The sequence below is a fragment of the Brassica oleracea genome, chromosome C1 (assembly GCF_000695525.1).
Source record: "Brassica oleracea var. oleracea cultivar TO1000 chromosome C1, BOL, whole genome shotgun sequence".
Classification (NCBI taxonomy): domain Eukaryota; kingdom Viridiplantae; phylum Streptophyta; class Magnoliopsida; order Brassicales; family Brassicaceae; genus Brassica; species Brassica oleracea.
The window spans coordinates 23,571,237-23,627,527 of NC_027748.1; the positions used below are offsets into that span (position 1 = coordinate 23,571,237).

The 56,291-nt window shown below is 32.4% G+C and overlaps 4 protein-coding genes and 1 long non-coding RNA gene across 6 annotated transcripts in view; 3 read left to right on the forward strand and 2 right to left on the reverse strand.

The window, feature by feature from the left end:
• The window catches only part of LOC106323083 (serine/arginine-rich splicing factor SR34A-like), a 3,367-nt gene extending 497 nt beyond the window's left edge, over positions 1–2,870 (forward strand). Inside the window, exons 2-13 of one of the 2 annotated variants that reach the window (XM_013761263.1) lie at positions 452–702; positions 789–912; positions 1,000–1,065; positions 1,155–1,229; positions 1,332–1,473; positions 1,567–1,613; positions 1,687–1,744; positions 1,860–1,909; positions 2,007–2,063; positions 2,144–2,271; positions 2,358–2,472; positions 2,590–2,870. In XM_013761263.1, the coding sequence (XP_013616717.1) occupies positions 826–912; positions 1,000–1,065; positions 1,155–1,229; positions 1,332–1,473; positions 1,567–1,613; positions 1,687–1,744; positions 1,860–1,909; positions 2,007–2,063; positions 2,144–2,271; positions 2,358–2,472; positions 2,590–2,610 (846 nt within the window). In that variant the 5' untranslated portion in view covers positions 452–702; positions 789–825 and the 3' untranslated portion in view covers positions 2,611–2,870. The remainder of the gene's footprint in view (positions 1–451; positions 703–788; positions 913–999; positions 1,066–1,154; positions 1,230–1,331; positions 1,474–1,566; positions 1,614–1,686; positions 1,745–1,859; positions 1,910–2,006; positions 2,064–2,143; positions 2,272–2,357; positions 2,473–2,589) is intronic. The other variant, XM_013761255.1, reaches the window with a different exon arrangement.
• Positions 2,871–9,451: 6,581 nt separating this feature from the next.
• Positions 9,452–12,504, reverse strand: LOC106335454. Its single transcript, XM_013773979.1, is given in 7 exon segments — positions 9,452–10,277; positions 10,656–10,821; positions 10,890–11,000; positions 11,245–11,802; positions 11,805–12,111; positions 12,161–12,328; positions 12,403–12,504. Coding segments are annotated over 7 exon segments (2,163 nt in total). The 5' UTR covers positions 12,498–12,504; the 3' UTR covers positions 9,452–9,519.
• A 4,553-nt stretch (positions 12,505–17,057) lies between these two features.
• On the reverse strand, positions 17,058–21,794 carry LOC106311438 (RNA-dependent RNA polymerase 6). Its single transcript, XM_013748630.1, has 3 exons — positions 21,696–21,794; positions 18,505–21,223; positions 17,058–18,196 (listed from the first exon to the last, which is right to left on the reverse strand). Exons 2-3 carry the CDS (start codon positions 21,217–21,219, stop codon positions 17,315–17,317), a joined length of 3,597 nt encoding a protein of 1,198 aa, XP_013604084.1. The 5' UTR covers positions 21,220–21,223; positions 21,696–21,794; the 3' UTR covers positions 17,058–17,314.
• A 6,435-nt stretch (positions 21,795–28,229) lies between these two features.
• Positions 28,230–29,154, forward strand: LOC106342178. The gene is made up of 2 exons (XR_001269803.1): positions 28,230–28,763; positions 28,829–29,154. It is a non-coding gene; the product is annotated as an uncharacterized LOC106342178 (long non-coding RNA).
• Positions 29,155–37,160: 8,006 nt separating this feature from the next.
• On the forward strand, positions 37,161–43,330 carry LOC106299574 (probable cyclic nucleotide-gated ion channel 20, chloroplastic). Its single transcript, XM_013735648.1, has 11 exons — positions 37,161–37,625; positions 37,889–38,080; positions 38,152–38,250; positions 38,659–38,796; positions 39,047–39,295; positions 39,420–39,668; positions 39,847–39,992; positions 40,323–40,400; positions 42,166–42,295; positions 42,488–42,734; positions 42,853–43,330. The coding sequence occupies exons 1-11, from the start codon at positions 37,161–37,163 to the stop codon at positions 43,146–43,148; spliced, it is 2,289 nt and encodes a 762-aa protein (XP_013591102.1). The 3' UTR covers positions 43,149–43,330.
• Positions 43,331–56,291: the final 12,961 nt, after the last annotated feature.

The window sequence follows — 56,291 nt, forward strand, 5'->3', positions numbered from 1 at the left end:
CCCCTCTCTCTCTCTCTCTGTTCTCTTCAAGCGTTAGGGTTTATTCTGAATCCAATAGTGTTGTCTCGTGGGGTTGCTTTCTTGATTCAATTGATGGGTCTTCTTTATACTGAAATCTGAATCGTAAAGTTTCGATCTTTTCTTTTTAAATTGTAATTGTCAGAACGGTTTCGGAACTGTTGTAGTGGCGACACTGTTCTTAGTACCTTTACAAGGACTATGAAAGTTGGAGGCTTTCTTTCTCCTACATGGTTATAATGATTAATTGTCCTTGAAAGAGTTTAACTTGTTTACGATGATAGAGTAAAATATTTGAAAGATATATTGTCTGAAACAAACTTCTATGCGCAGTAAGAGTTGTGCTGTATGTTTTGAGTAAAGGGAGCTGACAAGGTAGATGCATGAGTCTCTATGTTACATGTTGTCATGACTTATGTTTTCTTTATGATAGATGGCATGCGCTTGGAACATGAGCATTGCAATGGTTCATAGGGATATAGAGAGGGAATGGGAGATCAATGTGGACTTGTTTCATTTTTTTTATTTTTTTTATCGTTGGAGATTCTTACTCACTTTGGGAAGATCTGGAGGAAAAAAAAAAATAGATTTCAATATTTAAAAATAGCTTTTGGAGCACATTGGAGCAAATAAGCATTTTGGAGCTTGTGGAGCACTACTCTTACTGAGGATTGCTTTCTCTTGGTTTGCTGTCTGAGTGGATATTCTTTGTCTATACCAGTAAACTATGCTCCTTTTATTTATTTGTTTCCTTTTATTCCTATCTGCAGTAACCTATTTGCTTCGTTTCAACAACCTGTGGGAACAATGAGTGATCGATCTTCTCGGTCAATCTATGTTGGTAACTTGCCCGGCGACATTAGGGAGTCTGAGATTGAAGATCTCTTTTACAAGGTCGGTTCTCGCTACTTTCTTTTTTATTCCGTTGATTTTTTTGCATGACAATCCCAACTGTTCTAAGACAATGTTTCTCAATTGCAGTATGGCCGCATTGTTGATATTGAATTGAAAGTTCCACCTCGTCCTCCATGTTATTGCTTTATTGAGGTACGCTCCGTTCTCTTTTATGACATGGTCTTAACCAAATTTACAAGATTTAGTTTCAGTTAACCAAGCTTTGTGTTGAATGTTTCTAGTTTGAGCACCCTCGGGACGCCAAAGACGCTGTTGATGGCCGTGATGGCTATAACTTTGACGGCTGCCGCTTGAGGGTAGTAAAACGTTCATTACTTCCTTACTACTTTGTCACAGACAGGATTCCAAACGTTTTTTTTTTTTTGGTTCTCAGCTGTTTCTAATCATTATGAATGCAGGTTGAGCTTTCGCATGGTGGGCGAGGACAGTCTTCAGGTGACCGTCGTGGTGGATATGGTGGTGGGGGTGGCTACCGTGGTGGCGGTGGCGGTGGCGGTGGATCTGCTCGGTTTGGCGTCTCACGACACTCTGAATTCCGAGGTTTGTGTATTTCTTCTGTGAGAAATTTCGTATTGGTAAAGTTTTGGCTGAAGTGTACCTCTTTCTGATGTATTCTTGGATGGTTATCTGCAGTTATTGTACGTGGGCTTCCATCATCTGCTTCATGGCAAGATTTGAAGGTATGATGATTACTTTATGCTCTACGCTGCAATATTTTGGCGTTTTTTTTTCATATTAAAACCATCATTTCAGGATCATATGCGGAAGGCTGGTGATGTGTGCTTTGCTGAGGTCACTCGAGACCGTGATGGTGCGTTGGTTTACACTTTCTTATATGCTCAATTAGAATGGCGTACTATCTTTTAGCAGTATATCTTATCTATTTTTTTCTTACACGACTTATCGTCAATAACTAATATGACCAGGAGCTTATGGTGTTGTTGACTACACCAACTACGATGACATGAAGTATGCTGTAAGTTTCCACTATGATCTTCTCTCTTGCTGAATATCAAAGCTATGAGTTGTTTAGTTTCTGGTATTGTGAAATTGTGATTGTTGTTGTTGTTCAGATAAGGAAACTTGATGATACAGAGTTTAAAAACCCATGGGCTAGAGGTTATATAAGGGTATGGTTTCTCCTTGCAATCTTAGTTGTCTACGTTTTTATGTTTGCCCTCTTTTGACTGTGTTTTTTTCTTATGTGCAGGTTAAGAAATATGAAAGCTCCCAGTCAAGAAGCCCAAGCAGAAGCAGAAGCCGTAGCCGAGGCCGTGATCGCAGCCGTAGCCGTAGCCGCAGCATCAGCAGAAGCAAGAGCCCAAGGAAGGATATGAGGTGCGTTTCTTTACACTAAACATGTGTGTATAACTCCCGTTTTAAACAAATGGAGTCTTGTTGTGCTTATCAAATGTTTATTGCAGTAAATCACCAAGACGATCCCCTGCCAAATCAATATCAAAATCTAGATCGCCATCTCCTGACAGGAAGAACCCCCTTAGGTCCAGGTCCAGGTCTCTTTCAAAATCTCCAGCTAAGGTATACAACAGACAGTAGACAAATAGAATAGTTTTGGAAATGATACATTTAAGTTATGGACATAAAAGCCAAACAGAGATTAATCTGAAACATGTTACAAAACTGTCTTCTTGTCAGGTTCAACAAGGCAGTGAGTGATTGCGAAAGTTGTCGAGCAGAAAAAGATCGAATGAGAGATGATCTGGAAGGTTTATTATAAGCACAAAACTGTATTTGTTCTGAATCCTTGTTTTTAATACTTTTTGTTTTTATTTGCTACTCTGAATTTTTAAAACCGGTTCTTTGAAATATTTCTTTTCGGTTCATACTTAATAGTTCTTCAATAACTCAAGTTAATGGATAGTAAAATGGTTTTTAACATTACAGTTTCAAACTATCAACTGTAAAATGTTTATTTAAGTTATATTGGTTAGCCACACTGAGATCTATCATTATATTCACTTTCCTATTCAATTTCTATCGAATGTGGATGCTCGAAAAAAACAATCTTATTTGGATGATTTCTTCGTCCAGAAATCTTTCTTTCTAGTTCTGTCAATGAGATTTTTCTTCAATGAATGATCTTTAAAACTGGAAATTACATTTTCCCTCTAAAATATTTATGAGTTTAATTTACGTGCATGGTTCCTTTCGAGCAAGTGGCTAGCCCAAAGAAAAAACGATCTCCAAATTTCCAATTCTCTATCCATGTCATATTCTATGACTTTTTTCTATTTCAAAACGTCACATCTTCATTACACAATGTGTAAATTATTTGTGCATAGGAGGAAAAAATGAAGAATATAAATTTTCCTCTATCTATGAAGGATGTGACAATTTAGCATGAAATAAACAGAGTTTCTCTTTCTTGCAAGTGATCTTTTGTCGGTTTGATTTGTTACATGATATTATACAATATTTATTAAATAGATAATACATAACAATCGATTTATAGTACATCGTGAATGGAGGAAGTAGAAGATTATTTTTAAAATAGAATAGAACAAAATAATATATTAAATTTCAGTGTGAAAAGTGGATGATAAGAATCAGGAGACGTATGAAAAAATACGATTTGCGAACGAATTAATAGATTTTCTGTAATAGTTGAAGGAAAGAAAAAAAGAAGAAGAGACGTACTATATTGTGATAATAATAAAATAGAATAATATAATATACTGTTTTAAAGAATAATTATATTTTATTCATCATTTGTAAATGTTAAATTTGATGAATATGTATAAATTAACTTATTCATATACACCAACAAAACACATATTTATCTACTTTAAATCACATTTCTATTCTATTTTCACCAAATATAATTTTATAAAAAAACAAATAATGTTTTACAATGGAATGACCAGATGTGATAGTGAAAGAGAAGAATCAAGATGCATAGAAGAGTAGGGGGAGGTGTCGCAAGGGTTGGTGGAAGAAGAGAAGAAGTCACAACGAGAGATGGAGAATGAAAAGAAGAAGAGACAGTGGGAAGAGGTGAAGACACCACGGGTGACGATGGTGGTGGAAGCGAAAACGGTGACAATGATAAAACAACTAATTGTGGTGGTGGTGGCAATGCTACATGTGAGATACAATAAAATATTACATCATGTTATATTTCTATTATATATATTAATAATAAAAATTTCGATTAGTGTTGAAAGGTTGTGTCTTTTCAATATGAAACTATTAGAAAATTTTAACTAATGTTTAAAAATTGTGACTTTTCAATATATAACTATTAAAAAAGGTTGTGTAAAAAAGTTTAGATGTGTGTCTTTTCATTTATAAAAAATACATTTGGACTCTTAATTAATGTGAAAGGTTGTGTTTTTATGTAACTATTCCAAATGGTTTTGAAAAATTGTTTAAATGTATCTTTTCATTATATGAATGTATTTTTATATGTAAAAGAATTATTTTTTTGTGTCTTTTCAATACGTTAATACGCGGATTGAATGTGCTCACTAAGCTTCCTAGATCAGCTCTCGCCTTACTCTAGCAATCTTAGCTCAGTTAAGATGGATTCAGGGTGAGATGCAAGCTATCGCTTATGTCTACAACTCCTAGGGAAAGTTCTAGGTAGCTAATCTAGAAACAGACATTAATGACAATCCTAAAGATGAATATCACAACTTAGCAATCTATAGTTGGGGCTAATCCGTCATCCTATCTGAACCCTAAACCTAATAGGTGGATCAATTCAAGCATAAAGTTTGTCACATAAATCATAGATGAATAGATAAGAAATTGCAATAGATATTATAAAACCAATGGAGTTCCAAGAGGACTCTCAAGGAGTTCCTCCATTCTCTCATAACCTAGAACTATGAATAGAATAAAGCTTAGCCGTCAACACTGGCTTAGAAAACACATAAATAGGGTTTTAGGTCGTCCAAGGGTATTCTGGTAATTTTGTGGTTGCTTCTGGGCTTCAGCGGTCATAAAATATTCTCAGCCCATATTCTGGCATCACCGTCTATCGACACCAATACTGTTTCATCGATCGACAGTCCATCTCTTCGACAGGTTCCTCTCGCGAGGCAGACTGACTACGCTTCAGTAAAACGAGCATAACTTATGATACAAGATGCTGATTGACCTCAAACCGGCGGCATTGATGTCGATCTCAAAGCTCTATCTTGTGTCAAAAGATGGGCTCAATCTAACAGTGGGAATGTCTCAATCCATAGCTAAATATCGGACGTGTCTATGCAGTTTTGCACCTCAAAAGACTCCAAAATTACCTTATTTCTTCAGAACGTACATGAACCTATAAATACCCCTGTTCGGGAACGCGCTAGGCGTTAGTCGGGCGGTCGGGTTGGGCCTAGCGCCTAAAGAGAAAATCGGGGATTAATCGGAAATTATGCGGGGCGGAATTTTTAGATGGTTTACTATGTTATAAAACATGTTAATCTTTAATTGTGTATAACATTAATACATTTTCATGTTTAAGATTGTATAAAACACACAAATAGAATATATAAACTTAATATAGTGTAATTTTCATCAAAATTATGAATATAAATGATATTTATAAAATTTTAGATCAAATAAATAAATAAAAATATTATTAAAAATAAAAAAAATAAAAATTAAAATAAAATAAAATAAAATAAAATAAAAAATAAATTAAAAAAATAGATTAGGCGGCCGTCTAGGCGGCTAGGCGGTCATTTAGGCGGTCTAGACGGAAAAAAATCGGATATCCGATTTTTTAAACCGATTTGGCATAAATCGGTGCGGAAAAGTGACGCGTAACACCTAGGCGGCCGAGTTTTAGAACAGGGGTAAATACTATAAAAAAGACTCCTAAACATAATAATTATATCTTAAAACACTTATATACCATGGCTGAAAGTGGGTAAAATTCATGGTATATCAATAGCTATTTATAGAAAAAGGTAAATAATTTTTGTTTAGTTTAATTTATAAAAATTCATCTATTCGATGGAAAATAAGAGAGGCCACAGTTGAACATCTGCAAAAGTTGGAGGGATAGAATGCCACGTAGAACATTTGCTTTTATACATAAAATGAGAAAAATACATAAAATGAGAAAAATATCAGTCTGTGTGCGGTTGTCATGTCTACTACTTTTACTGTTTCAGAAAAACATGAATGCAAAATGGCAAAAGTAAAAGCAGTTATTCTGTCATTGTCATGTCTCTCTTCTCGTACTTCATTTATAACCTAAAAAGAAAGCACCGTCTTATATTATATAAGTTTAATTAATTTTGTCAAATTAAAAAATGGTATATATTTTCCTAATTAGAAAAACATATCTCATTCTCGAAGGTGCAAGTTATTATTTGGGAAACGACAATATTATTCTGTATCTTGACATTTTTTTTTCTTCTGGTATTTAAACTTTGTAAATTAAAATATATTTCATCCTTTTAGACTAGGAACTATTTTATTTTCCAGGATTTAATTGAACTAAATTTTACCAGGGTTTCATACTTTTGTTAACAAAATCAATATTTAATGAAAATTATAATCTTATACATAATTTTGTGATTTTTAAGTTTTGTATATAATTATGTTCAAATTCATGTATATGATTATTTTAATTTTTCCTAGGTGGTTATATTATTAGGTTTTAGAGAGGATTCTAATCCACGCTTAAACAAAATTTTTAATTTTTTTTTATGTTTTGCCTAAAAATTAAAGTATATAATAAAATCCATGAATTTATGTTAATTTGATTATAATTACTCAAGTTTAATTTTATAACTTAAAATAAAAATAAATAAATTATTTACTATATTTAGTATTTGCTCAATACAAGAGTAGATGACAAAAAAAGTTATATTAAATCTCGGAAAGCAACAAAGGGAAAATTTCATGTTTACCACTTTCATGGTACCATCTTTCATCTTTACCACCACTAAAGGAACATTTTCAAAAATATCTTCTTCATTAAGTGGCAAAATACTCTTATACCCTTGTTCTCTATATATATAATAAATTATTATCTAAATAAATAAAGAAATAAATAATTTTTTTATGTTTTCGAATTATACTTTTTCAAATTCGAATTTTTTTATAAACTTTTTTTTTTAAGTTCTTCGATTTTTTTTATTATTTTTTCAAATTTTCTTTTTAAAAATCGAAAATTATGTTTGAAACTATGTTTTAAATTTTTCTATATATTTTAAAGTATTTATTTATATATTTATTAGAATCTTAAATTTCATATTCCAAAAACTCTACCCCACCCATCAACTCTAAACCCTAAGTCTAGATTAGTTAACCATAGGGATATAATTGTCTTTTACCCTTCATTAAAAGTGAGAGCAAAAGTGATTAGTGTAGACATAAAATGTGATACTATGAATGTGGTATTTGTGGCAATTTTCCAACAAACATCTTCATTGTTTATATGGACACGGAGTTACCAATTTGGTTCACATAATTTTAATTAAGTATGTTATGTTGATGACAAAAAAAATTATTTGCTGTAATCATTTAATTATGCTTATAAAATTTATATTTTGAAATATTCTAGAAATTTAATTTTCTATAATAAAAGTTATGATTTTTTGCCTAAAAATTAAAGTATGTAATAAAATCCATGACATTATGTTAAACATAAAAAATAAAATAAAATTGTTAAATATATTTATTATTTGGTATAATCATTTAGTTATGTAAATGAAAACTGAATTAATATTAATTTATAATAAATATGAAATTATATAATTATTAAAATATATAATTTTATGTAAAATAATATATATATATATATATATATATATATATATATGTTTAAAATAAAAAAAGTTCAAATGTTTCACTGAAATGAAGTCTTAGAGAATTTATAGGAGTACTAGTATCATCTTCGTGCTATGCACGGGCATTATTTTTTATAATTTACAATGAAAATAATATATTTTTAAGATATAATTTAAAATAGAAAGAATGTTATTTCTAAAGTTATATTTATCAGTAGAATTATGAAAAGAAAATTCACTCTTTATATCTTACAATAATCCAAGATGAACGTTTTATCTTAATCCTTCTTCCAAAACCAGGAAAATATCATTACATATGAAAAATAAGATCGAGGAAAGCATATATCTTGCATTAGTACAGTTAAAATACTAACTTTAACTGCAATAATTCCCATTTGTATACTCTTTTATATATATTTATTTTCATTGCTATACTTACTCAGAGTTTTTTTGCTTCTATCTATAAAAACAAAAAAAAAGTAATTAAAAGTATATATATATATATATATATTGATCTGAAATTAAAGAAAATAAGATCTTACAAACACACAAATAAAAGTAAGGAAATCTTACTATCAAGTTTGATCTTGATCTAGATAGTAGACATGAATCTTTTTGTTTTCTCTAATCCCTGACTTTCCATTTGTTGTGGTGTTTTGCATTTTCGGTGTTTTATGTTGAGACCATTTTAATCTTTTTTCCTGAACTATCAGTCTATCACCACTGTAACAAATAAACCCATTCCAGCAAATCGACAGTTGATTAGTCTTTTTTAATTATGTTATTGACATGTTTTGTTTATCCTGTCCTTCTGCAGTATCTAGCTTTGGACAATGTCTAGAATTGCAGAAAAAAAGAGAAAAGTTATATGTAATTAAAAGATAAAATGGTTCATGAAAGAGGTTATTTGAGCATAAAGAGTTTAAGCGTTTTTATTTTTACTTACCTGGACTTTAACCTTCATCTTACGACTTCGAAAATGTCAATCCATAACGTACTGGCGTTCTTTTTCTCGTTTCCTTGAAAGATTCTCTTTAAAATTATTGTTGTGCAAGTTTGACCAAAAACTACTTCGATTTGAATCTGGAACTGCAATGGTTTCAACATTAGAAGTTTCAATATATCTGGTTAGAAGTTAAAATTTTAGAAAGAATCAATGGAGTGTTGCAAAGAATTTAAGAATTTACAATTTTGAATGCAAGTAGAAATGAATGTAAATATATGGCATTATGAGTTAAATCGATTACCAAAAAACCTATGATTAGCAGTTTTAGGATCGTGGGATCATGGGTACATAGTGGGAAATATTAGGATTTTTTTTATTTTATGTAGAAAAAGAGAAAAAAAGCTAATACACGAAACAAATTTTTGCATTTAAATTATTTTTGCATTTTATTTTTCTTTTAAATTGTAGAACATATTCCATATGTCAAAATCTGATAATTGACTTGTGCTTTAGTATATAGATGATATTGTTATTTATTTTATTTTGGAAAGTCTTTAATGTTTATGATTTTTTATGAAAAAGTTTTAACATAACAAAATTATATTTAATGCAATATTAAATTTGCACTAGTGGCAAATATAGTACCAAAGTTATTTTCAAAATAGTAATTGTGTTTTATTAGTATATATACTAGCATTATAAACAAAGTAATTTTATAGGACGTTTTAGTGTAATAACACTGGTGTATAGAAATGAAAAGATTGCACTAAGAGAAGAATAATACGCAAAAGTTTCAATTAGTGTTGTTCCACATAGCTTTTTATTTATTCACTACCCATAAAAACGATCGAAACTTCTTATCCAAGGAAGTTGCAGTACTCAATTATCCTTGCGGACATGTTCCCAATCCGAGGTCGGGCTCTCGTAGCCTTCGCCTGATGCAGATGGTTCTTCAGTATTGGCACACGTCTCTTTCACAGAATTTCCACCTATTATCATCATCGACTCCCAAAGATGGTCACAAATTTGTGTCTTGTTTCTTGGCTGCTCCTTGTCAGAATCCGAATCTGTGTCCAAGCGGTTGAGAGATTCCTGAACTTGCTCAGCTTCCCGGCATTTAAGTATCTTGAACCTATCCATGACATCACTCATTTGGCTGCTCCTGCCAATATTAGCCACCTCAGAAGCTTCTGGATTTTCCTCCTGATCACCAATTCTTGCCTCTGAGCAGTTCTGAGACATGAGTTTGCGCTTTGTTTCTTGCTGCTTCAGAATCTGAAACCTGTCTATTACATCACTATGTTTTTCCTCTGTGGTGAATCCAGGGGATTCCTGCTGTATTGCGTCCGGTATCTTTCTAGAGATTGCAGTATCAGGCTTGAAGTTTCCATGATGTTCATGTTCTAAACCACCCATAAAGCTTCTGGACATAAGTGATAGTGCTGCAGAAACGGAATCGGAGTTGAATCTAAAGCTTTGTGGTGCATGACTCATTGTTACTATATCGTTCCCACTATTGCTTCCGTGTTTGATAAGTGAATCAGTCGTTTCCTGCTCTGCACTGTTCATAATGGAAACTGGTTTCTGGGGCTTAAGAAAAGGTTCTTGCATAAAGGTTGATACACCTGCAGAGATCTCTGACAAAAGCAAAAGATGAACTGTTAAAATAAAAACACATGTTTAACAAACACTTTTGAAGGTTATTCGCAAGATGAAGTGAAGAGTAAAGCATTTCTTATACTATATTTATATCTAAAAGCGTAACTTGACTATTCATAAACTTGCTAAACCAATATTGGCTGATAGACCTTCTTAGACAAAGACGCAAACAGCATCCTAATCTCATCTACCAGCATTTTTTTAGTGTTTAAACTGCCTGTGGATTTCTTTTATAAGAAGCTAAGCATAGCAGTTGCATCTATGACAAGAGGATAGTGGACAAAATGGTCTTGCAATGCCGCTATAGTCAATGATACGATCAGAGAAAAGAGATGGTTGGTTTAATAGTTACGAACCTCTATTCTGCATACCAATCTCATTCTTGATGCGACGGTACCGAGCCATGCAAGCTGAGGAACATAAGGCAGCTTCAGTTTCAAGCCAGAGGCTCTTGTACAAGAGAGTTTGTGGGTGGTTTTCTTCACCATCAGGAAAATTGGAAGCAAGTATGGTCTTAATACTCTGCAAAGTTAAGATTCCGAAAATAAGAACGGTTTACAAAAATGTCACAAACAATATGTAAGTAATACCTGGGTCATCTCATTCTCATACTTATCCTTATCCACTGGCTCTTTCAAGCCAAATCTATCCAATGGCTTGACACTAAACCCTTCACAGTCTTTAGCAACTAAATTTGAGGCCTGAAAAGGGTATCGTTAAGCAAATAACAAGTAACAAACAAGCAATGTGTATGTTCTATCAAAAACAAAATAGGTCCGGAACATAGCACAAATCAAGTTTTTTTCCTACGCTCATGTGAAAAATCCAGTCATCACAAGTGGTGACGATAAGAAATAAATTATCAGCTGAGAGCATGAAAAAGTAGTTTTTAACTTCTACCTGCGATGTAATTCACAAATTTTAGGGTCGAGCTGTACCACATACCTTATTAAGGTCAACCACGTTTGTACAGGAAACATGCATAGCTTGAGTTGGAATTGATGCTTCCGCTGCTATTGTCTTGTTACCGGTGCTTTTCTTTAAGCACTTGGTGAGATTCTCAACTACTTTATCAAGGTTCTCAAGTTGTTCCGGCTTCAGCCAGGTCCCATTGTTGAAGCATTCATAAACAAGCACCTCTGACAGATTATGAATGGCATTAACCACGGAAGTCACTCTTGGACAAGAAGTTCCTTGATCACATAAATGCCTTTCGGGTAATTGACATGTCTTTTCACTGGCATGAACATCTCCACTAGGTTGATTAGCACTACCATCGGAAGGGGTTTTACAGTTGACAGCTGATTGAGCAGCATTTCCGTTATCGGCTGAAGGTCCCTCAGAAGAAGATACCATGAAGCGGTTCCACGATCTATGCTCATCACAATTTAAATCGTCAATAGCATTCTCCAAGGAGGTTTCAGAAACACCATTCTCACTGTCAGCAACAAAAGTTTTTGGCGTCTGATAAAGGGAGGAGACGCCACTACCTTCTCGTTTCTCCGAGGACTTCTTAAACCTGCTGAGCCAACTGTCTCATTGCGAAGATCTGGGTTCTCGGACAAAGGCTTGAGATGACCAGTGGCTTCACCATATCCAAGCAACACGTTGAAGTTCACAGGTTCAACAGAAGAACCGGGCAAGCTGGATTGAATATTCTCAGGCGAACGACTACAGACAACATCAGGGAACAATCTCCCATCTCCTAAAGGAACCCCAGTCTGACTTCCATCAAACAGAGCTTGTGGTAAAGCCACAGGAGGACCAGAGACAGCATTCATAGTCTCGAATTTATCATAGCCAGGATGGTATTTTCCAGGATAGGGTAATAGAAATATAGAATGGTTCCTGAGAGTTTCTGATTAGCATGTCTGACACTGGAGCTGAGAATTTATAAGGAATCCGGTCTAAGCGTTGAGTCTCTAATAAATAATCAGTGGGAAGTGGCACATAATCAGATGATGAAGGGTGGTGTAATCCACTCGGTGGTATCATGTATGCATACGAATCTTCACCCCTGGGACCGTAACTTCCTGCTAACATAAACCCATTTCAGTATTAAACCCTCCTTGGGTTAAATTAACCGGATAGGTTGCAGGAAACGGAGAAGCAGAAGCCGAAGGATGAGGAGACGGAGACGAAAGCCACAACGGGTACGGTGCTCCGGAGAAACTGCCGTAGCCAAAACCATCTGCCATCGTTTTTCTTCCCCAAAAAGTGGAAGAGACCGTTGAAGAAGAACTAGTGTCTGTGCAGTTACCTTAACTACTGCGAATATATAAAAGTTTCTTAGTGGGCCGTTTAGTGGCCTAACCCTTATAAGGAAACCTTGTAAATTGTAATTATTTAAACAATTTAATTAATTATTACAGGAAATACCAGTACTATATATGTTTTTTTTTGAAACACTCACCAGTACTTTTAATTAACAATTTACGCGATGATCGTTTGTTTGGTTTCTAGAGTTTTGATTTTGGTTTCTGTTTTTAGTTTTTGGGTTTTGGATTTTAGATTTAGATTTTAGTTTTTGATTTTGCGGTATATTTTAGTCTTTTCTAAAAAGCAATATTGCTGATTTTAGATTTTGATTTTTAGTTTTTGGGTTTTGCTTTAAAAATAATAAAACGAAAAAATATTTTAATAGTAAAATATGTATTCTGGAAATAATAAAATATAAAATATTATTACCAAAATACATATAAGCTTATTTAAATTTTTTTTAAAAAAAAAACAGCAAACACAAAATAATAGAATCTATGCTCAATCATAAACTTAAAAAATTTAATTCTATGTTTAAACATAAATTTGTATATATCTATATATNNNATATATATATATATATATATATATATATATATATATATATAGATATACACTTTGTTTTATAAAACTGTACATATTATATATATTGAAATCCCTACATGTAAAACCTTAAGTAGACATAATTTTTCAATAAAATTTTACCATAACTATAATCTATATATATTCATTAATGGTTAACTACAAAAATTTAATTCTATATGTTGAATTTAACCATATATGCAATAATTTTATGTAAAAATTTAGAATTAAATAATTGTTCATAAATAATATTTACAAATTTAAATTAAAAATTTAACGAAAATTAACAAATATTTCTAAAATTGTGGCAAATATAGATCTACACATATGGTCTAGTACATAATAATATTTTTGAATAAACTAAAATTTAATTCTATTTTAAAAACAATGGCAAAAGAATAATATTGATTAAAATATTTTAGGGAAATACCCTATGATAGCACTAAAAAAGTTTATGTCACAAAAAAAGAATCTAAGAATCAAAATGACCAAAATGTTTCATTAAAGAGTAAATATACACTTATACCCTTAGGGTTAACTAATCCAAACCTTAGAGTTTAGAGTTAAGCAGTGAGGATTCGGGATTGAGATTTAAAATTTTATAAAATAAAAAATAAATATTAAAAATTTGAAAATAAAAATTTCAAAAATAGTTTCAAAAATATTTACGAATTACAAAAAGAAAATTTGAAAAAAAATAAAAAAAAATTTCGAATTATTATTATTATTTTTAAGAAAGTTCGAATTTGAAAACATATAATCTAAAACTAAAAAAACGTATTTTTTAATTTTTTTTAAAAGTTTTTATTTTTTTTACTTTTTTATTTTTTTGTATATCTAGGGTATTAGGGTCTTTTTACCTATTAAATAAAATATTTTGGTCATTTTCCTCGTTGTGGTATATTTTTGTGATCAAAACTTGAAAATGGTCTATTAAGGAGAATTGCCCAATATTTTATATAAAAATTAATAGAAATTCTTTTATAAAACAAAAGTAGTTAATAAAGTCTAACAAAACTATTATAATTTTAATTAACAACTTTAATTAATTTTCTATAAAATCTATGATACAAAATATTGACTAAAACATTAATAAATTAACTTACCTTAATAAAACTTTAATTGTTTCAATAAGTAGTGAAGATATTTTTTGAATTGCTTAGAAAAGTAGCGCTTACGTTTGTTTGTGTGCTTTGTAGAATGGTAAGTATAGGTCTTATATGCTACATAATTTATCTAAATTTAATAATATTTAAAAATTAATAATAATTTTTGGTTTACGCTCATGAGAAACAAAAAAAAGGAGATTTTGGTTTTCAGATAGAAAATGGTAAAAGAAATCAAAAACTAATTTCCCTAAAAAATAGAAAAACTACTTTCCTACTTCGGCAAAATCATGATCGGGTAGAAAATGAATTTTAAAAAATCAAAAAGCAAAAACTACTTTTAAAACTCCAAACAATCAACTTCTTAGTCAATTAATCAAGTGGTGATAGCCTAGTGGCAACCCGATTTAAAAATTACTATGTACAATCAATCCGATTTAAACAATCAAATTTATATGTTATATATTATTTTTATTTTTTTCAGAAATTTAAAATATATCTGAATTTTTTTTTTTTTAAATAATCTAAACATTCTATTCTAGGGAAATTGTCAAAAATACCATTTTCAAAGTACCAATTTTCATGTTTGCACTGACCACTTTTACCCTCATCTTTAATGAAGGGTAAAACACATTTATAACTTTTTGATTAACTTTGACAAAAAAAAACATATGGTTAACTAATCTAAACTTAAAACATCAACTTTAAACCCTAAACCTTCAAATCTAAACCCTAAAACATCAACTCTAAGCCCTAAACGAAAACCCTAAACCCTAAATCTGAACTTAAAACATCAACTCTAAACCCTAGATCATCAACTCTAAATCCTAAACCATGAAACATCAACTCTAAACCCTAAACTTCGAAACATCAACTCTAAACCCAAAACCTTAAACCTTCAAATCTAAACCCTAAAACATCAACTCTAAACCTTAAACGTAAACCCAAAAGCCTAAACCCTATATTTTTTTGAAATTCGAACCCTAAAACCCTAAACCTTCGAATCTAAACTCTAAAACATCAACTCGAAACCCTAAACGTAAACCCTAAACCCTAAAACCCAAAACATTTTCTGATGTTTTAGGGTTTAGGGTTTAGGATTTAGGGTTTAAAGTTTAGGGTTTAGGGTTGGAGATTTAGGGTTTAGAGTTGATGTTTTAGGGTTTAGGGTTAATTTTTTAGGGTTTAGGGTTTAGGTTTTAGTGTGGATAGTTTAGGGCTTAGTGTCGATAGTTTAGGATTTAAAGTTGAAGTTTAGGGTTTAGGGTTTAGAGTTGATGTTTTAGGGTTTAGAGTTGAAGGTTTAGGGTTTAGGGTTTAGAGTTGATGTTTCGGGGTTTAGGGATTAGAGTTCATATTTCAGGGTTTAGGGTTCTTATTTAAAAAAAAATAGGGTTTAGGATCGATAGTTTAGAGTTTAGAGTTGAAGTTTAATGTTTAGGGTTTAGAGTTGATGTTTTAGGGTTTAGAGTTGAAAGTTTAGGGTTTGGGGTTTAGAGTTGATGTTTCTGGGTTTAGGGTTTAGAGTTTATGTTTCAGGGTTTAGGGTTCGTATTTCAAAAAAAAAAAAGGTTTAGGATTGATGGTTTAGGGTTTAGAGTTGAGTTTTAGGGTTTAGGGTTTTGAGTTGATGTTTTAGGGTTTAAAGTTGAAGGTTCAGGGTTTAGAGTTGATGTTTCGGAGTTTAGGGTTTAGAGTTCATGTTTCAGGGTTTAGGGTTCATATTTCAAAAAAAAATAGGGTTTAGGATTGATGGTTTAGAGTTGAGTTTTAGGGTTTAGGGTTTAAATTTTGAAATAGTATAATTCGAAAAAAATTGAAAAATTATTTTTTATTTTTTTGGATTTTTATTTATTTAAATATTTATTTATTATATATATAAAAAAACAAAGATATACGAGTATTTTGCTACTTAAGAATGTATTTTTAAAAATGTTCTTTTAGTGGTGGTAAAAATGAAAAGTGGTAACATGAAAGTGGTAAATATGTAATTTTTCCTTTATTCTAATCGGAATTGAACACATAAAGATCTGAACCATACCCAAACTGAAATTATAAATACCTGAATGTGGCATAAATCTTCAATCCCAAAGACTCTAAAACTGAACAGACCTGTGAACGTAACCCAAACGCCTATTCCTAATTTTTAACTTGAAAACTAAGAATCAAAAAACTATTTCACAACTAACAATATATATTATAAAGAGTATACTTATATAGACAAAAATACGTATAAAAACAAAAAATAATTTTTGATATATTTTCATAAAGATAAAATTTATGTAAATCAAATTTTTAATAAACTAAATTATTACTACAGACTCACGCGTGGCGCAAATGTATAATCTAGATTGCAAATGTATAATCTAGATTTTACTTTTGATGTTAATGCTTTATGAGATTGCGAGTTTATGGGATTGAGAAAAACTACCAAGGAATTAGAGATCCCATAGAAACTTTCATATGTGGTAACTTTGTCGGTTTGGGCTATAATGATTCGCTTGAAAGTTCCTTGAAAGAGAAAGACCAAAAAGAAGAAGGGGACAAGAAAGAAGATGGTGTGGAAGAACAAGTTAATCGATTCAAGCCTATTTCTTTGATTTCTTGATTTTGAAGTAGATGGTGATGTTCAGGCAGAGGTTGCAGCATATGAGAAAACAAAAGGAGAATCACTGCCCCCAACATCTCAAACCACTAAAGGGGTGAGTGTATCTAAAATTTGATGAAAGTGATTATATGTTTCCGTCAAAAATATATGTGTACACGTTATAGAGTACAAAAATATATGTGTATTGAATATACTTATCTATGAAGCTGAAAAGAGCATATTGTTTAACCAAACCCGAAGCCAATTTCGGTCCACAACATAAAATCAGTAAAATACATAACCACAAGCAAAGCCAGTTTAGATGGTAAACGGCAAGCAGTTTGTTTCTCCAATCACATAGAGAGACAGTTTTCACAAGAACACAAAGCACATCCAAAACTAGTTATATAACAAACATTGAAGTGTATCTGTTTCCCGCAGATACATGGCAGAGTGGCCTTACGGCTCCGAACGTTAACTTTTAGAGACGTTGAGAAAGATACTTAGCCAAAGCATCAACAGGTTTGGCCGAGTCCATTTTCATTCCCATTTCCCCTGACCGGACTTTAATTCTCGCAAGATAATCAGCTGCAATCCAAGCAAAGCTCAGCATCACCGCATGACCAGACGACTCGCCAGGTTCTTGCAGCTCTGTAGACTTCTTCACCCACTCGGGATGGTAAGTGACATGATACCAAGCTGAAGCCTTTTTCTCATACATGACGTTCTTTTCTTCTTCGCTGAGACTCTCGTGCTCCGGTTTTGTTTCCTCGAATACTTTCCTCAGCTCTTTCTTCAGGGAGTTATAAGAATGCTTCAGTCTTTCTTTCAGCTCGCCTTGTTTGCTACTTGTGTATTTAGGCATGGACCAGATGTGACCCGTCACAATCTCTTCCTCTTTTTGCACCTTGTATTGCCCGAGAAGACCAATTAGCTGCCCGTCATAGCTACATTTGTGACCCCATGCCTGAGGGACGAAATCTTCAAATCCTGGTACCTCGAGATCAGTGTCATAAGGGATGTCACTCGGGTCTGAGTTTACTTCGGAGGAAGCTTCTGCATCTTCGTCGTAAACCTCTTTTACACGTCTGTAAAGCCGACCCAAGATCTTCTTCGACCTGTAAGTCTGGTACTCTTCTTTTCCCATGAAATCAGGGTAGAGTTTCGGTTTCAGGTGGAAAGGCATTGTCACCAGCTTCCCTGTCTTTGGGAAATCGACTGCTGTGGCAGCTAGTTCCGCCAGTAGCAAACACTCTTCGTCCATGGCTCCATACTCACTTCTATCAGCATGAACGACGTGTGCATTGCATATTGTACCCAAATGCTCATTCGCCATGTTTTTGACAAAGAACTCTATTATGTCCTGTAACAAAACCGACCAATTACCAAAGTCTTTGTCGTAGAAAAGAAAGTAAAACAAAGAAATCATTACTAGATTAGCAGACGCTAGCATCATGACAATACTGCACATTTGATAATAACTAAAAAATCAGAATCAACGATTCAAAGTTTTCTAATATCTCATTCATCTGAGTGTTCTTGCAGCAGGATGCACTCAGTATGCAAGCATAAATAATCACTACAAGCATCCAAAAACAAATCATCTATCCATCTTAAGCGTCATAATCTCAGCTAACCGGGAAAAAAGTAGTGGGGAAGTAGATATTGGACCTGGTGGTTGACAGGACGGCCCTTACTCGATTCTTCAGCTGCAGTATATTGCATGGCGAGAAAGCTTGTTCTGCTGGGAGGGATGAGTCTCTGATCCCAAGCCACAAAGTACAGGTCGCCATCAAGGTCACTGCCAGAAGCTTCGTTTGTATGTGGCCTCTCGCCTTTCTGAGGAAAAAGTAGGCAGTCATACATGTGATGCAGCTCGGGTACATCAACAGCTTCTAGAATCCTTACATCCCCTGGGTGAAGACAAGGATTCTTAGCAATGGCTACATAACCTTTCACTACTTGCAGATCTGTCTTCGTCTCCTTAAAACGAGACCCATGTTTGGAGAAACAATTTTCTATAGACGGTTTTGAGACTTGGATAAAGCACTGGCCCTGTTCAAGTACCCCTGCTTCGTCTAAGCAACCCATTAGCCACCTTCCTGACGTAACAAAAATACGAGATTTTTCTCTGAGACCCCAGAGTTGTGCAATCCTGACTGAAGACAGCATTCCTCGTAGATGTGGCTCAGTCTTTGGTTTGAATCCTGCACTTAGCATGATAGCTGCAGTGTTTCCCTGTTCAGCACATGATGCTGTAAGAACTTCAAATGCGACATCGGTGTCATCAAGGATGCGGTTCAGTTTACAGAGCATAGTTTCCTGCATATCCCAGAATATTTCGTCTGGAACACCAAGCACAGACAGTAGGGTAATTATCTGCCGGTTTAAGAACCCAGGTTGAAACCTGGTCCATGAACAGATCTCCAAGATTGTATGCTTAGAGTGGAACTTATCCATACTGTGTCGAAGGGCTAACCGGATCCCATCATCTTTTGATGGCCAACGAGCAACAACTCCTTTGAAACCGGCGTAACGTATCTGGTAAGCACAAGGGCTGCAGTGCGAATCCAACTTAAGTTTCTCCATTATTTCTAAAGCGAGGTCAGGTGTGATTGTACCAATTCCATCAGAGAAAGTATACCCATTTCTCTCTATTTCTGGAAGCTCGGTGTCAACCTCGTGAGGCATGACATCTACAGTGGCGTATGTGGAGGAGAAGCACAGGCCCATCCTAGCAGCGCATTTTGCCACATTCTTGTCTTTGAACTTCCCCATCCATGTCTTTATATCCGACACTCTTGTTTTCCCGTCTTCAGCGAAAAACCATGCAGAGCGGTCTCTGAGCTGATTGGCCGAGAATGCTAGAAAACTGTATCTTCTACCACATAGTTTAAACCCATCGGTTAATATGGTCTTGACTCTTTTGAAAACGTGGGTCTTCTGAGAGAAAGAGCTTGATGTAAGGTCCTTCACAATCGGAGCAACAAAGTAAGAAAGAACATTTGAGTTCATGGTCTGCATGCTTTCGTCCATGAAAGTTACGCGCAAAAATCTATCAGACAATGCTTTGTATTTCCTGAGTACCCTGTTGGAGAGTTCAACTTCTGGGGGTAGGCAATAAGCTCTGGTTGGAGTAATCGCTAGCCTTCTGATCTCAGAGATATCATCCAACTGTACATGACTCCCTAAAAGCTTTGGATTTTTCTGAATCCATTCCTGAACAAGCTTCAGCCTCTTGTACGCATCAAAAACAGGCCGTTTATAGGTACAGAGATGCTTGAGAGAAGCAATATTGACATCCTTGGGTTGGTTTCTAAGAAGATCAAAGAAGCGCTCAGTCAAGTGAAATTGGTTAAAAACCCCTCTGTGCAGCACCGCATTTACTAGGAACATGATCTCAAAGGAGATTCCTTCCCTGTGGTGAATGCAGAAGAAATGATCTGTAATAGGCTCCCCAAAACAGGGCTCATCACGAATCCTGGGAGGCCACCTCACACGTTCCTCTTGCACTCTCCGCGCCCTTAGATAGTCCAATGCAGTATTCATTTTCTTCTCATACCGAGGAGAGATGAGCACTCGATATGAAAGGCATTGGCCAATTGCTCCAGCTTGGGTAAAATCAGTGGTACGGATCCAAGGGTCATCATCATCCAAGAGATCGACAGGGACAGTTTCATATATATCATCATCCGCTGTTCTGTACCAGACACGGGGTGATGAAGCCAGCTGCAAGAGTAGCACATAGCCATCCAGAGTTCTATACTGCCTGAGTGTTCGTATGTCTCTCACCAATAACTCCAACTTATAATCACAGTTGATCACAGCATATATCATTGTGTCCTTCAAAGAGAAGGCAGTGCTCTTTGTGAAGCAAAATCTGCAGGTGTTGTCGAAAGGGTCTACGAGGAAATCAACCCCTTCAGCTCTCCAAGAGACAAGAAACTCATCCCGGGCAATCAAGGTCCCAATCTCAATCGAAACACCAGTCAGCTTATAAGGTGTTGTCGTTCTTCTTCTCTGGTTAAGTGTGTATGGGTTCTTAGGCCCCAAGCTGACTTTCAAAGGCTGGCCATCGAGGATGAGCTTGGACTGCCCCGCAGCATCCATTGCACGACCTGCAGACTCAGGAACCGCGAAATGGACAAACGCATGAGGCTCCACTCTCTTGTAGCCATCAAATGTGGGGATGTTTGAAGTGTCTGTGATCTCGAAATCAGGATAAGACCCAGGAGGAGTCCAAGAAGTTTTTAATCTGCATCGCCAAACGAGTCCTACTTCTTCTTCAAGGTAATCTGTAAGCTCTTTTGCAGTTGTTGCCTCCCAAAACCCACCAATGCTTACTTGTGTCACAACCGAGTTCTTCATGTTTCCCTCTGACCCCATTCTCCTAAGATACAAAAAAGAACAAACGTTCTGAGTCACAGTAATCAGATCACCAAAAACACACAATAGTTAAAAAAACACACCAAGAAAATAAGCAGATGCAATGAAAAAGAGATTAGAATCATCATGCATAGACAACCAAACAGGTGATATCATCATAGGAAAGTGACTCCATAAGCACCTTTGATTGTTTATGGTAATGAGGAATTAATAATGCTCTGAGTCACTGAACAAAAACTCTTACGATACATCTCAGATTCTTCTTAATAAGTAGCATTTAACATCATCATCAACCAATGATCAGACAAAGAACGTATCAATCATGGCGTTCAAAACCCTAATTCGCTGCTCCCTTAGAATCTAAGTACAAAGAGAAGAAACATCAAATTAAGAGACGATACTGATGGTTTAATTATGCAGATAATTAAAACCCTAACGACCGTACAAAATTATACAAAGAGAACCTGGAGACTTACAAAGTGATATCTCCGATTTCAAGATTGGTAGTGAGATAGGAAGAGACATGGAAGCAACGCGGAGAATAAAAGGACAGTGAGCGATTAGTATACTAGTACACTGGAACCGCGTTAATCGTATGATTAGACGTTTCTTTATGGGCTTTTAAATATGGGCCTTTTTATTCTCTTCCTTTTTTTTTTTTTTTCTTTTTAGGAACAAGACTTTTTATTCTCTTCAATTGTATAAAATAAATATATTATATAACAGTCCCAATTTTTTTTATCACAAATAACCGAGAAAAAGACCAATCAATTGCTCCAATATACTATTAACTGAAAGAAAAAACAAAATTCTGTGATATTTTTCCCTCTTTTATTAATTTAATAAAACTTTATTTAAATGAAAAAAAAATTGTAAAAGACCTCGAAACCAAAGAAAATTTGCATAACTACGATCCTATCAAGGGTTATTTGCGGACCATCCAGATCCGATCCATAAAATTCAAATCTTCTTCTCTATAATTTCCCAAAACGGTCTAAGTCATTGAGGTTTCACTCTCTCTCACTCATTCTTCAATCGACCGTTATCTCTCTTTTTCAATCATCACATTCCCATTCTCTAGGGGTTTGAAATCGGAATCCTAGTAGAATCAAAACTCTAGTCATGCATCAATATAGGAGGCTTCGTACGAAGAACCTTTTGGTCCCGTTGAATCAAAGCGACCTGAACGAGAAGGAAAGAGGAGAAGGTGAACCCGGAGAAGGCTCGAGTCATGGAGGAATAGAAACGGCCATGATCCTAAGCACCGTCGTCGAAACATCTGAAGGCGGTGAAACTGGTCAACTTACCGACCTCGTAAACCCTAGCACGATCGACAAATCTGTCGACCCGGAAACCGACAAAGCACATGCAAAAGAAAGTGAAGAAAAATCACAAAATTCAAGTGAGAAAGATGAAGAATCCAGAGAAGAAAAAGACGAATCCAGAGAAAGAGAGGAAGTGGAATCCAAAAAAAATGACGAGCAAGTTAAAGACACAGTCTCGAAGGATTCCGAAGCACCGATTCAGTACCACAACATGAAACGGACTTGCATGAAGAGATAAGTAACTCGTAAGGATTTATTAGAACTTCGAGAACTTGGTAAAACTTTATTTGAATAGTATGACTTTAAAGAACTTAGTGAAACTGTAATTGATTAAGATTGTATAACTGTGTAAAACTAAGTAAAACTTCAACTGTTTCGATTGTCTAATTTTGTGAAACTAAGTAAAACTTCAACTGTATCGATTGTCTAACTTTGTGAAACTAAGTAAAACTTTAACTTTATGATTGTATAACTTTGTGAACACAACGATGATAGATGAAGAGAACATGATAATCGATGGCAAAGAATACAAGAGGGTTCGGGGGTTCTTCTCCAAAAATTTGTAGATAAATCTTTCTCTTTTACAAGATTGCCAAAATCGCTAGTCTCTCTCTAAAGTCTGTTTAACAACTAACGTAGTCCGATAAAAAATAAGAATTGATATATTTCGGTATGTGGCGGCTCTAGGAGAAGAGTGGAGATTTCTAGGTAAAATACAGAAATATTTGGATTTTTTTTTTTTAAAGTATGGGTCTCAAGAGCGCTCTCCGTTAATAATAACTAGGATAAGACGTGCGACTTGCGCAGGGTAAAATATATTTATTAAAAAACTTAAGTTTTTATATTGTAAAATCTGATTATTTCTAAATAGATGTGTTCTTGTGGTCAAAATATATTTGGTATTTATGTTTTTCTCAATATAGAATAATTAACTAAGTATAAATATTTGGTACACGTAGAAAAAGAATAGAAGCCCAAATCAAACAATTTAAATGTGATATCATTGATACTCCTATAATCATATATTAAGAGTTGTGAAGAAATTTGATGGTATTTCTAAGGAAAAACTCAACAGTATATATATAGTAGGCATATGTAGGTTTTTGGATTGTTTGGAAAGTTAAAAATAATTAGCATTAATTATCTAGAAACCGTATTTTAGTGCGATACATTGAACCAATATTTATGTAAATTTTCAATAACTACCACAAACATATTTGGCAAGTTTTTTTTAATGGTCGAAATTATAGACTTGGTGACAAGGTATATTATTATCTTAAACTAAACTTACCATATAGAAATTCTTCAAAATTTTGTATCAAGCTTAAAAATTCGGTGGAAGCATTGACTTGGTGGAAAAGTTTCTTATTTATTTAAACAGTCTGGTATAAAAACAATTAATTTAAACTTACGAAAAGAGTTTGATTCTAAATTTGCGTATCACAAAAATTTGGTTCAAATTTTAAGATTTTTATGTCTTCTAACGATAATAATACCGACAGTTTATGATCTTCGGCTCAATTGAAATTAAGAAGAACATTTAATCGACCTCAATTATAGATAATCCAAAATAAATAGTTGTCTTTTAATTATATAGCTTACAAAACTTGAGTATAGATTAGAAATTGATTCTTGATAGTATAATAGACTATGTCTCTTCTGAGTATATATTGTGTCTCTTCCAAGCATATAATTGTGTGCAGCAACACAGGATAACAATTACACAAATGATATAAAGATTCTCACATCAACAAAGTTTTGGACCTACTAACAATGAACATTTGAAATTCAATTTTGGTTACTGCTCGTTTGTGAATTATTGCTTTGTGTGTTACGAAAATTACAATTTTGTTAACTCCAAGGTTGTCAAATGTGGCGGACAATGCATTGACCACGAAACAAAACTTTCAAATTTTTTGCTTTGCTTTCCTCTCGATAATATTGTTATCTGGTATTGCTCTGTCCTTTTAAAAAAAAAATTCATTATATGCTTTTGTTAATTTGTGCTCTTTTCTGTATGGTGTAGTTAAACTAAAGAATTTTTTACATCAAGAGGCATTTTATCATTTTTCAATTACAACCAAAGCCACAATGCACTTGTAAGACACTTTTTCATTGGACCTACAGAGAGAATATACAGATTTGCCCTTAATGAAAAGAAAATTAGATCTTTTTTATACTAGAAGAAAGAAAAAATGTGTTTCTTTATTATTATTTAATGTACTTCTTAATATTTTGTTTTTGCTTATTTTTAAATTAAAAATACATATAACAAATTTTGTTGATATAATAAATTATTTTTTTATCCTCTATAACTTGATATCCACTTTGATATATTTTTTTGTTATATTTTAAAATATCTACTTGTACACGTATTCAATGATTGTGTTATGGATGAGTGATATGTGGATGTTTGAAGACCGTGGATAACTACATGTAGAATATAAGCATGGAAAGACACATGTGGATGAGTGTGGGAAGATAGTGTGGACGGGTAAGCATGAATGAGTAAATATGGACGGCTATCTGTGGATGAGTAAAATTATGATTAAAAATCATAATTTAGCATACTACATATCTCATGGTGGAGGATTGTGACGAGCTCGAACCAATGCAGCTTCACCGAGCTCATCCACGACGATGTTGATCTCGGAATCAATGGTGTGGCTCACCGGGAAGAGGAGCTAACTCGTTTTGACCGATGGTTTTGGAGGAGGAGCTGACTCGTTTTAAGTTTTTGGTTTGTTTTGCTTTGTTTTCATCACTGAAGCTTGTTTTTTTTTCTAGACATGTATGTGGTCGTACTTGGTTTGAAGTTATTAATTTGTTCATCTTTGATATTGTGAACACATTGACATCCATATCATAGCCTTTCAATATGTTACATTTTTTAATCAATGTTTAGTGTTTGAGTTACTACTCTATCCACCACATCAAACTTCAATTTTCTATCCACAAATTTAAGAGATCTCTCTTATTCTTTATTCATGGTTATGTTAGTGTCCATATCCACAACATAATCAAAATCTTCTTACCTGTCCACAGAAAAACATTGTTGTTGGGGTTGTGTCATTAAGCTCAGCTATTGTGGAGTTTGCTCTGATGAAACTTCTGGAATTTTTACACTCATCTCCGTTCACGTATCTACGTCCACGCATCACCCGTCCACACATCATCCGTCCATGCATCAAATGTCTATTAAGGGCAAAGTTGTCCACAGTTTATTGCTGGCCCACAACAAAGTGCCTCACATGTAAGAAGTGACTCTGAATGTAAAGATAAGTCAAAAAGTGGCGTAGAGAGTAATCAACTCTGAATAAACAAACGTCGAGAATTTTATATTTAACAGTTAACAAACGCTCAAGTGGTTATTATAATATCATAAATAAACTAGTTAAAATATTTATCAAGTGGCTACGCCAAGTACTAAGTTAATGAGATCGCCAAGTATTAAGTTTATCATATACATTTATTTTTAGGTTAATATAAGTTTTTCTAACAATTGGATTTTGGACTTACTAATTTTTCAATTGATTCTTATGTTGCCACGAAAGCTAAATGAATTTTTTACACCTAGAGACATTTTCTCACTTTACAATTACACAGCAAAACACATATCACTTGAGACACATTTTTCCTTGTATAAAAGACTCTTATGACCTTAAACTAAAAAAAATAGATTGTCATACGCTTTTTTTCTCATCACAAGAATCTCTAATCTTCTTATTTCACTTTATTGTTTTTCTTATTCCACCAATGTTTTCAATTACTTTTATCTCAAATTCTAAAATATATTAAATAAAAGTAATTATCATAATAAGTTATATATAAAATTCTCTATCTTTTAAGATCCATATTCATACATATATTATATATATATCAACATATAAACAAAATTAAACGTGGACGTGGATATCAAAGCGTAGATAATAAAATTACATATTACTTGTGGACATGGACATCTTGATTGATACCTTTAATTTTTTTTTCTTTGGCATAGTCTCTCAGAAGGAAAAACCCACAAAACCACATTTCCACCGTTATTCTCATCGTCACCGGCACCGCTGCCGTCACCACCACTCCAATCCATTGTGGTTCTTCTTCTTCTTCATTGTGTCGAACTTGAGATTTCAATCTTCGTCGTTGTCTGTTCAAGCTTATCAAGACATCGTGATTTCACATCGTATATACATAAAATTATTATATATTAAATTGAAGAACATTAATGATTAACAAATAAAACATCATCCACAAAATTTTGTTCACGTTATAGAAAAATAGTGTCCACGTGAACTTGTATTCATATGTATACCATCCACGTTTTTGTATCCCCGTTTTCAATAATCCACATTTTTTATTTTTTATTTTGCTATTCATCCACATATTTTGCATACATGTCAAAATGAAGTAGTGAAAAGTGAGACTCTCTAAGCATTAGTGGACACTGAAGAAGAAGAAGCTCTTATAACTAGAGTATTTAAACATGAAACTGAAAAATGGCTTTACATACTTGTAGACTTTGAGTACTACTTATCCATGTGTTCATTTTCACACCTACTAGCTTTCTTGGGTCAATGTCTGTCCCTACTTGTTTACATATAGCCGTCCACAAATGTTCATCCACACATCATACGTCCACGTATACTCCGTCCATAAATCATCCATTCACATATTACCCGTCCACAATTATCGTTTCTATTAAGGGCAAAATTGTCCAAAGTCTGCAGCTAGCCCACAACAAAGTGTGTCACATGTAAAAAGTGTCTCTATGTGTAAGAGAAAGTCAAAAAGTGTACATGAATGTAATCAACTCAAGGTAAATTGACATCTTAATTAAGTGACACCTAAGCAAAACTCTTTTTTAATTAATACAAATTTAAGGTTACAACTTTTTAAATGATTATCTATTCACTACAAGAAAAATGAGTTTTGATAGCAGTCGAGTATAACGTTTTTTTCCTTTCTTCTATGATTGGCATATCCCCTAGTTTTTAGATAGCGTTTGTATATTTAGAAAAACGCTATGATAGAATGATATATTTGGAAACGCTATGATAGAATATGGTTTTATACATAACGCTTATGTTTAATAGCAGAACTTAATTAAAAACGCTATGTTTGGCTTTTTGAATCCCTAAACCCTAAACTTAAACATAAACTTTAAATTATAATACATTAATAAACTTGATAATATTTTAAATTTAAACTTCAAACCTTTATATAAAATTATAAAATTAAATATTTTAAACTTAATCTCAAAATATATACTTATTTCTAAACTTTAACCATAAATCATAAACTACATACTTTAACTTATACATAGAACATTAAACCTCAAACTTTAAATAAAATATAATTAATCATATACCATAAACTCTAACTAAAAATCTTAAAACTCTAATTTTTATTATTATTTAACTTTAAATCTTGAATTTAATATCAAAATATAATCTTAAATCTTAAATTTAAACCCAAAACAGTATATTCCAAACCCTAAATTCATTATATTTTACACCATAAACTCTAAACTTCATATTTATACCACACATCCAAAAATCTACATATAATCAGTAAATCTAAGTTTAAAATTTTTAACTTTATATAAAATATACAATTTAATATATATTATATCATTAACCATAAAAAAATTAATCATTAACCATTGATTGTTTTTAATCCAAGGGCTAAAGATCCATCTTTTGGTTATTTTCTAACTTTTTTCTCATTGGTCAGTTTTTTAATACAAAGATAACAACTCTTGACCATTGATTATGTTTGATCCAATGGTCTAAAATTATTTTTTTGCTTCTTCACTTTCTCTCTTCTCTGTGACGCCTCCTTCTCCTCCTCTCTTTCTTTTGCGAGTTCCTCATAGTCCCAGATCTTCATCTCTCTCACTTTCTGTATTGTAAACGAGAGAGATTCTTACATCGTCATGCATCTATTATGCTTCAGTATATTTGGTTTGTAAATCTAAGATGTGAGAGAAGAAAAATGGTCAGAGAAGAAGAAGATTCGTTGGTCAGAGAAGAAAAGAAGATTCGTCGGAGAAGACTGGTTTTAAGCACACCATCGTCACCTGGCGCCGTCGTCACGGATCTTAACCTCGTCGCGTCAGCCAACTATACTCGCCGCCGTCATCCTTCTAGCCACTTCTCAGATCCGTATTCGCCGGTCTCTCTCTTCACCGTACCACCACCACTGCTCGTCACCACACTGGTCATCTCTCTCTCTCACTCCCTCTCTCTCTCTCTCTTTTTGTTTTGAATTTGTTCTTGTTACAGGAAGGTGGACAAGGCAGATGAGCTTGATGGAGGAGGAGGTAGCAGAACCATTGTGTGACTGGAATACAGTGACGTGAAGCTCGCGTGGTGACGCGGATGGTGGCGGCGACGAATGGAAGAGGACAACAAGGACCTCACGGCAGCTCTTGTGATGTGGAAGACATGGTGGTTTAGTTAGGTTTAGATGTTGTTGACGATGGCGGCTAGCATTTTTTCTTCTACGTTTTAGATTAGGATTGGTTTAGATATAAACCGGTTTTAGTTTAAACCAATATTATTTTGTAAACCAATTTTATTATAAATCAAATTTATTGTTAATTTGTTTATTTGATTTGTGATTTTTAATTTAATTTTTGATATCTTTTTTATTTAATTTTTGTTCTGTAATAACAAAAAAGAAACGCAATTAAATAATATTTAATTGCATATAAAAAAACGCTATAGTATATCATCATATGATAGCACTGCAAAAAACCGCTATCTAATGTGTCTGATCTACTATCACTTGCGATGATACATCGCTTCATAAACCGCTATCGTATCGTTAGATATCATTTTCCGTCCGCTAATAAAAGCTTTTTTTTCTTGTAGTGTTAATATATAGGGTATGGGGGCCCCAGTCTGAAGCAACTACTGCGTAGGAAAATCTCCAAATGCACTCAATTCAGCATGTTTTGCGCTAAGTGATCCATATCCCATCCAAATTTTAATCCATACTTAGAAGGACTAAAAGACTTGAAAGCACTTTAAAAAATATTGTTAGAATGTGTCAAAAACATGACACATCAGTTGTCTCGACGTGTAATCTTACGGACCTCGCCACAAACAAGCATTCGGCTAATCCTATTGCGAAAAATCTTGACAGGATCCTAGTTAATTGCTCTTGGATGCATCATTCATGCAGTCTTACGCGAGTTTTGAGACACCAGGGATCTCTGACCATGCTCGTTTCTGGGTTCATCTTAAATCTCCTTCTCAGGGTAACAAGCGTCCCTTAGTTTTTTTACTTTCTCGTGGATCATCCTGATTTTGAAACACTGTATCTATATCATTTCCACCAGTAGCTGAAGATGCTGACACCTTTTCGGCGAGTGTTGAACAGAAATAAGTTTTGTAACATACTGCAACGTACTCGGGAAGTTTATGTGGCATATTGTGTAAGAAACAGAAGCAGACACTCCTCAGTAATTCTACTGAGTCATTTGAGAAGCTGTCTGAGGCGTCTCTTCACTGGAATCAATGGGCTGCAATAGAGGATATATTTTACAGTCAAAAATCTCTATTACTTGGTTGAGGTATGGTGATCAGAACACTTAGCTCTTCCATAGGACTGTGCAATAACGCAACTCCTTTAACGTGATCCGGCTTCAGTGCTTGAATTGGGGTAAACAAATACAATACCTCAAGAGAAAAAAGCCATGACTGCTTGAAAACTTCTTGAAATTTGGCCTTCCAGCTGACCATGTGTACTCATCCAAACCCTCTGATTTATTGGATTATCATTGTTCGGCATATACAACTGAGTTACTTATGCACCCAATCACAGCTAATGAAATTAAAAATATCCTTTTCTCAATGCCATCAAACAAGGCTTCTGATCATGACGGGTACCCTGTTGAGTTATATCGTGCAGCATGGCATGTTATCCACAGTGATTTCACAATTGCAGTTCAATCGTTCTTCATGTATGGCTTTATGCCTAAGGGTGTCAATTAATTCCACCATCTTATCACTCATCCCTAAATCTGAAGATACCAAGACAATGAGATCTTCAAAATACTATCAAAACGCATTGAGCAGTAACGGATCTAGAAATTTTTTTACAGGTGTCTTAAATTAAATTAATTATTTATATATTATTTTGGGATTTAACATATTATTTTATGATCATTTAAAGAAACATACCTAATTATAAATAATAAGTATAATTTAGCCCACATACAAATAACTCGGACTTTAAATTTTACTAGAGATTTTACCGCGCTACGCGCGGTTTGTTTGTCTATAAACATTAAACTTTAGATTTTTTTAAAAAAATTAAGTTTGTTTGTTTTTTTAATATTATATCATTTATTTGTTTCGATATATTTATTTGTTTAAAATATCATTAATTTGTGTTAACATATTAAATGTCTCTATTAATCTTTTCGTAACCATGTTTAAATCTTTCTTAAAATTTAAAATATTCTACATTTAATAAGATAAAAAAAATCTATCATCTTATATATATTATATATTTTCTTATATATCGTCTGATTTTTGAAGTATAGGTAAATAACCTTTATTTCATATAAATATATAATTTTATAAATGTGTAATAATTTTGAATACTTCTGTAAATTTTGATAACCAATAAAATGATTCAGCAATTTTTTAAGTTTTGAAGCCATAATTTATTTTCAATATTAAACTTTTTGGTATTTATTATTTTGTAAATAATTATTTGTTAAAATACCCAATTAGAGTTTTGAATAATGTTTATGAAGTTCTTGAAAATGAATTTTTTAATAATGCTGAACCGAGTATAAATTTTAATATGTTAGTTACGTCATTTATCAAAGAAATGGCCGACGGAATTCCGACGACTTAATTTTTTTGGATTTCGTCGGAAATTTGTCAGTATTCCGTCACAAATGTCCGACGACCTTGGTGTCCGTCGGAACCTCCGTCGGAATTCGGTGTGTTTTCTTGTAGTGTGTAGAAATTAGGTCTAATAGATTTGTGAGATTTTAGATGATCTAACTAATGGTGTATATTTTATTGTCATCCAATCATTGTTTTATATCTAAACCTTAACTACGAATGTAGTATCCTTTCGTGTAGTGTATACATCATCTCTTCCTATTTTAAACCGAGATTTTGATTATGAACATGCAGAAAAAACAAGTGTAGATGGCATACAACAGAGACGTGAAACTCAAACATCCTATGGAAAGTGATAACGGGTCATCTCTGGAAGAGGCTTTCAAAAGGGGAAGAAGGGAAACTAGAATTTTATAATAATTTTTTTTTTTAATAATAATTTTTTTTTTTTGAATAGTTAAGGATTCTTGTGAAAAATGTGTGTACAATGGTGAACCCGAAGTTGGAATCCTTAGGAATAAAAAAATATAATTTTTTTTTGTTTAGTGAAATTTAATTTTTTATATATTGAATGATTAAATAGAATAACTTAACATAAAATACTAGAAATAAACTTAAAAAATAAAAATTAAATATATAAATATAACAATTAAAAATAAAAACAATAATTTAACATAAAGATAGAAAAATTCCTAAATAAAAACATGATTAAATATAAAGATTACACATAAGAGTTTATAAGATGATTAGATAAAAAGATGATTAAATATAAAGATACAACATGAGAGCTTATAAATATTTAAGATGATTAAATTTAAAAATACAACATGATTATGAATCACCAAATTTGTTCCAAATATTTTCTATTAAATCATATTTCAATCGATGATGTGCCTGGGTATCGTGAACATCATCCCGAATGCCGAGAATATTATGGATATTTGTAGACATCATCAAATGAAACCCTAATTTCAAACGAAAATCTCCAAATCGATTGAAAAAAACAAAACGAACCGTAAATTGCCGACAAAACCAAACTCAAAACATCACCTGCCCAATAACCCGTTGCCACCTGTCTTAAGGATCAAGTCCTTGAACCTCTTACGGAAGGACTGATCCGATGAAATCCTTACACTATTTGCCTTTTATAATATTATTCTATTCCTCCTAACCTAAGATTTGCCGCTAAGGACTCCGCATGTTACTCCGTTGCGGCTGCTCTAAGGCAAGACATAAGCACATTAGTTACCAGACATCAATTTTTATTTGATTGATTCTACTCACTCCATTAGGAATTGCCCGTGGCAGATGAGTTCGTTTAGGTATGAGGGGGCTGTGTGATCCTGAAATAGCACGCATTCACAACCACCGCCGACATGGCTTATGTTGTATCAAACAGCTCTACGACTGGTTATGACTTCTAGAACCAATACACCAAAGGCAAACATATCGACCTTCTCATCAACAATATTGGTGGTCCACTTGGCATGGTCTTCTACTCTTCCTGCCATTAATTCAAATATATTCAAACAAAGAAACCTATGGATCAAATTTTCATCAAACGAAATTAGATGGAAAAATGTAAAGATGGGGTTTTACCTTATCCTTTGAAGTTTTTCTTTCTTTATTATTCTACACTTGAATATCATTTCTAACCATGTTCCCTAGCGGGTCAATGTCCAGGAGATTCTCTGTTACTTCACCACCCTTTTTTTCGTTTTCCCTACCGCCTTCCTCAACACGCTGTCCTCCTGATGGAGCCCTTCTCCCATAGCTTTTCAGTAACGGTACAGCATCCCACAGCTATTAAGGATTAAAAACCTTATATCCATCCACCCCTCAAGTTCGACGAACATTTAGACATATTGTTGTCTTATATGAGCAAGCCTCAGTACAAAAAAGTATTTCTTTGCTTTTTCTTGGCAGCAAATTCCATGACTGACTCGATGACTCTGGGCCAAAAATATCAATCTCCAATAAATCATATATATAGATAATTTGCACAAAGCTGTAGACAACACAATACTATGAAAAAATCAAAATCATAGGCTCTAACAATCCATAGAATATCAGACGATTGACTGAAAGATTGTCAAATATAAGATTAGAGTATGGATCAAGAAACCAAGGTGATTTGTGGGCTGGAATCTCAAAAAACATACCTGAAAGTTTGTTGCTTAAGTTGAGAATAGGTCACAGTAGTCCGTCTAAGAAACTAAAATTTCAAAGAAACGAAGAAATATCATGGTACAATTTGGCTTGACTTGATTCTTCATCATCATCCTTGCCTTTATCATCTTAAACTTGTTCCCCTGGAACTCTTAAACTCTCTAAGACAAAAGTTTTTTCTCGCCTCCGTCAAAGCTTCAGACGCTCTGCCTCCACTCGATCGAATCAATGGTTCTGATTCATTTATTTGCTCATCTATCAAACCACAAGCGTAGAATCAGACCAAATTCCGAATCAGTCAACATATCAAACATAACTGAGGGAAAAAAACCACAAAGATACTAAAAAAAGGTGCAAAAGAAATTAAACATATCAAACATAACTTTGTCGTCTTGCTTCTTATACTTCGAATCGCCGGAGGCAGCTGTATCGAGAGAGACTCCAGTTTGATCGGCTCGGAGGAGGATACCACGTCTTATTGATCGATCCGTTCGAGAAGGGGAAAAGGCAAGAGATGAGTCGTGGAAGAGATCTCCGTGGAACCGAAGAGATGAGATGAGATAGAGCTAGGGCCACACATATTCTGGGTTTGGTTACGTACGATGCTGGACTTTTCTTTTGCACGGATTTAGAAGCCCAAGATCAGGCCAAGTCTGTGTGACGTGGACAAAAGAAAGCACCCTATTGGCTGATTTTATCTGTCGACGTGGAGGGCCTCTCTGATCAGCTTATTCCCCTTTTAGTATTGTATTGATATTTTGACAAAATATAGAGGGACTCTAGTACTAAAGCCAAAGTTAGCTAGAATGAGGAAAAAATAAGTAAGTGGTTGCAAGATAGAGTTTTGAACCCGGGTTAGGGGTGTCAGCCTTTAAAAAGTTTCCCAACTGAACCGTTAAAATCCTTTGTTTAACTTTTAACCGGTGTCAGCTGACATCCCTAAGTCCAACGGGGTCCGCCTCTGGCATCAAGGTGCTCTTGTCGGATATGATGGAACCAAACCAATGTGCTTTCGTAAAAGGAGGCTACTTCTCGGAAAATATTTTGCTGGATACAGATTTTGTCAAGAACTATCACAAGTACTCTATTTCCCCAAGAAACGTCCTATATCTCGATATTTCAAAAGTTTTGAATTTTTTCGTTCGTCTTTCATTATTAATTCTCTTCGTGCCATGAGTATCTGGAACCAGTTCATCCACTGGATTCATACTTGCCTCTCCATTTCTGCCTTCTTTATGGCTGTCAATGGTGAGCTTTAGGTTTTTCTTGCAAGTGAACGGGGCTACACCAAAGTTGTGCTCTCTCACCGTATCTATTTCATAGCGTTAAATGTTCTCTCCAAGTTTCTTAACTGTGTAGCAGCTTCTATACATATTGGCTAGCCCCCGAGTTGTCATAAGGTAGGGCTGATGCACTTGAGCTTTGCTGATGACATCATGGTTTTTACAGATGGAGCTCCTAGATAGATTTGAAATATATTTGACGTGTTGGATGAATTTGCACACGCTCTGGTCTTGTAGTTAACCCAACAGTCTGTGGTTTTCATAGCAGGCAGAATTAGTAGTGATTTCATGACTGAGATTAGTCATCTGTGAATTATTGTTGAGTCTTTACCAGTCTGTTACCTTGGTCTCCCACTCCCCACCAAATCATTGTCACGCGCTGATTATGAGTCCATGGTCGATAAAATCAGAACACAAATGCTCTTCTAGATGACAATATCCATATCCTATCGATTATAGTTGTTCAACTCAGTTATCACTAGCATAACTAACTTATGATCCTCTTTTTTTTTCCTTAAGAACTGCCTTGAGACCATATAAGAGCTTGTGCAATGATTTTCTATGGTCTGGTTCACCTAAAATACATACTAAAGCAAAAGTTTCTTGGGATGAAGTTTCTCGTCCGAAAGAAGAAGTAGGTCTTGGTATTCGGTCGTTTGTGTGATTCTTCTCGCGTGTGTGCACTGAGCCTGATTTGGCATCTTTTAAAAAAACTCATGTCTCTCTAGGTCACTTGGACGCGAGCTTACCTTATTTTCTCTCACTCTTGTTGGGATCTCATTGAAAAGCTTGCTTGAACATGGATCTGGTGTAAACTACAGAATCTAAGTTATGTAGTAGCAAGCTTTATTCACTGGATATTGAAATTTTAAAACTGCTCTATTTTGGTATGATGATTGGTTAAACATGGTAAAGCTTCTTGAAATTGCAGGTGATTCTGGTACGAGAGCTTTTGGTATTCATTGTTATGCAACAGTTGCAGAGGCATCATCATCTGGATGGTGGAACATTCAATGACGTGGCTATCACCTACAGGCGATGATAGCTCACATCCATTATTCTCCAGCACCGGTAAATGAAGCTGATGATGATTATGTGCTTTGGTGACGATAAATTCAAGCCAACTTTCTCTTCCTCCAAGACGTGGAGTCAAACATGTACGCACCACCAGTCAGTCAACTGGAGCAAGATAGTCTGGTTCCCTCAGAAAATTCCACGCTTCTCTTTCATCAATTGTCTCACCTTCAAAGACCGGCTGTCCACTGGTAAACAATAGCGCATGCTTTTGGGGTGAAATCCATATTTTCCTTCTCTGTGGTGAGCCAAACAAAACTCGAGACCACTTATTCCTCGCATATCCCTACTCATTTACAGTTTGGACTGAGTTAGTAGGCTATATATATCTTGGGATCGAAAGCCAATACAAACTGGATCATCACAGTCTCCACTCTCCTCTTGCAGCAGTTTAACGGCAACGACAAGTGCCTCCTCAGCCTTTCTTTCCAAGCCCCGATACACAATGTATGGCGAGAAAGGAACACTCAGAAACATAAGTATGAATACCACACAGGCAATCACTTGGTGCACTTCATCGACGAGGTTATCAGGAACCGTATCTTAGCTCTCACGCATAAGAACACTCCTTTCTATAACAGGTTGATGCAGCGCTAGCTAGTGAGGCCTTCCTCCTATGCACCTCAGTAGAAAAACTCATTTTTTTACCGATTTCTTTGCCTCAAACACTACTTATTGTAGTTTTTTTTTATTGACAAATAAATTTGACATTTCAAAAACAAAAATGTGAATAAACGAGAAGAAATAAATTTGCAATTTGGTTTTTATCAAATAACTGAGGCATTTTTTTTTACAACAACTGAGGCATTTTCTATCAATAGCATTCTACACTTCTAATATTCAAACTGCTGAAAATACATGGTCTAGTAACGTTGTATGATGGTCATCAACTTCTACTTGTGTTAAAAATAATGCGCCGTATTGATCAATTTTGATATATTTACATGTCAAATGGTTACGTGCTATGTTGTAAATTTTCTATAGCTAATGAATATTAGGTTACTTGACCCAATTTGTAGTCTCGGCCAATGAAAGAACAAAAATGTGGTTATTTATTTCAGACGTGGCTTCACACACACTTTTGATTATGGATTACAATAATGACACACTTGCTTGATGAGGAAACAAAACCCTGACTCGGTCATATGACTCGTTGTCTCCTTCCTTATTTAATCCCGAGTGAGCAAACTCTAGTCTCTACTTCAACTTTTCCGTGTCTAGAAATGGTTTCCCCAAACAAAAACGATAAGATTCACATTCTTCCGATTTCAGACGCATCGTCATCTTCATCTCAGACTAGGGTTTTCACTTCCAGGACTCGTAGCGTTCCTCTCTCAAACCCTACTGACGAAACTGGCAACTCGAATGCTGTGACTTTAGGCTACGCAGGTTCTCTTCTGAGCCAACGTCCTCCTTTAGTCCCAATGACTGGCCCTCTTTCCTCTTCTACTCGTAGACCTGAACCTCTCTTCCCTCGTCCTGCTCCTCCCCCTACTCGAAGATCTTCTGGCTATTTTGGTGACCTGGAAGAGGTAAACTCCTCAGACAACGATGAGTTATTGAAACACGCACATCGCCTGAGATCTGGAAAGTTGGGGATGTGTAACGATCCTTACTGTACCACTTGCCCTTCTAACTATAACCCCAAAGCATCCCGGCTTCCCAATCCAACTGTTTCTGCTTCCACGGTATGTTTGATTTTACCCTAGTAGCACTAAATACGCTCGAGACTCGAGAAAATTTTGGTGACATGGAGTTTTTTTTTTTTTTTTCATATTAGTTCCATAATGCCTTGTATGATGATGCTAGAAGTTGGGCTAGGCGATTTGCTTCTTCTGTTAATAGATGCTTACCTGGAATCATGAATCCTCATTCCAAAGTCGTTCAAATATGGACTAAGTTCTCGAGAAAATTTTGGTGACATGGATTTTTTTTTTTTTTTTCATATTAGTTCCATAATGCCTTGTATGATGATGCTAGAAGTTGGGCTAGGCGATTTGCTTCTTCTGTTAATAGATGCTTACCTGGAATCATGAATCCTCATTCCAAAGTCGTTCAAATATGGACTAAGTTCTTTGCCGTCTCAAGCTTGTTAGCCATTTTTATAGACCCCCTCTTCTTCTTCATCATATTAGTCCAAAAGGTATATATATGTTTCTTCTTGGATCTCTTTCTTCCGTTTGAATACCTTTTTGACCATCTTTTTGACTGCAGAACAACAAATGCGTAGTGATTGATTGGCCGATAGCTACCGCATTTGTTATTTTTAGAACTCTGACGGATGTTATATTCTTTGCTAACATGCTGCTTCAGGTGTGTTTCCTTTTACTCCATTTCTTGTAAGCAAAGTCGGTACTGGACATAGCGAGATAAAACATTCGCATCAGCCCTAAATTTAAGTGGCTGATATGTTTAGATTATTCGTCTTTCAAACTGATTAAGAAAAATATATGTATTAATCATTTACAGGCGCCTGTCCCGGTACACATCATTGCACAACCACTAGGATATAATAATTTTGTACTGTTGTTATGTCTGAAAAATCTTAATGTAATATGGCGCATAAAGGACTAGATTCCCAGCTTTAGATCAGGGCTGACACTAATCATTTAGTTTTTAATCCGTAATTGTTTCAAACCTCATAGATCTTAGGCCTGATTCTTCTTACAAATAAATATTGGTTTACATTTACTACAATTTTTACTTTATATTTTGTTGCAGTTCCGACTGGCATATGTAGCTCGTGAGTCTACGGTAGTTGGTGCTGGCCAGTTGGTTGATCGTCCCAAAAAAATTGCTCTCCATTACTTTCGAGGATATTTTATCGTAGACCTGATCATAGTGATGCCATTTCCACAGGTTTTGTAATGTTAAATACTCAATACTACCAGTGGCGGATTAGAAACAACTTTTATCTTGGGGAAAAACAAAAAAAATACTACTACTATATTTACAAAATTACACTAACTAGAAAATTTAATGGTGGGCAACTGCCTCACCCACTGACCACATGGATCCGCCACCGAATAATTCTGGTTTTGAGTAATGGTATTTGGAAGATGTTCATCTACCACAAATCTTTCCTTTTCATTTTTTTTATGCCTTACAGGTATTGGTACTATCGGTAATACCAGCACAGTTAGCCATATCCGGGACAAACTATGCGAAAAACCTTTTACGTGCTGGAATTCTTGTCCAATACATTCCAAAGCTATATAGACTTCTACCACTGCTTGCTGGACAAACACCAACAGGCCTCATATTTGAGTCAGCTTGGGCTAACTTTGTTATTAATCTTCTCACCTTTATGCTTGCTGGACATGTTGTCGGCTCTTGCTGGTATCTTTTCGGTTTGCAGGTACATTCAATTTAATGCATGTCTTGTCCAAATGCAATAGAAGACTTTTGTATACATTTCAAGTGATTTATTGATTCTTCTCATTGCCTTCTACCTCTTCTCTTGTTGTGTTTGGTCTTTTTAGAGAGTTAACCAATGCCTTCGAAATGCTTGTGGTCATTCTGGGCGTGAATGTAGAGGTCTTATTGATTGTGGCCATGGAAATAGTAATATATCAGCATCCCTACGAGCTATCTGGAGAAATAGTGCGAGTGCAAATGCTTGTTTCCAAGAAGATGGGTTTTCTTACGGAATATATTTGAAAATGGTCAATCTTACAACTCATACTAGTCTCTTGACAAGATATAGTTACTCTTTGCTATGGGGATTTCAGGTAATGGTTTACTCAAAAAATGTTTGGTAACTGTCCTAGCTAGAGAATTGCTATTTTGCTATCCATTGCCTACTTAATTTTGGCTATGAGTTATGTCCCATAGCTACAAACTATGTTAGTTAATTCTTGTAGTGGTGGAACCCTTAAACTGATGTCATGTTCTTATAACGTTTCAAAGCAAATTAGCACGCTTGCTGGAAACCAAGTCCCAAGCTACTTTTTCCCTGAGGTCGTTTTTACTATGGGTATCATCGGACTGGGACTTTTGCTTTTCGCGCTTCTTATTGGTAATATGCAAAACTTCCTTCAGTCTCTCGGTAAAAGGTTAGAAAATAAACCCATCATTACATCATCAATGTATATAATAAGATATTTTGAGACATAATGGATGGTTTATAAATCAACTTGTGCTCTGGTGATTGTGCTTTGTGCATCGTAGGCACAGCCGGGCCTAGTTATTATAAGGCTAGAAGCCAATTTAAAAAATGTGGCTGAAGTCCCTCGAACCCGCAACCTGTAACAGGTTACAACAACCACCCAACCGCTGGGCTACTAAGAACTTTCTGTTTAAATGTGGCCGTTTAGGATGATAATATTTGGTGGCTGGAAGCACAAGCTTCATTGGCTTCCCTCCAAGACCGGCTCTGATCGTAGGAGCTTGGAAATGACGCTAAGACGGCGTGATGTAGAGCAGTGGATGAGCCATAGACGGTTGCCAGAAGGGATAAGAAAGTATGTGGACTATATCTACGCCTAATCATTTAAACTTTGTCTAGTCTTAGTAAAAAAATTTAACCCACGTTCAAAAACTAACTCAATAGTGGAGTATTATCACATCACTTATAAATTGCATGAATTTTATTTTGTCTAAGCGATGTGAGACTTTAATAAATCATCTTGAAATGTGGGTGGGAAATAATTTAAGGGTGACGGACCAAACAAGACATCTCGAATATACCACAATGGGCTAGTTATACATACTACATATGTAAAAGAAAAATTGTTTATGTCCAAAAGTAATTTTTGGCTTTACCATTGGCTTTGATACAATATTAGTAATATACCTAATTTACATCCAAAAACTAATTCAAGGTGCATGATTGTTACATCATGTATACATATATTGCCCAAATACCTTTTGTCTGCGGGGTGTGTGACTTTAGAGCATTTCCAATAAGACACTCTATTTTGAAGTTTCCATAACTCTATAGATCTAACTGGTGACCATTGCAAGAACATTAGAAATGAGTAGGAAAAAAATGCAGAGGAATAATATTAGAAAAGGAAAATGATTCCTTATCAATTTTAGTGAGTAACAAATTTGTTTTATATTCTTCCAAAATAAAAGGAACGAAAAGGAATGCAAAGGAAAAACAATTCATTGTAAATGGTAAAAAATTTGGGAATAGTAAAGAATGCATTATTCTCTTTCATTCATTGGTCACCAGTTGCACCATATATTTGAAGTTTAAAGGTGCTCTTCTCAAAATTTTTTTTTTCAAATTTAACATCAAAACTATTTGTATTTTATATTATGGTCCTTTTATTTGTCATAATTAATTTAAATTCATAATATTTTTTTAAATAACTGGCACAAGTATAAAAATATTACAACAATATTAATTAATAAAATGTTACATTAAAATATTAGATTTTAAATAGAAATACATAGTTGATATTAAACTTCAAGAAAAATACCACATTATTCCAAAACATTATTTCCGTAATGGATATATGATCAATAGGTGCATTTCGAAGTTAAAAATGACTCTTTATTTTTAATTTGTAACAAGCTAAAAATTATTGAAATCGGGTGATATTAATACTTGTAAATACATTAGATTTTAACAAGAAAGTAAAAGAAGAAAATAAAATATTGCTAAAAGATTTAACTTCTATCGATGATATTAATACTTGTGAATACATTCGATGTGAACAAGAAAGAATCGTACAAAAAATTATCAAAACAACAAAAACGATATTCGGCTACACAAAATTTGTTTGGGCAATATTTTGGAGATTTTGGAGGTTTCAGATTAATTTTAGCTGAATATTAGTGTTATTGTAATATTTAAATTTGTATAATAGTTATGTCTATTTGTATTTTTTAAAGCTTTTTTTTGTTAAGCTTTGTTTGTATATTGTTGTTGTCTAAATCTAGTATTAAAATATTTAAATCTTATATTAAAATTTTATTTAATTTTATGTGTAAAACTTAAATTTATACAAAATTGAAATATTTATGATATTTAAATTTTTTAAGAATTTAAACGATAAAATATTTAAGAATCATAAATGTGATGTGTAATTGAAGGGACCAAGATATGAAACTTCAAATTTAAAGTTTTGATTAGTGAAACTTCGAATATAAAGTTTCACTCTTCAAAACTTCATATTTCTTTTGGAGATGCTTTTAATACTTTGCTCATTTGTTTCCTTGAGAGTTCCATTTTCTCAGGCTATGTATTTTCATAACCAAAATGTTAAAACGTTTCAGGAGGGTGCGAGAGGCAGAGCGTTTCAATTGGGCTGCTACCAGAGGAGTTAACGAAGAGTTGCTCTTTGAGAATATGCCTGATGACCTTCAAGGAGATATAAGAAGACACCTCTTCATATTTCTCAAGAAAGTAAACATCAGAATCCATTTCTCTCTGTTGAAGTTATATGTACTTAACTTAGATCCCAATTCCTTAGTGCTTTTGCATAGTGACTATCAGTGAAACTGAAGTCTGAAGTAATATACGGGGATCACAGTATAAGCATTCCTGAAACTATGGTGAAGGATATGGACTAAAGAAGTTGATGGGTTTACTTTACAGGTAAGAATATTTTCGTTGATGGATGAATCAATTTTAGACTCAATACGTGAGAGGCTGAGACAGAGGACATACATAAGTGGTAGCACAGTCTTGCACCGCTGGGGTCTGGTGGAGAAAATAGTTTTCATAGTGAGAGGTGAGATGGAGAGCATTGGAGAAGACGGTTCTGTTCTTCCTCTATCAGAAGGAGACGTTTGTGGTGAAGAACTTCTCACTTGGTGCCTTGAACGCTCTGCTGTAAACCTCGGTATGTCTCTTTCACTATCAAGATCTTGGCGTTTAACCAGAATATATATTATATATTCATGAATTTGATTGAGCCACTTGAGAGATGATTAAAAACCTTGATCATTATAAATCTGTAGATGGGAGGATGCTTTCCAAGGGATTGCTTAGCAGCAGAAATGTTAAGTGTGTGACAAACGTGGAGGCGTTTTCGCTGAGTGCAGCAGACCTTGAGGATGTAACGAGCTTGTTATTCTTAAGGAGCCATCGAGTCCAAGGAGCCATAAGGTACGAGTCTCCTTATTGTAGGCTACGAGCAGCTACGCAGATTCAAGTGGCTTGGAGATACAGAAAGAGACAGCTCCGGAAGTTAAGCACTGCTCAAAAGAAACAATATTCGTTGGAGTTAATCAAAAAAGACATGGCGAAAACATAGAAAGAGATGCAAGATAACTGCTTCATTTTATTCACTCAACCTGTATTTCATTTTGCCGCTAAAGTGCTAGATTTAAACCAAACCTGGAGAACATAAGTGGCTAATGTCTAAAAGGAAATCTGTATTCATCCACATCGGATGTAAAACGACCGATCGTATTATGACACATTAGTATTTCAGTTTATTATTTTTAAAATGTCAATATTTCCAAAAAATGTTTACTTTAAAATAAAATAAAAATAATATCAAATAAGTTAAACTACTAAAATTTAAAAAATTATAACTAAATTAACTTAATATCTATAATAATAAAATTTTGAAATTTAAAATAAAATAAAATAATGATAGTAATTAATTCTAAAATACAAAAATTTCAAATAATTATAACAATATATATTTAACTCATGATTCTCAAAAATTAGGCTATAAATATTATTGAAAATATCCACAAAATTAAGGCTATAAGCGTCAACATAGGATTTAAAACAACTACTCATATTATGACGCATCAGGCTTTTAGTTTATTATTTTCAAAATTATTAATATTTCCAAAAATGTTTTAATTTAAAATAAAATAGAAATAAATATCAAATAAGGTAAACTGTTAAAAGTAAAAAAAATATAACTAAATTAACTTAATATCTATAAGTATATAATTTTATAAATTTAAAATCAAATAAAATAATGAAAATAGTAATTAATCTAAAATGCAAAAAATTCAAATAATTATAACAATATAAATTTAACTCATGATTCTTAAAATTTAGGCTATAAATTTATTGAAAATATTCACAAAACAGAGGCTATAAGTCATTGAGAGTGTCCATATAGAATTTAAGACCATTAATCATATTATGACACATCAGCATTTTAGTTTTTTATTTTCAAAAATGTCAATTTTTCAAAAAGATGTTTACTATAAAATAAAATAGAAATAAATATCAAATAAGGTAAACTATCAAAATTAAAAGCATTTTAACTAAATCAAATTAATATCTTTAACAATATAATTTTCTAAATTAAAATAAAAAATAATGAAAATAGTAATTAATTCAAAAATGCAAAAATTTCAAATAATTATAAAAATATAAATTTAACTCATGATTCTCAAAATTTTGGCTATAAAAGTTATTGAAAATATTCACAATTAACTTTTATATTATATAAAAATTGAAACTATGAGCTCTTGAAGGTGTCTACATAAGATTCAAATCAACCAATTATATAATGGATATTAGCATTTTAATTTTTTTTTAACTGTCAATATTCCCAAAATTGTTTATTTAAAAATAAAAAAAAATTTGATAAGGTAAATTAACAAAAGGAAAAATAATATAAATAAATTCAACATAATATGCATAATATTTACGAATTTAACATATAAATAATAACTAATTTTTAAAATGCAAGACTTTTAACCAGTTATAAATATATAAATTTAACAAAAAATTCAAAGTTTAGGCTATATGCATGAAAATATTCACAAATTTTTACCATTTAAAATTTGAAGTTAAAAACTATTGAGAGTGTCGATGTATGATTTAAACCACCAATCAAATTATAACAAATTATTTTTTATTTGCTTTTTTTTCTCCAAAAAATAATTTTTTTTAAATGTCAACATTACCAATGACAATTATTTCAAAATAAATATATGTCAACATATATCAAATAGGTTAAACTTACAAAAATAAATATTATATATGATCAGTTAACTTAATATTTATAAGGATTTTAAAATTACTATAAAAGTAACTAACAAAATTATAACTAAATTAAAATATATTTTTTCAAAAAATTATTATTTTAAAAAATTTAAAACACGTGATTTTCAAAATTTAGATTATATTCTATTGAAAATATTCACAAAAAATATTTTCTCCAAAAAATATTTTCTCCAAAAAATATTTTCTCCAAAAAATATTTTCTCCAAAAAATATTTTCTCCAAAAAATATTTTCTCCAAAAAATATTTTCTCCAAAAAATATTTTCTCCAAAAAATATTTTCTCCAAAAAATATTCACAAAAAATATTTTTTGCTTTTTTTTCTCCAAAAAATAATTTTTTTTAAATGTCAACATTACCAATGACAATTATTTCAAAATAAATATATGTCAACATATATCAAATAGGTTAAACTTACAAAACTAAATATTATATATGATCAGTTAACTTAATATTTATAAGGATTTTAAAATTACTATAAAAGTAACTAACAAAATTATAACTAAATTAAAATATATTTTTTCAAAAAATTATTATTTTAAAAAATTTAAAACACGTGATTTTCAAAATTTAGATTATATTCTATTGAAAATATTCACAGATAATATATGCTATATTTAAGTTGAAGATATAAATCATTCAGAATGGCCACATATTATTTTAATGCATCATGAAAAATATGTCAAATCACCATTTTATTTATTATTATTTAAAAAATCAAGATTTTGAAAAAACTTCTTTCAGAATAAAAATAAATTCAATATTAAATTTAGCAAACAAATAAATTCATTAATGAAATCAGCTTGATACATTTACTAAAATTTTGGAAGATTAACATAAAATTAACTAAGAAAAATTAAGTATTAATAAATAGAAGAATTTCAAATAATAAAGACAATATGAATGTTAAGGACATTTGATTTCAGAAATTGAGGCTATATATTATATAAAGTGTTCACATATAACTAAAAGATATTATTAATAATATACCAAAGTAGTATCCTAATTTGATATTTTAAAATTATTTCTCTCAAAATAAATGTATATCAAATAAGGTAAACAAGGGAAATAAGTTTTATCAAAAGTAATTAACTTGACATATATAGTAAATATTTTAAAATTAAACATAAAGTGTTAAGCCACAAGAAATAATAATTTTTAAATATATCAGTTTTTAGAAAAAAAGAAAAAACTTTCTAATAATCATTTATGTAAAAACGAAATAAAAACGTGTTCCCTTCATTTACTATATATATAAGAGTAGGCTATATATTAAAAAAAATCTATTCAAATAAACTTAAAATATCAATAAGATAAACAAACAAAAAGAAAGTAAGAAAATAACTAATTTGATATATATGTTAACTCTTTCAAAAATTAATGTCAAAACTTTGATAAAATTTTTCATAAAGTAGGTCAAGACATACAAATATCATATAAATAAAAATAAAATAAATATTTAAATAATATAAAAATATTTAACCTAATCAAATAAATAAGAGATAAACTGAAATGTAGTATTTAAATTTTCTTATTTATATTGACATCCAATAAAAAAATCATCTACATTTATAATAGGTTACAAAAGTTTCTTAAACAAATAATGGTTGATTTTGGTTCTTTTCTTACTGAGTCAATGCAATTTTATCGTACAATATAGCTCTGCAAAATTCTATTAAAAATAAATATTTTAAAAGTAATTCACTTGTGTATGCTAAATATTGTTAATTAGGCAGTTTATTTATGCGTTTTTAGATTGCATTTTATGAATCAATGAAATTATCTTATTTATTTAGTCATCAACTATCAAAATTTTAATAACACTATTATATTATGTTTCGACCAAATGTTTTGTGAATTTTTTTAAAATATTTATCCTATTCATTAAACTAATAACATAGTCTTTTATGAAACAAATGTAAGGACTTTTGTACTCTGTAAGTTTTTTTTTTTAGAAATAAAGTTATAAACAATAAAGTAAATTATATGCTGACTCTTTATAAGTTTTTAGTGTAATTCACTGAGAGTTTCAAATCCAGGCTTACGAAACTTTTTTAAAGAATCCATATAACAGATATAAATTATAATCTCCCACAATTTCTATCAAAAGAATTTTTGAAAAGCAACTTTGATAAAATTCATGAAAATACATAAAAATCTAAAGAGGCTCGCCAAATAAATTGGTTGAAACTTCTAATAATATTTACCAATAATACTGATATTAAAGTATAGTTTCACCAAGAACAAAAAAGAAAGATCGAAAATAATAGTTATACATTCATTAATTATAGATTATATTATCTAAGAATACTATTCAATAAGCTAAAAACAATGGAAACTTGACAGACTTCTAAAAATTAGGAAAATAATATCTATGAACTAATAAAACATCATATTTCCGACATTAATTTATATTGTAACCAGATCTGATAAAAGATATATAATATTTAGATTTAATATTATTATTTTATTAAATAAAATATTAATTAACTTTAATTAAATTTTTTTATATTTATTTCCCCTTTTTAATATTTAATCTTATCTAACTTTACCAAAATATTTTAAATGATAAAACCTAAATCTATATTAGACTATCAGTTATGCATTTAAAAAAAACAAGAGTATTTCAAATACATATATACACAAAATACATATATAATAATCATATTTTCATTGTAATAAAATTGATTATTACAAAGCAAAGTTAGACATTGTGCATATGAATCAATCTTTTATGTCATTCAAACAGAAGGATAAATAACTTTTTTTTGAAACACTAAATAAATAAAATATTTAACAAAAGTATTTAGAAAAGTGTAGTAGTAATTAATACGAATAGAAAAATATATATTTATTTTAAAAAATTTATATATCATTAGTGAACAATATAAATACGTCTCTAAATACACTTATATTTAGATATACAAACAAAAATATATCTAAATAATTAATTAGTTAAATGGTATAAGTGTATTAAAAGTTAAATAGGAAAAATAATAACATATTTTGAATACAATTCAATAGAGAATGTATATAAAACATTTTTATTTTCTTAATTTTAAATTGTTACAAAATGAAGCTAATTATTAACAAAACTAGCGCGAGTGAAAAATCTAGATTTTATATTTTTGAGTTCTATATATGAACCCTTTTTACTAAACTGAGAAATAACAGCTTCCAATTTGTCTCAAAATATAGCAGAAAGTATTGGTCTTCATTGTGTGAATTTGTATGCCATGTCCAAATGTCATGAGTAATGTTTTCTGAATTTTTTGGGTAAGAATTCAATGGTACCTATCCAGTGTATTGACAATTATTGTATCTGTTTAGTTGAAAGATCTATGTTAAAAAAACATCCTACTATATGTAAAATCTATGTAAATTCCATTAACCATTTTAAAATTTGAATGAAGAAGGGTCACCAATGTTTGCTATAATGCAGAAACGAATGAATCCCTACCTACATGCTTTTGCAAGTGTCATATTTGCACTAATCTCCATTTGAGCACTAACGATCTAAGAATAAGATGAGCTGGAATGTGCATCCAAGCTTCGTCCTCCTGCAGCCACTTTCCTCTGCCATCCTTGGAAAATTTTGGATTTTGAATGCTTAATGCAAATGTAACTATAAAATTATGAAAATATGCAACTGAGTACATGAACGACAAAGACCATCTACAATATATTCCTTTATTTTTTATTTTTAAAAAGTAATTCTAAAATAGATATGTGTTTTTCTTCAATGTATTTCTCTAAAAAGAATATTCTCAAAAATATTACATTTACAATAAATATCTTTTATATTTGAAAGTTAAAAATTAACTCGATTTACTTTTAACTTTTGCAAAATTTTCATAAAGATGTGACTTTGTTTAAAATATTAAAAAAAAACTATTATGTAAATAAAAAGTATAATTTTATTTTACGAAACTATATCTTCGTTAAAAAATACTTGTTTTAGCTTTAAGAAGTTCAAATTTGAAAACATATAATTAGAAATTATAAAAGACACTTATTTATTCTTAATTTTTATTGTTTTATTACTTTTATATATTTAAAGCAAGGGGTAAAATCATCTTTTGCCATTTTCATGAAATGTTTTTGGTCAATTTTTTCTTTGAATGCTCTTTTTGTGACAAAAACTTTAAAATGATTATTTAAGAAAAATTGTCCAATTTTGTATGTATCACTATTATTTTCTTTTTAATTTGAAAGAAAAAATAAATAATAATGCTATATGATTTAGAAAATAAATAAATTATATATTTACTTTACAAAAATAATGATAGAAAAAAGGTAATACAAATTCATGAAAATCTATATTAATTAAAAAAATTATGATCAAATTTCATAAGTCAATGTATATAAATTTTCACAATCCACTTAACTTTTAAAATCTATCAATTCTTAAAATTCACAAACTCTACACAAATTCATCTCCCAATAATCCCCCTAAACAATTATCGTCGAGAATATTAACATAAGCAACAAATGCTCCCACCGTTGCACCATGGTTTTATATAAGCAAAAGATGGTTATCGAATATTCTTTTGTTTATTTAAATATAAAATTAAATAGTAATGGTATATCTGTAAATATTTGCAAAACATAAGAGAAGGTAAAAAAAATCTTATGTTTTAATAGTATCTATACTATTATTTAAGAAGTGAATTTGCTTACTTGTCAACTTTTCCATAATTTTAGGAATAATTATATAATCATAATTAATAATCAATCATCATAATAATTTAAATAAATATTAATAATATTAATAATCAAACGTATTAAAATTAGTTTATAAAATAACGAAAAAATAATTTAAATTTGTTGTAAACGTAATATTTCATGGCTTAGTTTTCTAAATTATTAAATTTATTTTAGTATTAAAGTACTAAAAGAGTATATAAGCAATAACAATAAATTGATTTATATTTGTTTGTTAACGTGATTTTTTGTCATGGTATTTTCATTTTTATTCTTATTCTTATTATTCAATTGAAATAATAACATTTATTTGTTATTAAAGTTGAAAATTTATTATTTTTTGTCAATAACAATTCCATTCCCATTAAATAATAAAGGAAAATAGAAATTGACTATAACATATTTTTCTTTATTAAAGCATTTAGAAATGAATATAACAATATTTATAAAATGTTCTTATCTTATACATTACATATTAATGTTTTGTTTGTCAACATGGTTGGTCTGATTGAGTGTTTATTCAGTTATTATGGATGGTATTTCACAATATAATTATACAAATATCAATAATTTTAATTTAATTAATATAATATGTAAAGTTGGGTTGGTTAAATATTCTTGTGCTTTTGATTTATTTTGAGATTTTGTAGGTTTTAGTAATTCCAAAAATTTAGTTTAATAGCATCACTTTATATTAACAATTATATATTTATTTATTTAATTAGATAATTGTTTATAAATTAATATAGTAAAAACATGGTTAAAGATAACAACATATTTTAAAATAAAAATATCACTGTTGTCAACCAAATAATGTTTTAAATTAATAAAAGTTAGAAAATTAAGAAATTGATAAATTAAAAAATAGTAAATTTTAATGTTTTATTTAAATTTTTTGATTTTTCAAATAATTGTGTATTTATTAATAAATATCATGGGGTAAATAATTTTTAATGCCATTTTTTTATAGTAGTGTCACTACAAGAAAACACGCGAAATCCGACGGCCATATTCGTCGAAATTTCGTCGGAATGGCCATATTCCGGCGATATTCCGACAAAAAACGTCGTCGGAAATATCTGGTCGGAAAAAAAAAGTTCGTCGGAAATTTGTCACAAATTCCGACGAAATTCCGACAAGTACCGACAGACACTATTCCGACAATATTTTTCATCGGAAGTGTTCCGTCGGTAATTGGTCGGAATATATTTCCGACAGAAGTAGTCGGCGGAAAAATGTCCGACAAAATTCCGATGATGATGTTACTCCGATATTCCGACGACACCTGAATCCGTCGGAATTTCCGAGAGCCTGTATCCGTCGGAGTCCGTCGGAAAACTCCGACGGACTATTTCGTTTGAAATATCTGACGCATCATGTTCGTCTGAATTTTCCGAGGAAATATGATCGTCGGAATTTCCAACGTTATTTGCCGTCGGAAATTTTCGACGGAGAAAGTTTCGTCGGGATATTTTTTTTTATTATTTCGAATAATTTAATTAATTTTTTATTATAAATCAATAAAAACTGAAATTAAAAATAATATTATACAAAAATGTTTTACATAAATAAAAAAAACGTTTTACATAAATTAAAAAAAAAAAAATTTCAAGTTATTAAACATACATAAATTAAAAAAAAAATTTCAAGTTTTTAAACAAAAAAAACTAAATTTCATTGGAAATGTTTTACATAAATTAAAAAAAACATTTTCAAGTTATTAAACATACATAAATTAAAAAACATTTTCAAGTTTTTAAACAAAAAAACTAAAATTCATTGGAATTCATCTCGGAACAAACACTTCATCTTGTCAATGATCTCGTTGTTGGTCTTCTTCTGATCTGCCAATGCCGCAAGAATTGTAGCGTTTTGCGTCTCTATCGCTTCAATCCGCTCATCCTTGTTCTGCAGCTGCTCCATGATCATGGGATCTGTGTATGGAGTTTGTGAAGAAGAAGGACACGAAGACGCACGACGAGCCAAACCGACTAAACGTCCTTTCTTCTTTGGAACCGTCTATATAGAAAAAAAATTAAATATTAGTAATCAAATTAAAATAATAATGAAAGGAAAATTATAAAGTTACCTGTTCCACCATTTCGTTGATTTGAATTCGGCAAAGGTTGGTGGAAGCTGCCGTAGAATCGTCATCAGAGTTCATCGGCTGAGAAGCTAGGAGTTCTGCATTTTTCGTTTGCACCAAATCTATGACATCTCTGATGAGGGAATCCTGAATTTTGTCTGTCTTCTTGTTAGTATATGCTTCCCTCATGACATCAACATGATCAACGAGATTACCGCCATTTGCTTCAACCTAAACACAAAGTTAATCAATAAATATGTAAAAATATTAAAAATATATATATTTTAAATAAATAGAACTTACAAGCTGATCTTCCTTAGAAGACATACTGCAAGCCTCGAGGTTGGGGACAAAAACACCTTTCCCGCCACGATCACTGTTGCGGTTGGCTGCGTTTTTGGCAAACTTTTCCTTAGTCTTCTGCTTCCCCCAATTCACCTGCAAGTCCTCCCAAACTTTGGTGTTGATATTCTTCGGTATTTTGCCCTTGAGCCATAGTTGCTTCCACTTATAGATCTGGTTCGTATAGGACTCCGCGACCTTCTTGTGGAAGGCCAGACGAACAGTTTCGGTATGCCCAGACTCCCAATTGTATTGTTGCTAAAAAAAACCGAAATTAGTAAATAAGAAAAAAAAATTAAAAGTAAAAAAAAAATTTGAAAATTAAAAGATTACCGCAAAATTACGGAACCATATCTCCTTTTCTTCGGAAGGCATCACACTGTAGGTCTTGTATCCTTTGCGGAGCATGGAATACATCTTTGCATTAATGCAGGCGGTAATGCCGTTGTGTGACTTGTTGAACCTTAAAAAAAAATCAAAGATTAAGTTTAAAAATGAAAAAAAAAACAAAGATTATATTAAAAAAAAGAGGAGAAAAGTTACCACGTAGTATATCCTCGTGGTTGGGAATGGAGCACCTTGAGATGATCTCGACCAGGTTGTCGAACCAATGTCACAACTGGCATGACACCGGGCTCATATCGAGTAGATGGATCCTGAGGTGGAGCTGCAAGAGGAGGAATCGAATTTTGCTCCTGCGATGATTCCGATACATGGGAACTACTCCCTGAATGAACTCGCTTCTGAGGTACGGGACGACGCTGTGCTGCTGGTGGTCTATCAGGACCGTCAGACCTACAAAGTAAAATCCATCAAAATTAGTCATATATATAAAATGAAAAATATTATAAATGTTTATAATTCTTAAAATCTAAATATAACTTAAAAAAATGTTTCTAATTTTGTAACAAGTTCATATAAACATATATATTAATACTAGTAAAATGCTTTTATATCATTTAAATGTTTATAATCCCAAAAAAATAATAAGTTTTATATAGAATTTCGTGGGAATATTGCGGCGAAATTCCGACGAACTTCATTTTTATTCTAATTTTTTGTTTTTAAAATGGGACTCCAACAAATTATTTAAAAACTATTGTAACTTATTAAAAAACTCCAATAACTTATAAAAATAACTCCAACAACTTATTAAAATACTCTAACAACTTATTAAAAAAACTCCAATGACTTTTATAAAATTTCAAAAACTTATATATATATATATAACTCCAATATCTTATAAAAATAACTCCTATGATACTCCGTCAGAATTTCGTGGGAATATTGCGACGAAATTCCGACGAACTTCATTTTTATTCTAATTTTTTGTTTTTAAAATGGGACTCCAACAAATTATTTAAAAACTATTGTAACTTATTAAAAAACTCCAATAACTTATAAAAATAACTCCAACAACTTATTAAAATACTCTAACAACTTATTAAAAAAACTCCAATGACTTTTATAAAATTTCAAAACATATATATATATATAACTCCAACAACTTCTTAAAAACTCCAATTTCTTATAAAATTAACTCCTATAAATCACTCAGAATCTGTAGAATCTTCAGAATCTTCGTCAAACTCTCCAACTTCAGCCTCTGACTCCGAGTGCACAACAGCATCATCTCCAAACTGCGTAAAATCGACAATGAGTTCAACATCTTCTAAATCTTCAACTGGGCTTACGTTGCTGGTGGAGTTTGGTTGTACTGGATCACTATCAGAACTTCCATCAACTCGTCCTCTTGGGTTGATTGACATTACAACGATCCAAGGATCGTCTTTGTACGTAATCTGTGGGTAACTGATATAGCAAACCTCTAAATAAAATTAAAGGTATTAGTAATATGTTAAATGAGAAATATACATATTATTAAACCATTATTATTTAAATAAATATATTGGAATACCTGATCTGCTTGAGAAGCGAGAATGAAAGGATCATAATATTGAAGTTTCCTTCGGAACCGATGTAACACACACCAAATGCATCAGTTTTCACCCCTCGATCTGGAGTGTTGTCATACCAAACACAACAGAATACAGTACACCGCAACCCAACCATACCAGGATACTGAATTTCCAAAATATCTTGTATGTTGCCGTAGTACACATCGTCCCCGGATGAAGACGAAACACCAGCATCATAAGTTTTCTTTGAATGACCTTCCCTTGAGAATGCATATCCTCGAGTTGTATATTTTGGATATGATTTGACCACATAGTTTGGTCCCCGCACAAATTCGAGTATCCAATCATCGAACACTTCCCCTCTAGCCAAACCTTCAGCCACCTATAAATAAAACATGTCAGTGCTCATAGCGGTGATAAATTATTTCATTAAATATATAACTAATTTGTACATGTACACTCACATAATTAAGAAGTCAAACGGAGAATCCTTCATGTTTGAGTTGTTGAAGCTCCTCTTCTGTGGCGTGTATGTAAGTCAACCGCAGCTCTGCCATATAAATACTATACAAAAGTGATGTCATTAATTAATCTACAAATAAAATTTAATAAACAATATGACCTTTTAAATGAAATAAAATTATTTACCTCTCATATTGTAGAAGATCTTCACAGTTGGTGAGCAAATATGTATGCAAATGAGCGTGTTCCCTCTCAGTAAGTTTTCGCCTCTTTGGTTTTCCACTAAGTCGTCCAATTTCTCTGAACATGTTTGGAACGGTAACATAATACATTGCCATTTGCCCTCCATCATCATGCCGAGAAGGTCTCCGTTTTTTTGTCTGCACTTCTGATGGAAAGTAGTTTTCAGCAAAGTTTGTTGTTTCCTCATTGATCACCTTTCCTCATTGATCACATGTGCGACTATTGAGCCTTCCACCTTGCTTAAATTTTTGATCTTCTGTTTCAGATGATGCATAAAACACTCAAAAAGATACATCCATCGGTATTGTACAGGACCACCAAGTTCCAATTCTCTTGCGAGATGAATAGCAAGATGTTCCATTACATCAAAAAACGAAGGAGGAAATATCTTCTCGAGGTTACACATGCTCACGGGTATGTTATCCTTTAAATTACTAATACCATCCGCGGTGACGGATCTAGTGCATAAATCACGGAAGAAAGCGCTTTTCCCTGGATACATATATAAAGAAAAAAACATTCATAAGTACCTATAAAACATAATAAATTAATTGAATTGATAACCAATTAAAATATTAAAATATAAAATATCTACAATTGCTTCATGAACATTTTGTGGCAATAGTGAGGAAAAATAAAACGGAAGGAGACGCTGCATCATTACATGACAATCATGACTCTTCAAGCCAGTAAATTTTCCTTCACTTTTGTCAACGCTGTTACGCAAATTTGACGCATAACCATCTGGAAATATCACTTTATCTGTAATCCAATCAAAGAACTCCTCCTTTGCAGCTGCAGCCAACCGGTATATGGGAAAGGGAGCCACACCGTTCTCATCAATGTGAAGTTCAGAACGATCACAAATATCCACTAAATCCAGTCTTGACTTCAAATTATCCTTCGTTTTACCTTGGATGTTAAGAATTGTGTTCATCAGATTGAAGAAAAAGTTCTTCTCAATGTGCATGACATCTAAATTATGCCGCAACAGATGATCCTCCCAATATGGCAGATCCCAAAAAATTCTCTTTTTGTGCCAATTGTGTAGTTCTCCAACAGCGTTGATTCGAATATTTTCATGTCCACCAACGTCTGGCGTCCTATCTGCACCAAAATCCCTTAACTGCTCTAACAATTTTTCCCCACTAATTTCTTCTGGTGGACTGTCAAACACCTTTTTGTTCTTCGTAAACAAAGTCCTGCTCCTACGGTATGGATGATCGGGTGGTAGAACTCTTATGTGACAGTCAAACCAACACGTTTTCCTTCCGTGTTTTAGCTGGAAAGCATCTGTGTTATCTTGACAATGTGGACATGATAGCCTCCCATGTGTTGTCCATCCAGATAACATCCCATATGCTGGAAAATCACTTATTGTCCACATAAGTACTGCCCGCATCTGAAAATTTTCTTTGCACGAAACATCGTATGTCTCAGCACCATCCGCTCATAGTTGTTGCAACTCATATATCAGTGGCTGAAGAAACACATCAAGTGATCTCTTCGGATGCGCTGGCCCGGGGACGAGAATGGAGAGAAACAAAAACTCTCGTCGAATGCACAAATTGGGTGGTAAGTTGTACGGTGTCACAATCACTAGCCATACAGAATATTGTCTTCCATGCTTTCCAAACGGGCTGAAACCATCAGTACATAATC

Excerpts from the sequence above, each read along its gene's own strand:
- LOC106311438 (XM_013748630.1), bottom strand. The coding sequence starts at position 21,219 with ATGGGGTCAGAGGGAAACATGAAGAACTCGGTTGTGACACAAGTAAGC. Across the intron at positions 18,197-18,504 it reads GCCGTCCTGTCAACCACCAG|GACATAATAGAGTTCTTTGT; the intron begins GTCCAATATCTA and ends GTTTTGTTACAG.
- LOC106299574 (XM_013735648.1), top strand. The coding sequence starts at position 37,161 with ATGGTTTCCCCAAACAAAAACGATAAGATTCACATTCTTCCGATTTCA. Across the intron at positions 37,626-37,888 it reads CAACTGTTTCTGCTTCCACG|TTCCATAATGCCTTGTATGA; the intron begins GTATGTTTGATT and ends TTTTCATATTAG. Across the intron at positions 39,993-40,322 it reads CTTCAGTCTCTCGGTAAAAG|GAGCTTGGAAATGACGCTAA; the intron begins GTTAGAAAATAA and ends CTCTGATCGTAG.